The sequence below is a fragment of the Dipodomys ordii genome, unplaced genomic scaffold, assembly GCF_000151885.1.
Source record: "Dipodomys ordii isolate 6190 unplaced genomic scaffold, Dord_2.0 Scaffold65, whole genome shotgun sequence".
Lineage (NCBI taxonomy): Eukaryota > Metazoa > Chordata > Mammalia > Rodentia > Heteromyidae > Dipodomys > Dipodomys ordii.
In genome coordinates, this window is record NW_012267281.1 from 14,935,135 (window position 1) to 15,007,223 (window position 72,089).

Sequence of the window (72,089 nt, forward strand, 5' to 3'; positions counted from 1 at the left end):
CTATAATCTTACCTATTTATATCATAAAGCTAAGGTTGAAGGTTGTGGTTCCAAGAAGACAAATGGGAGAGGCTGTTATATCCAATTCATCAGAAAGAGCTGGAATGAAAGAGTGGTTCAAGTAGCAAAAGGCCAGCTCAGAGCAAATGAATTCAAGTGAAACCATGAATTTGAGTTTCAGCACCAAAGCACACACATACACACACAAAAAAACACAACCCAAAAATCCTGACCTAAGAAAGTTAACTGTAGCAGAGAAATCCACTCATTATATTAGAAATCAACTGCTAATCAACAAAGAATTCATATCTTCTATTATGAGATGTATGTTTCTTCAGTAAATACAATAAGGTTAATAAAGTGCTGTGAAAATTCAAACTATATTCTTATAGAATTATAAAACCCTTAAGCTAAAAAAAACTGAAGTCTTTGGAATGTGTTAAAAAATAAGAGTATAAAAAGATATTTAAATTCATTTTAATAATCACTTTTGTTTTATGTATCCTATTACTTTTATAATTATAGTATAAATAAGTTTGATTTTATTAGATTTTTTAAACATATACAGTATTTAAGAGGGACAAATTCCTCTGACTGGAAATTTTAATATTGTCTTTGGAAGATTGTTTTATAGTTGTATGGTTGTATAATCAACATATAGGTATTTGAAATAAATAGTACAATCCCATAATAGTATTTCACTAAATAACATTTTGACATTTAATAAAATATTAACTCTTATGTACATAAATACTTGAGGCCCAAAAGTCTAGTTAATTCATTATTAAACAAGTCTGTAACAGTAATGGATGTTTTTCTTAATATTTACTTTAAAGTCCTCTGACCTTAACTCACCTTCCTTAGTATTACTTAATATTAATGTTTCAGAAACTCTGGATGCTGCATACAGACCACAATTGATTTTTGAATATTGCATTTCTTCTCAAAAAACCAATTTTAGCTGAGTGTTTTTTATTCCAGTGTACTTTTTTGATGCTAGGTTTAATAGCAAAACAGTGCCATAGACTTTAATATGATGAAAATCCTGTAGACTAATCTCCTTAAGACCAAGTCTCATAATAGAGAATCAATGAGTTGTGAACACATACACGAAAGCAACTATTGCCTTTTCCGCTTCATATCAGCTAGAAATTAGTACTAGATTTTTATAACTCTCAGACACTTCTCTATTTTTAAATTAAGTATGGGACAAAAAGCAGTTGCTTCCTGTTTTTCTTTTTTTTTTCTTTCTTTCTACTTTTTATTTTAAATTGGTTAGGCTTTGAACTTAGGGCCTGGGTGCTGTCCTTGAGCTCTTTTGCTCAAGGCTAGCCCTCTACTAGAGCCACAGCGCTCTTCCGGTTTTCTGGTGGTTAATTGGAGATAAGAGTCTCACAGACTCTCCTGCCCAAGCTGGCTCTGAACTGTTATCCACAGGTCTTAGCCTTCTGAGCAGCTAGGATTACAAGTGTAAGACCCCAGCACTTGGCTAGGATGGAAACATATACAATATGTAATATCTCAAAATATCTTAACACAAAATACCATGAACAGTTTGTAGACATTCAATGTATTGAAGAGCCTTACATAACTAAAAGAAAAACTTAAAAAAGCCATTAACAGTCATAGAAGGATAACAGCTTTTCTTTTACCTGAGTTCCCCACAATGATGATTTTATATATACTGGTCAGAAAGAATAAAGCATTTTAATATGCAAATGAGTATATTTCATGTCTGCCTATAACTACAAATCTGTTCTCCCATCTTTTGTTTTGCCTGTCTTGGTTTAGACAGATGATATGTCACCAACAGTGTTTCTCTTACTAGGTAAAGTGTCCTCTCCTTGGTCTCAGATGTAATCATTTCCTCCAGATAATCCTACATGTGGCCTATTTTATAGTCCTACCTACTTGGAGGACAAAGATAGAAAACTGCCCTGAGAGTAGACCAAGGAGGGAAAAAAATGCACAAACCTATCTAAACCAGAAAATAAAAAGAAAGAAAGAAAACTAAACTAAATCAAAGACAAAACATTTGAGATAACTCAAGTAGTAGAGTTTCTGCTAAGCAAGCACAAAGCCCTGAATACCATCTTCAACATTACCAAGTAAAGTATTAATAACACAACCAATGGTAATAATAACACAATAATAGTAGCTTTCACACTGATCTGTAAGAATGCTGTTACAAGAATGGACTATTAGAAAGCCATTGGAAATTCTTCAGCTTCTGCTTTGTGCAGAACAGCGCCAGGACCGAACAGCTGAGGACAGATAAATGTTTTGGTTGCTTCTTGCATGAGCTCATTCTGCTGAAGCTTAAAAATGTTTTCATTATCCGACTTTGTAGATAGATCAGACTTGAACATAACTTTGGGACATGTATTCTTTTAACCATTCAGGATTAGATTAAATAGCATTATAAAAACATGCAATTTTAGATTTGGGATATTCTTATCAGTTAATATATGTGTGTTAAAGTACAAAAAGTCTGATAACACCAGCTGTATGGTACAGGAAATGGAGTGTTTGAATTTAGTCATCTACATAATGCCTTATTTCAATTGTAAAGTGCTAGTTCATTGTGCCAGGCATTCCCTTGGGAGGATAATTTAAAGTCCTCATTAGAATTCCTCAATAGTTACCACTAGTGAAAAATGATAATTTTTAAATCATTTCATAGTGTAGGGGAGGAGACACTAGAAGACGATGCTTTACCCAGACTTTCTTTTTCTTATTTTTTAAATACACCTAGGTTTCTCTTACATTGACCAAATAGCTATTCTATAACAGCTTGAAACTATTATCATACTTTATGTTGTACATTAGGATGCTCAGTTATTCCTTAATATTATCCCCAATGAAACCTCCACAGGAAATCAAAAGTTAAGCATTGTATTTCTCCTGGCATTTACCAAGGCAGGCAAAGTATTTGGTATTTCAGATTTGCATTAGATTTACCAAGAGTGTGAATACTGAAGCAATTCATGGCTCACATATACTACAGCCATTACAAAATAGTAAGTCCTAAGTGTAGAAAGCTACACTTCATTATTCCCACTCATGTCTATAGCTGATATCGATGGCAGATTAGCTGAAGATTTCTGTGCCTGGAGCCATATGCACCTCAGGCAAGCATGAACAAATGCTAAGCCAACATCTCTTGAGACTAGCCTAGATTTGTGTGGAGGTACTTAAATTTTTGTTTTCAGGATAGGCAGAAAATAATTTTATAACCCTTTGTTTCCTGGTGTTGAACTGATTTGCAAAAGGAGGGTGAATATATTTGAAGTTTTTGTTTTTTTTTTGGGGGGGGGGTCTGGTCGTTGGCCTGAACTCTGGGCCTGGGAGCTGTCCCTCAGCTCTTCAGCTCAAAGCTAGTGCTCTACTACTTGAGCCACAGCACCACTTCTGGCTTCTTTTTCTCTGCTTATGTGGTGCTGAGGAATTGAACCCAGGGCCTCACGCATGCAAGGAAGCCCTCTACCATTGAGCCACCTTCCAAGCCCAAGTTCTTTAAACATATGTGTAAAAATAGAACAATGAAAAATGATAACATTACTTTAAGACAAGAAAAGAGAAGATTAGGTAGATGAAAGGAAATGGTGGGTGAGTTTGCTCAGGGAGATTGTGTGCATGTATAAATGTCATAATAAAATCCTCCCATGAGAAATCAACATGTGCTAAGGAAAAACAGTTTAAAAAGTGAATTCTACACAATATGTATTTATCTAGAGGGCTAATTAAATACATTTGTTAAAATTTTAATATTGTTATCATACTGTGTGTAAGTTATCATACAGTGTGTAATTTATTGAAGATTGCCCCAAAATAATACTGATTTCTATGTATATATGAAACATTTAAATATTATTCAATCTTTTTTTTGCTTTCTGAAATTGTAAAGACTATGGTTAATTTGAAATCCTTTCATGAAATCCTTTTATGAAAGAACATACGTAATATCGTCTTGGTAAACCCTGACTATTATAAGGATTATCCAGCAGAGGGCAGCACAATCAATACTATGACATTTTTATTAAAACATTCCTTAACTGAGGTCAGTAAGCTGGGGGAAAAAAAAAAAATCAAACAAGGTTTTCATTTTATGAACCAGGCTTGACTTCAGAACATTATAAAAATACTATTAAAATATAAAAATAATTATAGTTATGCTCATTAAGTATATACGAGGTTTTGTATTTTAAATAGAATAATATTGCCTATTTCTAAAATGACTAAATAACCTATACATTTGTATACAATCTGATTTTATATTGTTAAAAATCTTTCTAAAAATTTTTGATTAGTGGATGGTATAGTAAAATGAAACTTCGGTTGTTTTTCAAAACACTATTTATTCATTATAACTAATTCAGCAGTGATGCAGTGATTTTCACTGTACTCTATGTTGGAAATGAGGTAGGGGAGATAGAAAGGGGAAATACTGGGAGAAAATGAGGAAGGAGGTACACAGTTCAAAAAGAAATATACTTGTTAACTGTAAACTCACTGTACATCACATTTACAATAATTAAAAAGCATTAAAATATATTAAAAATTAAAAAGTATTATTTTAACTAAAAGAGAGTACAGTCCTCAAAATCTTCAGAATTATTCTATGTACAGGAAATTTCATACTAAATGATGCTTATCATGTTCAGATTCCTTATCTATGACTATTACTGTATTGGTTTTTAAATTTAAAAAAAAACCTGTATATTCATAATAGAGTTTTCTCCAAAGGGCAATACTCTTATGAAACAAAATTTTAATTGATAATGGAATATGATAACTATTGGATGATTAAAGAAAATGTCTTTATTTTAATAATTTTAGTAATATAATGACTAAAAAAGGAACAGTGATGAGTAAAGTTTTACAAAATCCCCCAATGCATACAGAAGCTTACATATTTCTAAATTTAACTTATTTATAGATTAAAACAAATTGCCTGGCATGTTTAGGCACATTCCAAGGAACTTCAAGATTCCTCAATAAATCCTGTGGCTTTCTGGTTTGCTTGAGTTCTCAAAAGGCTCTATGAATGTTCTTCATTTATTATGTTTTTCTACTCATTTTATAGCTTATTTTCAAAACTTTCTACAGGGCTTTGTGTATTATATATAATATTATACATTGTATATTTTATATATATATATATATATATATATATAGGCTTCAGAGAAACTATGTATCTTCTTTAGGTGTGGGTATTTTGATCCACACTTTATCACATATTAACCACATCTTTAGGACTCATAAACCATCCGCCCAAAACTCTTAATGAGGTAGATTTTTCCCCCATTTTTATTATCAGCCTTTTTCCATGTCTGTCTTCCTCCATTCTTACCTTTTGTCAGGTGACACGAAGCATCTGAGGAGGAGCCTTGATTGTCAGTTGAGGGACTTGAGATTGACAGCTTAACTGGCAAAGGCTATGAGACTCCTTGGGTCAGAAAGAGATCATTAGCAATAATTAAAGTGACATCTTTTGTTGATTCACCAAATAAATATATAGAGAAAGAGAGTGAACAGAGTAAGGATGGATGCGAGGAAGAACATGCTTTGAAGTCTATCTTCCTAACCAGATTGGCAGGCGTTAGAAAACTGCGCAATGTGGGTGGTTTCCACACCTAGTGCCCTTGTGCAAGGTGCAAATGGAGAAAGGAAGTTGACTTGCACTTTCAGGCTAGGATTCCTCAATCTGAAACATTTGAAACTAAAGAAGAATGTTTTTCGCTTTACCTTTAATTCAGGCCACACAGTCATGTTTCTGGAAAGATAAGGGAGTTCTTTTTTTTTTTTTCTTTTCTTTCTTTCTTTTTCTTGTTTCGGTCGGTCGTGGGGACTCGGGCCAGAGCTGTCCCTCAGCTCTTCTGCTCAAGGCTCATGCTCTACCGCTAGAGCTACAGCGCCACTTCAGGTTTTCTGGTGATTTATTGTAGTTAAGAGTTTCACGGACTTTCCTGCCAGGCTGGCTTTGAAAGGCCATCCTCAGATCTCAGCCTTCTGAGTAACTAGGATTACAGGCGTGAGCCACCCGCACTCAAGAGAGTTCTTAATGTACTGAAAAATCTGAAGGGCCAGAGATTTAGAGCCATTCTCGTTGCCATCTCCACATTAAATTAAACTTCTGCAAAAGGAAGTACTATGTGGTGTCTGTGGGGAACCATGTAGGAAGCAGTGGGGCAGATGCCAGCTGAGCAGACAATCCTTCGTTGATTCCCTACTTTCACATGATAAATATGTTATGGAATTTTCCTCTTGTATTCTGTACACACACACACACACACAACAAAGTAATACAAAGGAGTGTCCATTCAACAGCTGATTTTGAATACAGTGCCTCTTGGTCAGTGTCACTCCTTTTAAAATTCTTTCCCACCCCACCCCTACCCTCACTTTTCTTAATTTTTAGATTATGTGTTGAATAACTTTGCCATTTAGCAAAGTTATCCCTGTGCACAATGAATCTTGATCTATGTCATCCCTTCAACATCTTCATCCTCCTTCCACCCACACATTTCCTTACTTTTCTCAGTTCCATGGCACTTACAGTACAATACATTCTAAATACCTTCATTCTACTCATTTTCTCTGTTCATTCTTCTACCACTCTTCTCTTCCCTGCCCTGACTAGCAAGTACCTATTTCCTGGTACTCATTTTGTTAGGCTTTGACTTTGTCTTTCTAAATAAAGAATTGTGCTTTGCATAATTTCTGTTGCATAAATTCTGTTTCAGTTAATTCATTTGTAACCGCTTGAATACCACCTGGTGTGTTTAATTCTACAAGTATAGGCACATTCTAGTTCCCACTAATGAGGGAAACAACACAACCTTTGTATCTCTGGGTCTGATTTACTCCACTTAACATAATCCTCTCCAAGTGTTTCCATTGCCTTATGAATGGTTCAAGTTTCTTGATCTGTTTGTTCATGGAGGGACATCTGGGCTAATTTGTATCTTGGCTATTGTAAGTAATGTTGCAATAAACATGGTTGTGGTGATGGCTTTAGTATCTTTGTTTTGTGTTCTGTTTGCTAAATGCCCAAAAGTGGAATTTCTGGGTCACAGGATAGTTCTATGTTCGGTTTTGTAAGGCCCTTCTATACAGTTCCTTTTTGGCCACATCCATGCCAAATTTTGTTATTGTAAGTTTTCTGGAAAATGGTCATTCTAACTGGGGTGAGGTGAAATTCCATTGTTGTTTTGATTTGCATTTCTGTTAATGATCTGATATATTAAACATTTCTTCATTTGCCTTGGCCATAACTACTACTTCTAAAGTTTCTCCTTGTCATTAACTCAATTAATTGGGAAGTTTATTTGAGGGTTTATTTTTATAAGGGTTTCATACTAAAGCTACCAGTGCAACTATGTTTATTGCAGCATTATTTACCACAGCTAAGATATGGAACCAACCCAGATGCCCCTCAGTAGATGAATGGATCAAGAAAATGTGGTACATATACACAATGGAATTCTATGCCTCCATCAGAAAGAATGACATTGTTCCATTTGTTAGGAAATGGAAGGACTTGGAAAAAAATTATATTAAGTGAAGTAAGCCAGGCCCAAAGAAACATAGGTCCCATGGTTTCCCTTATTTGCAATAATTAGTGTATGACTGAGACATGCAGAAACGATCAGATAAGTTGATGTTAGGTGAAATGAACCCCAAGGTAAGGACTCAAATGGTTTTCCTTTCTTGCTATTGTTATTAACTTATTTATAAGGTTTTTTTGGTTATTTTTGTTTTGTTTTTGTATTTTTTTGGTCATGGGGCTTGAACTCGGGGATGGGCACTGTCCCTCTGCTCTTCAGCTCAAAGCTAGCACTATACCACTTGAGCCACAGCGCCACTTCTGGTTTTCTGGTGGTTTATTGGAGATCAGAGTCTCACAACATTCCCGCGGGACTGGCTTTGAACCACGATCCTCAGATCTCAGTCTCTTGAGTAGTTTGTCTTACAGGCATGAGCCACCGGCTCCCAGCAAGGGTTTAGTTTTTTTTTTTTTTTTTGGATTTTTTTTTCTTTTTTTATTGTGAAAAACTGTACAGAGGGGTTATAATTACATGGGCAAGATAATGAGTGCATTTCTTATCAAGCATTGTAGCCTCCTCTTTTATTTCCCCTTCCCATCCCTTCCCATCCTCTATCCTCCTGCGCCCCCCCACCCAATCTTCCCCGCCCCCGCCCCCGCATGAAAGTTGTAAAGTTCGTTTTGGACTTAACGACTTATACATCTCATTGTTGCAATGGGTCCACCTGTATCCCTACTTAAACGATTTGTTTTTGATGTCGGTATAATTTGTGGAGGGGAAGGGGAAAAAGGGTTTAGTTTTTTGAGTATCAAATGTATTTTGGATATTAGTTAGACCTTGTCTGATGAATACTGCTCATGACAATGACTTTATTTTTGCATTATGGATACTATAGAGAAAGTAGATCTTTGTAAACAAAAACATAATGAATCAATAGTCACATAGGTCCAAAAGGATATTTAATTTGAGAAAATTTAGACTCCCATAGAAGAATTATTTTCTTAAATTTAGAAAACTTTAGATAATGTTGGTTGCTTATGGATAGGTGCACTAAAGGGAAGAAATAAGGCACTAATTTAGAATTATTTAGAATTACTTACTGATGCATCAAACTCCACATTAGGTGTAGGAGCAGATGGATAAGTGTTCTGTTTTTGGCAAGCAGTTTTCCATAACATAAACTGAATTAACTGCTTTGCACGTGTGAAGGGACAAGACTAAGTACCTCTTTTATCTTCCCCATTACAGCAAATGTAGCAAAGTTCCATAGTGGAGAAGATTTTCAAGGAGCATATTCAAACAACTGGCATGTATTTGATCATTTTTATATTGTAGAATTGCATTCTAGATACATGAAAGAGTGTAGTAAATAAAATCAACTATTAGAAATGTGACCTGAGGTTGTACTTAGAAAACTAACTAGGTGGGGGAAGATCAAGAAGGAAAAAAAAAAAAACTAGAAGAAAATGAGGGAAGAGGTGACACTGTTCAAAAAGAAATGTACTCATTACCTGACATATGTAACTGTAAGCTCTCTGTACATCCAATTTACAATAAACATAAAAAGATAAATAAAAATAGCAAATTTTGTCACAATTATACTATTGTTTATTACAGGCTTAAGTTCAAATGAATACAAGTGTATTTTTGTATTAAGTTTAATATGTAGCAAATATTCAGTAAATCAAGTAATGATTGAGTTATATATATAGTTATAGGCATAAAACTATATATATAACTACATATATAATTTTTATATATATACACATACAGATATGTATATGTAAAACTAAGCCTATATAAGATTGTATATATAAATACTGATATATATTTAGAAATTAAATATATAGAATTAAACTAAAAATACAACTAAATCAAATTATAAAAGTATTTTAGTTCATTAAACAGAAACTACTTACATATATATTATTTTTAGTGATTATGGAAATTATCAGAAAAAAATCATACACACACACAAACATATATAGTGAATAATAATGCCTTATAATGGTATACTGAATAATTTTTGTCAGTCATGGGTCCTGAAATCTGGGGCTGGCCCTGTCCTCAGCTTTTCAGCTCAAAGCTAGCACTTTACCACTTGAGCCTCAGCACCACTTCTGGGTTTTCTGCTTATGTGGTGCTGAGGAATCGAACCGAGGACCTCATGCATCCAAGGCAAGCACTCTACCATTGAGTCATCTTCCCAGCCCCTACTGAATGATTTTAAAAGTCAACAATGAATGGAAATATATGCCATATTTCAGGAAGCCAAAACAATCTTGATAAAATATTATCTATTTAAATAAATTTATAATCTATTAAACTTATCACCCTCAGGTAATTTGACTGATATATCAATCTTGACCAAAACTATTTCGGAACCACTAAAATTATGAACATCATAATTTTTTTTCACAAATTAAACAACAACAACACATGCCCAAGAATATGCAAGGTTTCCTTAAGACACCTGTGTCAGCTCTCCTGAGAGCTTTCATGTCTACTGAAAATGCCAGGGAGAGTAGAGAGATGTGCAGGTATGTGGGCTCACAGAAGTCTTTGCCTCTCACAGCCACATGCTCCCATCAGCTGTTCCATGTTCAGGACAATACTGAAAATTCAAAGCCTCTTTCACATCACCTCTGGAGAACAGTAGTACTTGTTAGCATACATGGAACTATTTGGGATATAAAATAATCTTCAAAGCTCAGAACAGAGGACCAAGAAAGGTGAAAATTGTTTCTAACAGCATTATTTTATTTTTTCTTCACATTTTTGACTTTCTATGTATATATTCATATATCTATATCTATATAAAATTCATATACATCTACATATATACCCATATTCATGTATCATATATGGATATATATGAATATGTTTATGAATATACATATATACAAGCATACATATGTATGTATATATGTACATATTTATTTTCTAGAAAGGCATTTTATTTAATTTTATTCTCTTGGAGGCCAATTGAAAACATGGAATATTTTATTAGAAAAAACTTTAATATTCTCATTAAATCAAAAGCATAAATCAGCAATGTTTGACATTGAGAATAAATGAGGTCAAGCCAAGTGCAATGAATTGATTGTCAGTGATTTCTGGATTTTTTCCACATGTGAGTATCATAGAGTCTCAGACTGGTTCTCAGGGTTGCAGTAAGGTGCTCTGACACCTCCGCAGGTCCTCTTGCTTTACCTTGCTTCTGCAAGCACAATGACTGCAAGGCCCCAAAAACTTGTAAATAACAAAAGTGAGAAGCAGGAATCTTTTTAATCATTACTTGGAACAATGTCATATAAAATCAATATTTGGCCAGAAGTAACTACACTGCAATTTGTGCAAACCAGAAATTCATTTCTATTATATGATGCCTGAACACAAATGGACTTACACTTAATATTATCCAAAGGCTGAGATGCAATAAATAAAATAAACTGTAAGAATTAATTATAAGTACATATGGGATTTCAGAAAATAAAAACAAAACAGAAAGCAAACAAGCATATATAATAGATGAACATTTTTATAACAATATATTGATAAATTGATTTTTTAAATTAGAAAGCATCTTAAGCTTTGGATAAATTCAGTCTTCTTTTTATGATCTCTGATAAATTCACTTAATTTTATGTTTATTTTTATCATAAAATTTCCATTTTAGCTTTTTATTATCCTGAAGGATACAGAAGAATAAATGAAACTAATTTATTAGTGTTTTTTCAATGTTTATGCTACATTTCCACGTGAAAAATCTTGGCTATAGCATATTTTACTCCATTATCTTATGTGAAAATTGTATTTGGAATTCTTACTTACTGTAAGAAATTTTGTTTACTAGAATATTTACTCCAATTAACGCTATCACTACAGCTATTAAAATGCTATTTCATAATATAATCTTTTAGCTTATTGAAAATATGTAATATAGATAACATTTGTTAATTTAATTTGTATTAGTGAATGAGTGGTAGAAGCTCTGTCCATTAATAGCCATGTAAATTTTTTTATTAATTAAAGCCAGAAAAATTATTGTGTATTCTTTTATATAAAATAATTTTATGTGACTGTGTACCTCTGTAAAAAATATGGTATAGACATTTAAGAAATATAATTGCATTACAAAATAATTTATCATACATTTACAGCTTAACAGTTACAAATTTTTATGCTTTTCAAGGTAACAGTTCCTCAAATAAAATCTCAGATTCCCATCTTTAAAATCCAGGAAGATACAAAACTGCATTTTATTGTTTAAAATGATTAAAATATTCTATCACTTACAAAGTCACTTAACTTATTTTCAATGGTGTTAGCTGACAGCAGAGGGAGATATTGAACTACAAATTAAGATTTTTCAAGGTAAATTTTTTTTTCAGAATGTTTTATAGCTGGTAAGAAACTTGGTTCTTAACTTTATATCTAGGAAAAAATTTCATTATAAGTGTTTCATGAAGATATCTGTCTTTCAAAATATGTATGACTCACATGCAATGGTATAAATATTAACTATGAATGAATTTCATATTTTGCTTTTACACTATTTGGTTTGATGAATAAATATATCACTTTAAAATTCAATTAATGCACACAGTTCATATATTAGTGTAAGTGGCTCGAGAAGTAAAGATGAAGTTTCTACTGAATGGGTATCTCTGTTTTGTTACTTTCTATATGGCAGGCTTCTATATCTTATTTTTTTTCTATTTTCCATTGTCTTCATATTTACAACTAGGAAATTATGTATATGTATATATATTCAAATAGGACATTTATAAATATATATGTATATAAATGTATTGTTTAGTTTTGCACTTGTGAGTTATGGGGCTTGAACTCTGGGCCTGAGTGGGGTCCCTCAGCATTTCAACTCAAGGCAAGTGCTCTACCACTTGAGACACAGCACCACTTCCCCTTTTTGTGGTGGTTAATTGCAAATAAAAGTCTCATGAATTTTCCTGCCCAGGCTGGCTTTGAACCATGATCCTCAGATCTCATCCTCCAGAGTAACTAGGATTATAGGCATGAGTCACCAGCACGTGGCTGACAATTATATATTTTATAGGGTTGTTATGAACAGTACATGCCAAAGAATTTATTAAGTGCCTAATAACGCAATTGCCTAACAGTGCCATATTTTGGATATTCATAAAATCTCAGTACTAAATGTAAAATTAAATTCTAATAAACTTGATCAAACTAGTGGATGTATGAATATGCAAGAATATATAAGCATGGACAATATAAAACCTAGATTATATAATAATGCAAACCACTATTATTATTATATAATCTAGGTTTTATTGTAAAATTTGTAACATTTGTAAAATTCATTAATTATACCAGATATCATTAACAATAGTAAACAATTACATTTCTGTGTCTCATATAGAAGAATCATTCTAATCTTACTTAGCAATATAAAGTTCTTGTAATGTTTTAGACTATTTTATAAAGTTACTTATATTAAAGTAATGAAGAAAATGTTTAGAACAAATGCTGGAGTATATATTTCTTTGTAAGGAAATAAAAGAAAGGCAAAGAACCTAAACTATATAGATTGGGGCTAAAGCCCAGCCTAGACAAATATTACTGTGACACCCTATTGCAAAAACAAACTAAAAGCAAAACGGTGTCATTTTTGCTTCCAGTGGGTTTGAGCCTAAAAATATGAGGTCCTCAGTTCAAGTAAATTAATACATCAAAGTAAGCAAATAAAGTGAAGAGTTCACCTGGATAACAATATATCAATCTGGAAAAATATTATGCATAATTTCAAAAATCATTACCTGATTAATTAATTATAATGAAATGTGGTACATTCAGATTCATATCACTCAAAAGTTGTTAGCTGGGTATTGGTGGCCCGTGCCTGTAATCCTAGATACTCAGAAGGCTGAGATCTGAAACATCACAGTTCAAAATTAACCCTGCCCCCCCAAATTTATATATATATGTTTAATGTTTGTGAAATTTTTACCTAAAATTTACAATTTATAAGCCAAAATGGAAATGTGGTCAAGTAGAGTACCAGACTTGAATGAAAACACCAAGGGATAATATCCAGACCCTGAGTTCTTGGCCCAGTTCTACATGCAGGCACACATTTTCTCTCTCTCTCTTTCTCTCTTTCTTTCTCTCTCTCTCTCTCTCTCTCACACACACACACACACACACACACACACACACACACATACACACACACACCACACAGATGATTTTTGCCTTCATTTAGTACCAGATATTTTTCATGAACTAGAAAGGACTTAGCTTCTCCTCATTTTCTTTTGTTGACATTGCCATGTGACTTAAGAAACATTCTCATACCATACAGCTTGTATTTCTATCCTGTAATGCATGGGGGACACAGGTAAGTTTCAAAAATTATTTTTGGTATACCTTAGATTTTACATGGATATTTCGCTTCAGATGTGAGTTTGACAAGAAGCAAGCTGTATGTTAGGCAGGGGTAAAAGATTAAGGAAAAGCTACAGGAGAAATGACAATATATCAAAATAGTCAATTTTAGGTATCATCTTATATAGATTGATATCATTTTCATTCTGGAATTATATAGGAATTTAACTAGCAGTCAAGGGTAAATGTTTTGGATTCCTAAGTGGATGATAATTTTAAAAATCTTTATTATTGTGAATAAAAATATATCATATAAAATAACTGACAAGTAAGTCAGAGGTTGTTCAAGTACATCAACTCCAAATAACAGAATATCATTCACTGATATAGGCCAGTACTGAACTATATCCAGCACTAATAACAAGTGGGGGAAAAGATCAAAAAGAAAGTGGACAGTCCATAGACTAAGAGGGACTTGAGCAGTTGAGGATCTTGTACAATCCTGGCAGGGGAGTCAACATATATTTTGGGGGGGGGGAGACCTTTGAAAGCAATAAATGATAAAGTGCTCATTAAAATAATGTATAAAATGTAAACTATACACAATTTCTTATAACAAGGACCACCCAGAAGCAAACGTTTAGTATTATAGAAACATATGTGTAGGACAAGCCGAAAAGGCCAAAAGCTATGTACATATGACCATATAAGATGATGTTAAGTGAAACGAACTCCAAGATAGGGACACAAGTATCATTTTTCTTGCTATTGTTTCTAATATATTTATAGTGTACCATGTGATGTTTTTTGTTTCTTTGTGTCTTCCTCTCCCATGATATAACCCTTGTTTTCACTGTATTTGATGTCTGTGCCCTGAATCTTGTATATATACTTTTCTAATTCTAGGATGGGAAGGGAGAAAAACAAAATGTTAAAATAAGGATACGGGTTGACCCATTGTAACAATGAGATGTACAAAACACTATGTTGAAAATGAACTTTACAATTTTGGTGGTGGTAAGGGGAGGGATATTTGTGGAGGTGGGAGGGAAGGGATGGTAGGGGGAAAACAAAGGAGGAGGCAACAATGCTCAATAGGAAATTACCTTGCTCATGTAACTGTAACCCCTCTGTACATCATTTTTACAATAAAAAAACATACAAAGAAAAGAAACACATATATAAAAGTTTTATTTATAGAGACTGATTTAAGGAACATTCTGGACCACCCTGTGCTTCGCAGTTTATAAAGTGTACACTTCACTGGGTGCCAGTGGATCGCATCTGTAATCCAAGCTATTCAGGAGGCTGAGATCTAAGGATCAGGGTTGGAAACTAGGCCAGGCAGAATATTCTGAGACTCTTATCTCCAATTACCTCCCAAATCAAGAAGTAGATGTGTAGTTCAAGTGGTACAGCACTATCTTTGAGCACAGGAGGTCAGGGACAGTGCCCAGGCCCAGAGTTCAAAGCTCAGGACTGGCAAAAATAAAATAAAATAAATGGCTGAACTATACTGATAATCCTGATGTACAGGAAAATCTACTTTTAGTTGGAATATAGATATTGATATACATCTTATTCCATTAAACACAACTTTTACATATTTTAACTGATAGTCTGTTATTATGCTCTCAATTCATATTTACTCATCATTCACACATCTGTTTCTTTACCTCCAAAACAATTTTATTTGTCCATTTGCTCTGTCTTAGAAGATCTTGTCCTAGAGACAGGCGGGCTACTTGTCTTTCCTACATCAACGCATACAGCCATCCTACTAAGTGAAAATAACCCATACTCTTTCCAAAACTTATATTCTTATGAATATTGGTAGCATTTTAAATTGTAAATTAGAACTTTATGTCCCTGATTGGGAGGTTTTGAATTTAAATTATTTTATAAGATTTGAGTAACTTGACATTTCATAGTTTTTACTTAATTCTGTTTTACTATGCCCTGATTATTGTCAAAGGATATCACTGAATCAGCATCAGTAAGAAATACTGTAGACAAAAACAAAGTAAAGGTCAAGACTCTGTTCTTTCTGTTTCTCTAATGGAACTTTGACCCACATAAATATATGTATTTCCAAAGCCTTCACTGAGAGTATGAGGTTTACAACTACCACAATACTTTTGCTTTTAGATCATTAGCTTTAATGAAGGATGAAACAAAAGTAAATTTTTACTTGCTATATCCATATGATAGATTTTCACAAAAGGATTCCTTTGGAAATAAAATAGTCACGTGAAAATACCTTATTGTTAAAATCTATCAATTATTTATTCAAACTAATAAAACATTTCAATTAAACTTGGTGAAAGGTCAGAGAAGTAAATTTGTTTTTCTTTATTAGATGCTAATTTCTTTCTCATTCTCATTAGACAATCAGTAATCCATTATGTTAAAGTACAACAACAATGTTTGGAATTCAACAGTACCTAAGGTAATTTATTAAGTCATGTTTTCCAAGCCCCATACTTATTAAAGACTCTATAGATTCTTCTTTTACTTTCTTTATCTTCTTGAGGAAAATTGAAAAGAAAATTCAAAATCCTGTAAATCACTATACAAGTAAGAAAAGTTATGCACATATTTGAATAAGTTAAAAGAAAACAGTCTCACAATGAACCATATTATACTGCATGACTAAAGTGTAAGAAGAACACAAAAATGCAGAATACAAATCAAAGAAATAAATGGATATTTTCTAATAAGATAAACTGATACTTCCTAGGACCTGCAAATGTTTATCCCTTAGATATAGCAAGGAAGTGATTTGATGAATTGGAAAAGAGAAGACTGAGGCGGGAAAAAAACATAGATGCAAAACAAATGTATATTACGAAAAAGTAAAAGAAAAGAAAAGAATCAAAATAGATTATGTGGGCTGGGAAGGTGGCTTAGTGGTAGAGTGCTTGCCTTGCATGCATGAGGCCCTGGGTTCAATTCCTCAATACCACATAAGTAGAAAAAGCCAGAAGTGGCACTGTGGCTTAAGTGGTAGAGTACTAGCCTTGAGCTGAAGAGCTGAAGGACAACACCCAGGCCCAGAGTTCACGCCCCAGGACAAACAAAAATGGAAAATATAGATTATGTATTATGGCTTGCACCTGCTATCCCAGCTGCTTGGAAAGCAGAACTCTTTGAGGGTGGGATTCAAAACAGACCAGGCAAAAAGGTTTTGAGACCCTCCATCTCAACCAACAGTGGAGTGTACAGGCTCCATACTTGTCATCCCAGAGAAATGCAGATGTGAGAATCTAAGTCCAGGCTGGCCTGGTCAATTAGGTAAAATCCTATACTCAAAATACACGAAAAGGACTGGGGTGTGTCTTATTTTTTTTGGGGGGGGTCCAGTCATGGGGCTTGAACTCTGGGCCTGGGTGCTGTCCTGGGCACTGTCCCTCAACTCTTCAGCTCAAGGCTAGCACTCTACCACTTGAGCCACAGCGCCACTTATGGCTTTTTTCTTTTTGCTTATGTGGTGCTGAGGAATGGAACCCAGGGCCTCATACATGCAAGGCAAGCGCTCTACCACTGAGCCACCTTCCCAGCCCTGGGGTGTTTCTTATATGACACAACTTCTCCCTCATAAATGCAATTAATTATCTAAGGCAAATAATTTTTTGATCCAAAATGTTTTGTTTTTAGTAAAATAACAACATGGCAATGCAAAAATTAGCTAGATGATCAAAAAAGAAATTTCTAAATGAACCATATCTGATAATATAAATATCTGATACTAGTTTACTTATAATTGTGCTAAAATTTATTTTCTTTTATACTTTTATCATACGTGCATGATGGCTTAAGGCCATTAGTTTAAATGATCTACACATGTAGAATAAAGTTGACTAGTTGAGTTGTCTGCAACTTTTTTCAAGTTGTTGCATTTCTTTCTACCACCAGAGGGTGGTAAAAGATGAAAAATGCTTTAAACAAAAGGAAGTGCTAGGAACAATCCTCTTTACTCTTATTAATGTTACAAAAATACTCAAGGTTGTGTTTATCATTAAAAATCCTTGTTTTAATATTTTTCTCCCCCTATATTGAGGACTATTAAAGAAGTAGGTTCTGCTGATATCAAAGAACTTGTTTTGTACAAAGCATATATGCAAAGAAAATGTAAAGCAGACCAGTGCTATTTTAAATTGATTCATTACCTAATACAAAAAAGCTATGCTTTAAAAATCAGCCTTCTGACATGAGAGCTGGTGGCACATGCCTGCAATCCTAGCTACTCAGGATGCTGAGTTCTGAGGAGCAGGGTTCAAAGCCAGGCAGGGCAGGAAAGTACCTGAGATTCTTATTGCCAACAAACCAACAGAAAATGGAAATAGGGCTGTGGCTCAAATGCTAGAGAGTTAGCCTTGAACTGAAGAGGTCAGTGACAACACCCAGACCCAGAGTTCAAGCACCATCACTGACAAAATAACTAAATTAAAAAAAAAATAAAAAAACCTTTGCCAATAAGTGGTGTATACCTCTAATATTTCAAAAATTAATATATTTTAGATTTTAGTAGGTTATATTTACAGCTAAAAATAAGGACCTACTTGGTAGAAATACCTGTGTGATTATTACTGCTACTCAAACAAAAATATGCAAACTATTCAAAAAGTATTAATTTAGCATAATCAAATGACTATTCAAGACTAAAAAATATTAAAATCTTCTGAGTTTAAATGAGTGTCTTTGAATATAGAATTTTCTATTTAAATAACCAGTATAATCTTATAGGATATACCCTAAATTTATTTGTTCTTTTTCTTAGACAGGAAAGTCAAAACAATATCTGTCCATTTAAATAAGCTTAGCTTAATAGAACTGCTGATTGTTAGTACTTATTAGATTCATTTGATTCATTTCAGTTAGCATGAATTTTATTTTATTCAATATGTATCATAATGGTCAATGCTATATCTCAGTATGTGGAGGATGAAGATTATGGAAAACTCATCAAACGTATATTTAAGGACTTGAACAAACGGATTTCAATTCCATAAGTCAAATTTTGTATACAGTGCTTCTTTATCAATATCCACAAATATCTTCCTATCCTATTGTTTTCATAGAGGTGCACAATTCAATTATAAAATGCATTTGTGTGTTGATGATTGAGTCATAAGGATTAATTTTGGTTTGTACTTAAAGGTATAGTTCATGACATAAAATTATTCTCCAAGTTACACAACTCTTCTTAAAATGTTATATATTAAAAGGCAATGTGTACCTTCTTTTGTTTTGAAGTTGTTCAGCAAGATCACTGTTTTAACAAAAGATTATTCAATTAAATTTGTCACAAATGATTTATTTGCTATTTTTGGGCTCACGTTATTACTACAGTGATGACACAAATAGCTCAGTAAATGAATGTTATTATTAATTCCATTGTTACCAAGGAACATACTTCAGCACGAAAACGTGTTGACTCATGGGTTGAAATATTAGTTTCTATTATTCAACAAATGTGTACCTTTCTGATTAATTCCTTTATTATACATAGATCCAAACATAACAAAGCAGTTTATTGCTACTCAAGTTTGCATGACAACTACTCACTTTTAGGTGGTTATTTGCATGATCTAAAATATTATTGCCATGGACATTTTCTTTTGTTGTTTAGAAATATTATCCATGCTTCATAGTTTGGAGGATTAATTATAGTTTTAAGTATCTTTTCATTGAATATCACATGTGCATATAAAAATAGTCATTATATTCATTTTACTGTGGGCTGTTCATCTCCATATATGTGATCTCAAAATAGAAAAAGAATATATTTATGTTTTTTTTTTGCTTTTCTTATGATAACAATTTACCCTGAGTGAAGGATTTTTTTTTTTTGGTCATGGGGCTTGAACTCTGGGTCTGGGTACTGTCCCTCAGCTCTTCAGCTCAAGGCTAGCGCTCTACCACTTGAGCCATAACGCCACTTCCAGTTTTCTGTTAGTTTATTTGAGATAAGAGTCTCACGGACTTTCCTACCTGGGCTGGTTTGGGACCACAATCCTCAGATCTCAGTCCCCTGAGTAGCTAGGATTATAGGGGTGAGCCACTGGTGTCCAACTGAAGGTTTTTTTGTTTTGTTTTGTTTTGTTTTTATAATGAAAGAAGTTGAGTTCAATAAATTTGTCTCTTAGAAAAATATTAAATGCCACCAATTTAATAACCTAATAATTAAAAGGAGATAATGTCCCTCAGTGTCACAGCTATAAATAATCAGCAGCAACAGTGATGGACGATTTGCTATTGTCACTAGGAAAACATTCAGAATCTGAAGTCTTCAGGTGGCCCACGAAACATGAACTAGCGCACCTACATGACCATGTAACCCCCCTGTAATACTTGCTTCCCAGATATATCTTTAGTGTGAATACAAAGTAATATACTTGAAATGATTTAGAAAAATGTAAAAAAATACTTTGAGAAATAAAAGCTATCAATTAACTTTTAATCTTGATATTTTTAGGATGGTGGGTGTTCAACCACTTGAGCCACATCTTCAGCTCTGCTTTTTGTTAGTTATTTTGCAGATGAATCCTCACTCGTATCTCTGCCCAGTTGGCCTCAAAGCCTACTCCTTCACATCTCCGCCAGACGGAGGCTAGAATGCACTTTTGAACCCCTAACACCCAGCTAACATCAAATTTTATGTGTAAAAACACACCTTTTCCAAATACATTTATGAAGAAAGACTAAGGTGGAAACATTTTACACTTACTGATAACATACCAAAGTACCTATTCATTTGATTGTTTAACCTTGGCCACACTGAATATACATTGCTCAATGCTCACTATTAAAAGTTCAAACAACATTCTTGGTATAATTTTTTGGATTCTTTTTGTTTAGTCTTCCATTTGAAGTCAGAAGATGTATGAAGTCTCTGTTATGCTTTAGGTCTAGCTCAATGTCTGTGCTTGTATAGGAAATTTTTTACTTGGCATGGTTTTGCTTTGTTTTAGGGTTTGCTTGGTTAAACAATGGAACCAGTGAATTATCTGTGCCAACAAATCACCAACAGGAAGTTTTACTATGAAAACTTTTCTTTGAATAAAGCAATCCATTATTGTTTTGTAATTTTGCATTCAGATCATATTAAACACAAAAGAAATTTAAGATCAAACATGAATCATTTTTGGTAAGGATTTAATGCCAAAATCTGGTTTTATAAATGTCCACTTATGTACAAATGGGACAATATTACTTTTTAGGTACACAATTCCTCAAGATTTAAAAAACCTTTTCACTGAAGGATGTTATTATATGGAATAAACATGTGCAAATGTCTTTTTCAATAACAGATATATATTCAAAGGAAAATTTAATCTTCCTCAGCCAAAAGCTACAGTCCCTCAACAAAAATGTACAACATTGTTATAAATTCAACTATCTACATAATTATTAATACTTGTGTGCTTTTTTTCCATTAGAAGATGAACAAGAACTATAAATTCAATATTTTAGGATCACACTGAAAAAGTTTAAGGAATGGAGTTTTAAAATATGGAAGATATTTTGTATAGTCCATGTTCCCAGAGTAGTCACTCTGCTTGCCTTTACATTCTTAACCTTGCAAAGGGGACCCTGAAAAAGGTACACAGATGTTCTGAGGTAGAATTTGTCCAGTGCAGAATGAATACATGCATTTCATTGTCTCATTTTTTCCCCTTAATGCTTAACTCTGTCTTCTCATCCTCTAATTCCATCCATCTACATCATCACCTTGGAATATTTATGACATACATTCCCATTTAGACATTGTAGCTTTGGGCTATGGAGATGAGATTTTGTTCTCCAGGACTGGAAGAAAAAGATCCCTATTATGAATCATAGAGTACCAGGACTCTGCTTTCTCCAGGGTACTGCTCTACATTGACAACTAGAGATAGGTTCATTTCTTCAGACTGGGTATTTTCAAGCACCCTTTAGGGTTGAACTCTTTGAAAGATGAGATAAATTGTTGAAAGTCATATTAAAACATAAACTATCAGTTTTGCCTAAGAATAGCTGCTTAGATTTGTTCTTCTTCTAATATGTAGTAAATAGAAGACAGATTAAGTGAGAAGAGTAATAAAATCTATTTTTGAGTAATTGTGAATAAATTGACTTTTCAAATTTTGGGACTTCATATTGGAAAAATTATTTTATGTTAAATAATCAGTAATTTAGATATTTTATAGTGGTTTAATAATCATTAGCATATATTCTGCCATAAATGTTTTGGAAAGAATTACTAATAATTGCATTGCACATATAATAAGATAATTTGGAAAGGATAACGAATAAAATTTAAAGTACAATAAGTATTCAGTACTTAGTGCTACAGTACTTAGTCAGCGAAGCTAAACACTACCATCTTGAATTAAGATAAAATTTACAACTTTTTCTCTAGTGATTTTTGGCCTACATCCCTTTTCTGTTCTCATACAAAACATATATTTGTGAAAGTACCATACAAAAGGGTTACAATTACATGAGCAAGGTAATGAGTACATCAGCTTTGTTGCCTCCTCCTTTGTTAACCCTTCCCATCCCTTCCCATCTCTGAACCCCCACCCCACACGGGCCAAAGTTGTAAAGTTTGTTTTTTGACATAATATCTTGTACATCTCATTGTTGCAATGGGTCCACCTGTGTCCCTATTTAAACAATTTGTTTTTTTTCCATTCACCTCCACAAATTATACCAATATCAAATACAGTGAAAACAGGGGTTATACCGTGGGGGAGGGACATTCAAAGCAACAAAGAAATCATCTTATAAATATGTTAGAAACAATAGCAAGAAAGAAAAAAAAAACACTTGTGTTCCTATCTTGGAGTTCCTTTCGCCTAACATCATCAACTTATCTGACCGTTTCTCAGACATATATTAGTTACTGCAAATAAGGGAAACCATGGGACCTATGTTTCTTTGGGCCTGGCTTACTTCACTTAGAGAGATAAACAAGCTTTCTACAGAGAGTTAAACCTGAATCTAAAATTATCTCATTTATCAGTTTTCTTTCCATGGTTCAGTGTAACCAACCAACAGTTCATGAACTAGAAAGTCAAAAAGTAATTCAGGGACAATACATTCAAATTACATTACTTCAAATTGCTGTTTACAGGGAAATGTTCGAATTGGCTGAAATTAGAAAGCATGCAATATACAGATGAAATATTTGAATTCTTTACATGGTTTGAGTCATTTACCTGTACAAAATATTCTCCATATATTATCTTGTCCCTATAACCTAAAAGAATATATTGACAAAGTTAGGTCTAAAATTGGACAGGGAAATAGTTCTTAGTTTTTCTTGAGATTAGTATTCTATTGTATACTGAAGTAGCTAAGTCATTAGATTAATTGAAATTAATTTAAGTTGATTATCAGCAAGTAGCAAACTGTGCCAAAGAGCAATTCCTCATTTTTAGTGTATTTATTTTCTTAATCTCTCCATCATCCTTATTTTTTTCTCTATCATACCTTAAAAGACACAGTGACATTAAAATAACTGATGACTCTATGTCTGGAAGAATTCAATACAAAGGAAAGTGGAAATGTCAAATATGATCACAAAAATAAAGCTCTCTAAAACTATGGAAACTGTGGATCTGAGTGAATATCTACAATAATTATTTTAAAATCTGATTTGATATCCTTCCATTTGGATAACTTCAACCAGATCAAACCTGCTAGCATCTTCTGAAATGAGACACAAGGTTAAAGTAATATTCTTTAGAGTTTATAAGCAAGGATAAATCTGAATGGATTGTTTGCAAATAAATAATTGACAACACCTAGTATATCCATTTAGGATATCACAATGTTTAGGTAATTGGAGTAGAGGTGAGAATCAACAATTCCTTAGTCACAAGAGCTTAAAAAAATAAGGAATGGGACAGATCGGTATTATTAGAGTAATTTGGAAACTTTAAAAATTATTAAAATATAATATTTTAAATAAATTTTCTCTTAGCTAATAAAATTCAGGCAATTGTAACTTTCATATATTTATCTAAATTATTACAATTATATCTGTTACAGATAGTTTCATACTTTTGTGTGATAAACAGGATTATATTAATGGAAAACATTTTTTACAGATTCTAAAATATATTATAAAACAACCAAAATTCCATTTTGAATAAGCATCTCATAAAAAGCACCTCACTTCTAGCTTTATTATTAAGCACTAGCACTGGGAAAATAACTAATAAAAGAGAATTTTATCTTAGAATCTTATATGCATGATTTTAATTTTTTTAAGAAAAGCAAAAAGGTGTAGGCTTTAGGAAAACAGTTTGTGCTAATAATTTCATCTTAATTAGTGCACAATTTCAAATCTAAACAAAAAAAAAACAAGAATAACTACTGTAATGTTTGTTGTTTTGCTCAACATGTTTGAATGGCCTAGCCTTATAGATGAGACTTTCATATAAAATAACATGAACTTGTTTCCATTAACATTCACTGCTCTCTATTTGGTAGGAAAGGAATGGAAAGACCATTTACAGAAAGAGGAGGAGTTGAGCCGTCCCAAGGTGGAGCTGTCTCTTGTGTTATATGACACTGGCAGTTTAAAGTGCTCTAATGGGGAAGGGCTTAAAGGCTGAGTCAAAAGCCAAGAAGTCTCTTTATTTACGCCTACCTCCCAGCCCTTGGCAATCTGACTAATAACAAACTGAGCTAACAAGAAAGACTAGAAAGGGAGGAAAGAGAACCTTGCTGCATGCAGCTTGGATCTACAATCTAAAAAACAAGAGTGATCAATCCCAGCGCTGTTAAACATCTTGTTTATTTTCTGCATTCAGCAGCTTGCAAATGGTTAACTATATGCCAAAAGGAAAAAAAAAAGTCAGCATAGCAGTGAAGTATGCCATGAATTTTAATTGAGGGGATAAAGAGAGAAATGCTTCAGGATGCTCCAGCATGCATTCTGCTTGCAATATTTTCTTTGAAATGTTCAGCATTTTGTCTTTGACTGGAGGTTTTTAACTTTTGCAAGCTACAGGACTTGTCAAGAAGTGGTATTTGAGGAGAAAGTACATGCTGGTGTTCGCTGCTTTCTCTTTTAATAAAGAAACTGAATTACTTTGAACATCTCTTCCAGCTGTGCAATACAGAAAACACGTCAGGAAAGAATCTGCTTTACAGGTAAGATGAATGTTTCCAGCCTTTTCAATACTGATGTTTGCATTATCATCAAGGGATTGCATTTGTATGTTTGCCACTTAAAAAAATATAGTAACTTTGCTTACGGTTTTCAGTCATATTTTTCTCAGTGGCCAAACTAACACTTTAGCAGATGCCTATTTTCTCTGAGCACTAGACATTTAGTCCAACAGCTGGCTCTGTAGAAACGAAGTAATATAATGTTATACCATTATGCCTTTTAAAACATGTGGTTTATTATTGGTACTGAGTATGTTTGCTTCCTGCTTAAAAAATAGATGCCATTGTTGAATTCCTAATATAGGCAGAATACTGGAGAAATCTTTGTATATTGTGAGCTACTTTTATTGTATTCTCTGACTTGAGAATGTAGATTTTCCTGAAAATATATGTGTCAGGGAGTTTTGACCTCTTAAAGACTGTATGGTATCAGATGTGGTTGATTCTGGGCACACCTCAAGTTTTTTTTTTTTTTTTATGTCTGGAAAGATTAGAAACTGTTTTCTAATATACTGTGAAGCACAGAATGCATGTAAGATTTTTTTCTTAAAGTGAGATATTGTCATCTGGAAATTATTTACTATTTTCTGAGGATGCTGTGCTAGGTGAAATCCAGCATTTTCTTTGCTGATGATTTATGAAGAAGTACTTATATTGTTTTTGGAAGCTAATCCACAAGTTGAAAACTCCAACTACAAGCTCCTTATTTCTAAGCACATAAGTCAGGATAGTTTAAAACCTAGCTATTTCCCTATGGAAACCTAAAGCCTTCTAACTTTCCTTTTATTTATAAAGACTATACTGGTTTGTTTCTTTGGTTACCTTTTGTCTTTCCCAGACTTGAGACTGTTCATGGTTTCAATAAAATAATGCATTTTCAGGAAATTGAAGTTTACTTTCAGCATTATTGAGTGCATCTGGAATAACTTATTCGATTTTGCTTTAAATTTTTGATTGGGTCCATTGTTTGTATTTCATCAACAAATAAGCAAGTTTCATTTTGAAAAGTTCACATAAGGTGTGGTGTTCATCTCATAATTTGGGTTATATATTTAAGATAAACTAAGTGAATGAAACAGAACTGGATAATCAGTAGCATTGTGTATGCTTAGGAGGAATAAAATATCACTAAATGATCAGTATTGTTGTTCAAGTTTACCTTGCCCTTGCTGATGTTTCAAGGTTAAGAGCTACTGTTTCAAATGCACAATTTAAATTTTGAGAGAGCTAGAATATGTGATGTTGTTCCGATGAACTGTTATTTTGAACCAAATTATATATGGTCTCAAAATATTTTACATAGTGCAGTTTGTTTCAGAGCTCATTGTTTGAGACTTCAAGCTTGAAATAGAGTTGATCAACTGCTTAATTATGTGGTGACATTTACTGCCTAAAGCCTGCTTCAAGTCCTCACCTGGAAGTCATCTGGGTTGAAGTTGACATGAGGCATTGTTTATTCTTTAATAATAGCTTGAAATCATGCTAATACTCAATTTTCTCCCTTGGTTGTTTGTAAATTTTTACCTATGGCTAAAAAGTTTAAAAGAAGCAGTATTCCATATCTATTCCTTATCTGACTATAAGTGTGACTTCAGTTAAATTTAATGGGATACTCTCAAGTCTTATGTATATACACAATTGTAATTTAAGACAGTATTTCAGGCCAGAATAGCCAAAATAGAGTTGTTTTATAATGCTATATATTATTACACCATGAAGGACACATTTTCCCAATATTTATTAAAATAAACAGTAGTATATTATTCCCAAATCAAGACTGATGAGCATACAGACATATTTATAAACTAAGGGAATACATACTACCTGCAGATATACATTCACGTACATTCTTTCTAGTCACCATCTAGAGTTCCCCAGGTTTCTAGCTAATATATATATATATTATATTTGTAATATATTATATTATTTATTACATTTCATTATATATATATATATCCTTGACCTATAATCATCAAGCATTAGTTCTTATTATTGTAAGATTTAAAGAATGCTTAAAAACAAGGTGTTTTTAACCACATACTTTTGTATTATGTTATGAACATGATACAAGCAAGCATCCATCTCGTATGTTCAAATGCAGGTTTCAGGTGTCAACACAAATGTTACGCTAATATTATAACATCTCTGTGCTGAATTTTATACTTTGATGCAAGTTGAAAGTTATTCAGAATAGGTCTGAGTATTGGAAAATATATTAAAAACAAATGTAAGTGTTATAACCCATTCAGATTTTCATACTAGCTGGAAACCTATCATTTGAAAATGTTAGAGTTATCTCACTGTCTCACCCATTAAAGTCCACTGTTACTGCATTTTATTTTACAGGGTTAGACCCCCATCACATGACAACATGAAGCTGTGGACTCATCTCTTTTATTCATCTCTGCTTGCCTGTATATCTTTACAGTCCCCATCACCAGTGCCCTCACTCAAAGGATCTTGTGATACCCTTTGCAACTGTGAGGAAAAAGATGGCACAATGTTAATAAATTGTGAAGAAAAAGGTATCAAGGAATTATCCCAAATAAGTGTGCCACCATCACGACCTTTTCACCTGAGCTTATTGAATAATGGCTTGACAATGCTACATACCAATGACTTTTCTGGACTTAGCAATGCTATTTCCATACACCTGGGATTTAACAACATTGCAGACATTGAGACTGGTGCGTTTAATGGCCTTGGCCTTCTGAAACAACTTCATATCAACCACAATTCTTTAGAAATTCTTAAGGAGGACACTTTTCATGGATTAGAAAACTTGGAATTCCTACAAGCCGATAACAATTTCATTACAGTGATTGAACCAAGTGCCTTCAGCAAGCTCAACAGACTTAAAGTTTTAATCTTAAATGACAATGCTATTGAGAGTCTTCCACCAAACATCTTTCGATTTGTTCCTCTAACCCACTTAGATCTGCGTGGAAATCAGTTGCAAACATTGCCTTATGTTGGTTTTTTAGAACACATTGGCCGAATATTGGATCTCCAGTTGGAGGACAATAAGTGGGCATGCAATTGTGACTTATTGCAACTCAAAATCTGGTTGGAGAACATGCCTCCACAGTCTGTCATTGGGGATGTCGTATGCAACAGTCCGCCATTTTTCAAAGGAAGCATATTGAGTCGACTGAAAGCAGAGTCAATTTGCCCAACTCCACCAGTGTATGAAGAGTTCGAGGACCCTTCTGGATCATTGCACCTGGCAGTCACATCTTCAATAAGTGATAGTCTCATGTCAACCAAGACCATATCCATTTTTAAACCACCTACCAAAGCACCTGGTTTGAATCCTTATCTTACAAAGCCATCGACTCAGCTCCCAACACCCTACTGTCCAATTCCTTGCAACTGCAAAGTCCTAACCCCATCAGGACTTCTAATACATTGTCAAGAACGCAACATCGAAAGCATAGCAGATCTAAAACCTCCTCCACAGAATCCCAGAAAGCTGATTCTAGCAGGAAACATTATACACACGTTAATGAAATCTGATCTAGTGGAATATTTCACGCTGGAAATGCTTCATCTGGGAAACAATCGTATTGAAGTTCTTGAAGAAGGGTCGTTTATGAATCTTACAAGACTACAAAAGCTCTACCTTAATGGCAACTATCTCACCAAACTAAACGGAGGCATGTTTCTTGGTCTTCCCAACCTTGAGTATTTATATCTCGAATACAATGTGATTAAGGAAATTCTACCAGGAACCTTTAACTCACTGCCTAAACTCAAAGTACTTTATTTAAACAACAATCTCCTTCAAGTTTTACCCCCGCATATTTTTTCCGGAATTCCTCTAACTAGGATAAATCTTAAAACAAACCAGTTCACCCATCTCCCTGTCAGTAACATCTTGGATGATCTGGGTTTATTGTCCCAGATTGACCTTGAGGATAACCCCTGGGACTGCTCTTGTGATCTAGTTGGATTACAGCAATGGATACAAAAATTAAGCAAGAACACGGTGACGGATGACATCCTCTGCATGTCGCCACCTCATCTCAACAAAAAGGAATTGAAAGCCCTGAACAGTGAACTTCTCTGCCCAGGTTTAGTAAATAACCCATCCCTGCCAACCCAGAGTCATTCCATGATCGTCACAACTCCTACGAGCACTACAAATACTGCAGGGACTCTTTTAAGCTCTCTCACAGATGCTGTCCCGCTGTCAGTTCTAATATTGGGACTTCTAGTTGTCTTCATCACCATTGTGTTCTGTGCTGCCGGGATAGTGGTTCTTGTTCTGCATCGCAGGAGAAGATGCAAAAAGAAGCAAGTCGAAGATCAAGTGAGAGACAATAGTCCTGTACACCTTCAGTACAGCATGTATGGCCACAAAACAACTCATCACACAGCTGAAAGGCCCTCAGCCTCTCTCTACGAGCAGCACATGGTGAGTCCAATGGTTCATGTCTACAGAAGTCCGTCCTTCGGTCCAAAGCATTTGGAAGAGGAAGAAGAAAGGAATGAGAAAGAAGGAAGTGACGTGAAGAATCTCCAAAGAAGCCTTTTAGAACGGGAAAATCACTCACCACTCACAGGATCAAACATGAAATACAAAACCACAGACCAATCCACAGAATTTTTATCCTTCCAGGATGCCAGTTCATTATACAGGAACATTTTAGAGAAGGAACGAGAACTTCAGCAACTGGGAATCACAGAGTACCTAAGGAAAAATATCGCTCAGCTCCAGGCTGACAGGGAGGTACATTACCCCGCAGCCCATGAAGAACTGAAGTTGATGGAAACGCTAATGTACTCACGGCCAAGGAAGGTATTGGTGGAACAGACTAAAAATGAGTATTTTGAGCTCAAAGCTAATTTACATGCTGAACCTGACTATTTAGAAGTCCTGGAGCAGCAAACTTAGATGGAGACTCGAAGGGCTTTGGCAGAAATGCTGTGATTCTGTCTTAAGTCTAAATCTTGGAAATAAGTGCCTTACATGAGTGAGTAGGTCTTCAATCAGAACTTAAGCACAGCAGTTATATGGGAACAAAGAGAAGAGAAAGAAGCTCAGGGATCATTGGGAGAAGCCATGGCATTATGTTCAGGCAATGTAGTCTATCCCAAATAAATCCTTGCATGTAATGCATTCAAGGATTATGGCGATAAAAAAATAAAAATAAAAGTCACTGTTACATAGAAGTCGTCTTGCACATGTTAAAAAGGTTGAACATTGAAACAATCATTATTTTCTTGAATTGTTTTACCAATGGATTAAAGGAAATTTTATTTCATCATTTAGAAAAGTACCTATATATGTAGTTAGAATATGTCTGGGATATATACTTTATAACTATTGTATGCTTAAAAATCTGCAAACATTCAATTTCCTCATGATAAATACAATGGAACTGGAACTTGAAATGTGTAAATCATAATAGTAAGGAAAATAGAAAAGTTGTAATTAGGTAGGCCAAGAGTTGGCCAAAACTTTGAACAGTGCAAAATTAAATGGCCAATCCTATGCTTTCTGAATTAAAAATGAATGAATAATAGTTCAGATGGGCTATATAAGCAAACTTTTTGGTTTTTCTACACATTTTGTGTGGACATTCATTTTGTCAATGCTGCTGTGAATTAAGGTATATCATTTGTGCTCAAAGTATAATTCTTCTTGGGATATTTAAATATGCTACTGAGATTTGACTGTAAATATGATTAGAACACCTATTAAATTTGCTTATGTTCATAGTATTAATCCTTTGTAAATCTGAATGACCATGATAGAAACATGTTCTTTTTTGTGGCAACGTTACAATTAAAAATATTATTTTATTTTTCATGCTGTATACTGATAGCTGCCATAAATTAGTAGAAAAGGCACTTATAAAGGTAAGTGGTTTATGTTACCTCAAAAGAGGGACAATGCAGCTTTATTTTACAAGAAGGTATAGCTAGATTTCTATGGACTATTTATTCTGTACAGTTTTGTATATTTTTGGTTCATAAAGTAATTATTCTTGGGTGCCTTTCAAGAAAAGTAAAAGTTCTGCTCACTACAATAAAATTAAAATGAACATTATTTTCAAATGTGCTTTCTTCAATTAGTCTTACCTTTTAATTCTATTAAATCAGGTTTACACACACACACACACACACACACACACAAACACACATGAGGAGGTTCCTGTATGTAATGCATACAGAAATATTTTGTTTCCTATATGCAAAAATACATTCAATTTTTGGTGATGATTGACATTAAGCCAAATTAAGGTAAGACTATAGTTTTCCTTTTCAAGAAAATCATTTTACTATATATGCAAAGGTAAATGACTTATTTTTCTTCTTTCCAATTATAAAATTAGGTTTTCACAAGCAAAATGTAATTAGTCAAGAAAATGTAGGACTGTTTGTGAACACAATGCATACTCAGTTTCTCATTTAAGGAAACACTGTATGCAACGAAATACTTTATTTTATTAACTTAATACTATTTTAATGAATTCTGATGGTACTATTGAATATCTTACTTTTTATTGATGACATTTTTGCTTTACTATCAAATTGTAAACTGTATCTGACTTTGAATGAAACAAATCACCTAGCTTATAGAAACTGTGTCTGTGCCATACAGTATGTAGAATAAAACTCCAATGTGAATTCAAATTTACTACATTTTGCATTGAAATAGAATACAAAAGTTGTAATATCTTAAAGGTTAAAGGAAAACCCTAAACTGTTTCAATCATTTTCAGTGTCTTGAAAGAACAAATGTGGATTTTTATTTTTAGTATAACATGTTCTAAACTTAATATATGTGAACATGGAAAGCTTTCTATTTTTTTTTACTATAAAGTACTCTGCACAATAGTAAATTGTAAATAATCAAAGGAGTGATATTATTAGGAATTTTATTCTAAGTAGAACAAGAGTCGAGAATACAATTATTGAATTCTTTTTAGTTGACTATCTGCCAATATTTTCTTTTATTTTGTTCACGTACATAGAAGTAACAGCATGATTTAACCTCCATGCCTGAAGGATCACTGGAATAAATCCAGAAAGTCAAATAGAAACATGTCTTGATGAATGTTCTTTTCTTTTGGATGGAGTAATGATTTTTTTTCAATTTTTATTCATTGGTAATTACTTGAAGTAATGATGTTCATTTTCAACTTATAACTGAAGAATCATTTTCTTTTAATTTTAGTTTTTGTTGGTTGCTTTTTTTCTGTATCTATTCTAAAGACTTGCACTCAGTACCTGGGCACTCTTCCTGAGCATTTTTGCTCCAAGCTGAGCCAGAACTCAGCCTGACCACAGCTAGAGCTCCACTTCTGGCTTCTTTTGATTACTTGGAGATAAGAATCTTACAGATTGGGGCTGGGAAGGTGGCTCAGTGGTAGAGTGCTTGCCTTGCATACATGAGGCCCTAGGTTCGATTCCTCAGCACCACATAAGCAAAAAGAAAAAAGACGGAAGTGGCGTTGTGGCTCAAGTGGTAGAGTGCTAGTCTTGAGCTGAAGAGCTGAGGGACAGTGCCCAGGCCCAGAGTTCAAGTCCCATGACCAGCCCCCCCCCTAAAAAAAAAAAAAAGAATCTCACAGATTTCCTGCACAGTTGGGTTTGAACTGAGATCTTCAGATCTCAGCCTCCTGTGTAGCTAAGATTACAGGCATGAACAACCAATGCCCACAGGAACCAAAATTTTTTTTTTATAGAACCATCCATGTAAATGTATGTTCCAAATTAAACTACAATTCAAGACTAAAAGCCAGTGGAATATAACTTAAAAACTGCCATTTCCAATGAGCATGATGTTTTAATGATGTGTTTCATTTCATTTTATGATTCTTTATTACTCTGCATCCGTATATATGAATAAGTGATCAGAAAACATCCTTTTGGATATTTTGATAAATAAATGAAATAAAAATGTAGGTATGGAGTGAGAAAGAATTTAAAATCCCCATCTGTCACCTGACAGGATGAGCTTACTGGCTTTTTGTATCATTTTTTTAATTGTTAAGGAAATTAAAAAATTTCTTTAACTGGGTGCATGTAATCCTAGCTGCTCAGCAGGCTGATACCTGAGGATCACAGTTAAAACACAGCGGGGGCAGGAAAGTCCATGAGACTTTTATCTCCAACAATCCACCAGAAAACTGGAAGTGGCGCGGTGGCTCAAGTAACAGAGCACCAGCCTTGAACTGAGGAGCATAGCCACAGCACCCAGGCTCAGAGTTCAAGTCCCACTCTGAAAAAAACATTATATATATATACACATATATATATATATGTATATATATATATAATTGCACAAAGAATTTGTCATTTAACAAAGCAGATTATCAATGCAATGCATTTTGTTTTCTTTCTGCTTGAATTTTCTATGTATTTTTTTTAACTAGTTGTTGGATATTTACAAAATCAATATTGGTCTTTACCACCCATTGAGTGGTAATTTATGTGAATCCCTTAAAAATGTTACTGTTTTACCCAATCTTCTATTCTTTCACCTATCAAAATATTATATATTTTTTTTGTTCGCTTAGCAAGCCAATCTGTCTCTCAAACTAACAGAAAAATCTAAATTTCAAAATACTATTTCAGAAATTATCAACAGAAGATCTGGTGACTGAAAGAAAATTATTGTAATTCTTCATGGTTAATTCCTTGATATAAGCAAAGTTACAGCTATTCATGTCACAGTAGTACAAATTCTGGTATGTCAAAAATATCGTTTTATACATGATAGGAGCATAGAGCCATACTTAGTTAATTAAACTCCATTTCAAGTGGTAGACATTAAAAATTCTTAAACATTACCTAACAAATCACATTTTTTTTGGGGGGGGTCCAGTCGTGGGGCCTGAACTCTGGGCCTGGGCACTGTTCCACAGCTCTTCAGCTCAAGACTAGCACTCTACCACTTGAGCCAGAGAGCCACTTCCGGCTTTTTTTCCTGCTTATGTGGTGCTGAGGAATCGAACCCAGCGCCTAATGCGTGCAAGGTAAGCACTCTACTACTGAGCCACCTTCCCAGCCCCAAATCACATTTTTGAATGAGAATAGATGGGATTAGCTATCATATCTCCACAATTGTTCTACAAATATCTTCAATTAATCCCCACCACTGTGAGGAATATTTTTCCATATATGAAGTAAGTGGAAGCCGGGTGCCCGTGGCTGTAATCCTAGCTACTCAAGAGGGTGAGATCTGAGGATCGAGGTTCAAAGCCAGCCTGGGTAGGAAAGTCTGTGAGACTCTTATTGCCAATTATCCACTCAGAAAACTGGAAGTGGCGCTATGGCTCTAAGTGGTAGAGCACTCGCCTTCAGCTAAAGAGCTGAGGGACAGAGCCCACGCCCAGAATTCAAGCCTCACGACTGACCAAAAAAAAAAAAGAGAGAGAGAGAGAGAGAGAGAAACAAAGAAGTCAGTGAATAAGTGTTATCCTCTTGAACTTATCTTTATGTCTAAGCAGGGAGAAATCCTTTCTTTGCTGCCGTAGTGCCAGGTGAACTGAAGCATCTTCTAAGCCACCTCAAGCTATCTTAATTCTATGGCCCAACTAATTCAAAGGTTTAAGACTCAATGAAGAATTAGAAAATGTGATATGGATGTCCTCTTTTAATTAACAAAAAACATTTATATTCCTTTGTTTGTTTACTTGTTTGTTTTAAATTCTATTGGAATTTGAACCAGTGGTTCATGCTTGCTAGGCAGATACTTCACAATTTGAACAATGGCTCCAACCCAATACAGAACTGTTTTTTTTGTTTGTTTGTTTTTTTTTGGTTTTTGTTTTTGGGTCCGGTCGTGGGGCCTGAACTCTGGGCCTGGGCACTATCCCTCAGCTCTTCAGCTCAAGGCTAGCGCTCTACCACTTTAGCCACAGCACGACTTCTGGCTTTTTTCTTTTTGCTTATGTTGTGCTGAGGAATCGAACCCAGGGCTTCATGCATGCAAGGCAAGTGCTCTACCACTGAGCTTCATTCCCAGCCCCCCAATACAGAACTTTTAAAGAATGGCTTATCTCCTTTCATAAAAATATTCCATATGAATGGAGAACCTATCCATTGATTTATACCTCTGTTAATATATAGCTGGTGATTGAATATGAAGAGATACATTTTAAAAGATATACTTTATGTTATATATATATGGAAAATAAAATATATATATAGATTTGATAATTTATCTACCTTTCTTACTTTTCTATAATGGGTAATGGATACATAGCCACAATATTTTTTGTTTGCTTCTTTGTTTTGTAGTTTGCAGGGCTTGAACTCAGGGCCTAAGTGCTCTGTTCCTGAGCATTTTTGCTCAAGGTCAATGTTCTATCACTTTGAGCCACAGCTCCACTTCTGGCTTTCTGGTGATTAGAGATAAGAGTCTCTCAGGGGTTTTTCTGCCCAGGCTGGCTTTGAATTACAATCCTCATATCTCAGCCTGGTGAGTTGCTAGGATTGCAGGTGTGAGCCACCAGTTCCTGGCTCAAAAGCACTTTAATAATAATGTGTAGAATAGAATAATATATTTTTTAAAAAGTTCATTTCACATAAGTAAAAACTCAAATAAATATCTAATATGGAAATGGTTTTAATATAACACTATTTAATAAATTATTATGAGAAACCCTTCTTTACATAAAATGAAAATTATCCTCATGGAAAACCAAAACTATTTGATAGGGAAGTCTGTATCTCTAGTGCCACATAATGTCACTGTGAGCAGTATGATTTCTTCCTATTTATTTTCCCATAAAGCAGTTTTGTGAAGAAAATGGAACATAATAAAGAAATGAGCTTTTATTGTAGCTTAAGAGACAACTATGAAACTTTCTCAAGATTGGCCTTATACCTGTCACTTTAGTCAAGAATCACATCGTTAATGAGAACTGGGCAACTGGTTAAAATTCTTTTGTGCTTTTTGATTGTATACATTTGAAATGTAGTCATATTCACAAACATCCCCTGAGGTGTGTCATTGAATAGATGTCTCAAATAATAAGAATATATAATTGCTCATTATTAACTTATACAAAGTTTAATTACATTATTAGAGTTATATTAATACCAACTCTTTATTGTATATAATCACCATGATTTCTGTGCCATTTTATTCAATTGGTTTTATAAAGGTGGCTTTTTGTTTATTTTATACATTCATCAATTTTTTATGTATACATAACAGAGGAAAGGGCCAGATGTAAAATCCTCTTCCAGCTGCTTTGAAAGCTTAATCAAGTAGACAAATACTCTTCTGTTAGTAAATGTCTTTCAGGAGATTAGTGAATGAAGAAAGGAAACAATTCAAAACAACAAATTGCAGACACCCTCATTGGTGTGCTTCTAACCTCGATTACTTAAAACTGTATACTTTTTAAATACCATATTTTTTCAGTGCCTTAAAATATCAATAGCAGAAAGAACCCTTCTATAAGTAATCATTTGTTTCTTCAGAATATTTACTAGCAAGAAAATTGTCTTGGAATGAGTGAAATATTTTTAATGGCTTATTTTTTCTATGAAAATAAAATCTCTGGGAAATTAAGTCACTTTACTATACTGATCTTATAGACTATATGTGATGTTCAAGAGTAGTGTTTTTCTGGCTAGAATTATTGTATTCAATTTTAAATTAACATTGCTATTAATCATGAGGCAAACTAGTTATGGTAAATTAAGTATATTTTCGTATAGTTTCTTGGTGGGAGAAATTTAAAAAAATCTGAAGTTCGATACTGGTAGACACTCCTGTAATCCTTGCTACTCAGGATGCTGAGATTTGAGGATCTTGGTTCAAAGCCAGCCCGTGCAAGAAAGCCTGGGTTATCTCCAATTAACAACCCTAAAACTGGAAATGGGGCTGTGGCTCAAATTGATAAAGCAATATCCTTGAGCATAAAAGCTCAAGGTAGTGCCCAAACCTTGAGTTCAAGACTCATGATTAACAAAAAACAAACAAACAAACAAAAACATCTGAGGCTCTTTTAGTATTGTATATGACTCCTGAGACCATATGCTAAAATAGTAAAAAAAAGCAACATATGGCTGAAAGAGGTCAACTTCAAAGCAAAGTTTATATTAGCTCTGATTCTTGGAGAGTAAGATTAGTTTAATCATTATATTTTACAGTGTCTATTAAAATCTATTTTTAGCTGACGTATTTGGGCCCTAGTCTTAACATTGTGTACCATTCTGATTAGGCAATATGCCTTTGAAGACACTCATGCTAATGGTACAACAAATACAAAATTGGTAGGAATTTGCACATATCATAAACTGGAGTTTCAGTTTATAAATAAGGAAGAGGTTTGCTTTCTATCACATCACACAGTTACAAAGACTAACAAGGTCAGTAAGACTGGAGCATGTTTTATCACTGTTTGTGGTTCATGTTCATTGATTTAGTCACGGGAGAGTGGTCCTCATGGGACAGTGATTATGATAGACTGACTGTCATAACCATGAGTATTTACAGGCCATACCTCACCACAGGAAATGAATAACATGCTCTTGTGCTTTTTTTGTCTGTGTTTGTATTTGCTACTCTAACTTTTAATATTTTATTGAAAAAAATCAGACATCTCACTAAATTAAGGTATATATTGTCCCAGTTTTACATTATTCAAATCTATTAGCACAGTTTTAAATACAAGTTTAAAATTACCAGATGATATTTTAGATGGGACAACACCTCACTGAAGGAAAATAATCATATTTTTTAAATTCAGAAATTATTCCATTATTATTCATTAAATACCCTTTGGTATTTTAAATTGATTTTTTAAGAATTAAATTTCCTCTTTCATCAAATGTTACTGTAATGGTTTAAAATTTATATATAAATATATATATCATATATATATATAACATTTATAATGTAACTTTTAGAATGATCATATATAGGAAGTATACTTGACTGATATTTTAATTTTTGCAAACTTTAGGATCTCTGCCTGAAGCGACCTTTATATGTCTGATGTTTCATGTAAGTTAAAATAATATTATTTAAAGGAATGTATTCTTTTAAACCTAGAAAGGCAAGTAATATAATTTTACAAATTCCCCAACCTTTCTTAAACAGGTATTTCCTTAGAGGAGTGATGGATTCACAGAAAAACTGATAAAAAATTAGAGTTCCCAGAACATGTCTTCTGATACACCATTAAACCGTTCTCCTGTGTGAGCACACTACAATGAAGAAGGTTTGCTATAATCAAAGATTATACTATTAAACACTTATGAGCCAATGCCCAAGTTTGTACATTCTGTGGATTTTGACAAATGTCTTCATAATTTGAGTATCAGGCAAGATAGTTTTAGTCCCTTAAAATGCACTAATTATTTTCCATTCATCTCTTTCTACAACACTGATTTTGTACTGCTTGAATAGTTTTGTCTTTTTCAAAATGTCAGAGTTGGAATCACAGCAAAAGCCCTTCTAATACTGGCTCTTTCACTTACTGGTATGAATTTCAGCTTCCCCTTTCCTCTTTCAAGGCTTGATAGGTCTTTTCTTATAATATTAAATAATATTATGTTCTATTAATTTTCCACAGTTCATTTATTTATTCACCTACTCAAAAAGTCAAGATTGTTCTAGTTATAAATAAAGCCAGTATAAATATTTTATTGTGTTGGAATCTGCTAGATGATATTAAGCTTTGTTTTCTAAGGAAGAATTTTCAGTAGTGGCTATAAAACTTCCCTTCCCACAGAAGGAAATGAATGCTGTATCCTGTTACTTCACATCCTCCCCAGAGTTGGTGTCTCCATGTTTGGTATTTTGGGCATTCTAGTAGGCACAAATGGTAACTTACTGTCTTGATTTAAGTTTCCACAAAATAGAATATTTTGCCACAGACAGGTAGAGATATGGATATATTTAATTGGCTGTGATGTCAGTTTAGGCCTTCTAACCACATTTTAAGCCAAGTATTAGGGGTTTTTGAGTTTGAGTATTTTATAATTTAAATAAAAACATTTTTATTAATAATGCTCTTAAAAATATAACTTCTAGACTTTTGCCTTGTGTTCTCATTTCCTTGGATTAGAATTGTGGCCAAAGTATCAAAGCACTTGCCTAGTGACTAAGACCCTGAATTAAAAATCCACTATTCTCAATAGCAAGAACAATAAAAGCAAGATATTTAATCTAGAACAGCAAAATACACCATGCCGTCCTCTTACATACATCTTTATCTCAATTCTTGATTGAATCATTTTCTCTTCTGCGAATAGTTTAATTTTGTTTTGATCATAATGGCTCATAAAGGCTCTACCATAAATACATGTTATATAGCTAGGAGATAGAGGAATAATATTTTCCCATTAAAAACAATCAAACCAGGAACAGTTGGCTCCCATCTCAGGAGGCTGAGTGACAGGGAAGGATTGCATTTTGAAGCCAGCTTGGGCTGTAAAACGCTAATCTCCAACTAAGTAACAAAAATAGCCCAAAGTGGAACAAGGGCTCAAGTGGTAGAGTGCTAATTTTGAACAAAAATAAAAGAAAGTTCAGGGCCAGCACTCAAGCCCTGAATTTAAACCCTAAGACTGTCATCTCTCCTCTCTCTCTTTCTCTCCTCTCTCTCTTTCTCTCTCTCTCTCTCTTTCTCTCTCTCTCTCTCTCTCTCTCTCTCTCACACACACACACACACACACACAGAGTGACAATTTCTAGAATTTAATTAAAAGACTGAACTATCAATTATAACAAATAAAAAAGCCACAAGTAAAAGTACTACAAGTGTGTGTCAGGAAAAAAAATAACTTAAATCTGTTGGGTAATTTTCTCTAATTTATTTTTTTGGTTGTGGGGCTTGAACTCTGGGCCTGAACACTGTTTCTCAGCTCTGCAGCTCAAGGTGAGCACTCTACCACTTGAGCCATAGCACCACTTCCAGTTTTCAGGTAGTTTATTGGAGATAAGAGTATCATGGACTTTCCTGCCTGGGCTGCCTTTGAGACTTGATATTCAGATCTTAGCCTCCTGAGTAGCTAGGATTACAGGCATGAACCACCAAAGTCAGGGTCTCCAACAAATTCTAAGGAAACTTATAAGTAATTTGGAACAAATGTACTTTCATTAGAACTCATTTAACTACTAGAACTAATTTATCACTAAATTTAAATAATATGTTATGATTTAAATATCTATACACTATAAGGTAGATTTTTAACACCTATACAATTATGATAATTATTAAATATAATTTGGAATGAAGTTATTTCTATAATTTAGGGGGAAAGTAATCATTTAATGTCCTCTAGATTAGTTTTATACCCAGAAGCTCAATAAGGTTTTTTTTTGGAAGTAGAACCAATATGCAATGATTTGAATTTATTTTCTCATAAGAAGACCATGCAAGGACATATTGGAAAGTGTTACGTGATTATTTGGAAAGAAAATTGAGGGATGGGTATGCTCCCCCTGAAAACAGATGGTTCACAAATACACACTTAGTGTGTACACATATTCAAATCTTATTTATCTGTCATATGCTGTCATATATTGTCAGTGTTAAATGTGAATAGTTTGGAAGAGAACAGGGACATAGAACTATAATAATTATTGGACTGAAGACAGTAGGTTTATGGAAACAATGTTGACAGTTCATCACCAAAGTCATTTGTCATTTGTTTCTTCCATTCACATTTTAGGAAACCTGTAGATGGAAAACGGAGCAAGTCAGCTACAATCCAAGGAACCAATAATTGATGGTGAAAACTAGAAGTTATAAGAGGCAAGAAGTAGAATTTCTTAAACTTTTCAAGGGAAAATGACCTTGCTTGCTTTCAAACATCCAGCCTTGAGATTTCTAGCCTTCAGAAGTAGGAAAAATGAATTACTCTTTTTGTAAGTTGATCAGTTTACAGTACTGTAGTGCATCAAAGATTTCAGTTTGTGAATTTCGGATCTTTTGTGTAAAGATTATGTAAATATGTTTCTAATAACATGTTATTTGTAGCTATAATTTGTTTATGAAGATATGTAACTCATCTTACAATAGAATTTTTTCCTATTTGTCTTTACTCAATTGAAATAAGCATAATAAATAAGCATAAGTATGATAATATGTTTGTTAAATTTTAAGTTTTTAAATGATGTATGTAGTGATTATTCTGAAATATTTTTCTTAGAGAAATACTTTATTGCAAATTGCATTTTAATCTGTAAGAATTACTTAAACATAAAGTATCAATCATCTTAATATAGAACACAAAAACAATCTTTGAGAAAGTTAATATTTCCTTTCAATTTCTCTAAAATAGAATCCCAAAAGGACTAAGATAACTTCTCTGATAACATTTACCTAGGTTCTATCTGGTTTTATCAATTAATTATTCTGGATTACTCAAAAGTTTAAAACTTAATTTTTAATTTCATTATTTAACTTTAAGTTATTTTGCTTGTATTCATATATACTGATTTAAAATAAAATTTTGTATTTTTCTTATTCAATGGGTTTCATATTACAAATATATTTCATCATCACACATCTCTCTGTAAATGTATTTATGTGGAAACCAAATTAATGGATGACAAAATGTGCAACAAGTATAAGAAATAGATAAGAGTTTCTAACTGTGTTAAACTTTGTAAATTAGGTGCTTCCTGTTTCTTAAGCTCCTGTAGAGTTGAAAAAGAAAATACATGTAAAGTCCATAATTATTATTACTATTGTCAGTATTCCTATGGCATGAGGAAAGTGAATGAATGCTTGTGAGATTAAGAAAGAAAAGAAATAGATAAGAGTTTGAGAATGATATGAGGAAAAGGGAAAGAGAATTAACTCTAGAGGAACACTGCACTTAGTTTTTTTAGATGGTGAGTGTACCCCAGTGTGTTGTTTTAGGATAACCCAGAGTAGTAATGGCTTTTTGGGTACCCAGAGTAAAAATTTATCAGATTGTGCTGCTATAAATCATACAAAAACAAGACTGGAAATAATTTCTAAACTAAATAAAATTATTTTTCTCTACTTATTTTAGATGATAAATCCATGTCATAAGTGTCTGTTAAATCAAAGAACTTTTATTTTTAGTCGTGGGTCCTGAATTCTGGTCCTGGGCACTGTCCCTCAGCTCTTCAGCTCAAGGAGAGTGCTCTACCACTTGAGCCTCAGCACCACTTCTGGCTTTTTCTGCTTATGTGGTACTGAGGAATGGAACCCAGGACCTCATGCATACAAGGCAAGCACTCTACCACTGAGCCACCTTCCCAGCCCCAAACAACATTATTTTTAATAACATTTGATCGTTTTAATCTCAGCACTTCTAAAGAGGCCATTTAAAACTGAAGCCATCTATGAAATATGCCAATGGCAATATGCATTCATGAACGAAGTCCTATAAAATAATGGAAATAAAAGTATGAAATTTATATTTGTTTAGTTCACTGGTTCAAAGTGATGTTTGCACTGATGACTAACATTTCAGATTCAAGTAGTGCCCAAGATCACTTCTCCAGTATATCTAAGTGGGATAAAGCTCCAGTTTCACACAAAGGTCATAGTTCACCAGCTTCCTGTTGCTTTTGGTCAAAAAAGTTCATACTTCCTTTTCTGTATTCTTATCTCCCTTTGCTGTGAGTTAAAGACTAAAAGGGCACAACACAGTTAAGTTTCTTTAGGTTTCTTTCTTTCTTTCTTTTATTTCTATACCCTGAAGGAATAGAATGTTAAGAGGTAATAATTATAAATGACCTTGACCTTTCACTTGAAAATTAACTTCACTGATAATCAGTCTTTTCTAGCCTGGGAGATTTGTAAAATTATAGTTCAATGACCAGTAATTATGTAATTAGTAATAATTTCAAAGGAAACAAGCAGCAATATAAGGCTAGTATTTCAATCAGGAAGAGATAGTCTTTCAAAAGCAGGTTTTGTTAGCATTTTTGTACTGCCTCGGTCACAAATAATATGTTAAAGCATCAAATATGTTAAAAATGAAAGAATTTAAGACTCAAACTTCTTTGACTCACTCATAAAACGATAGATGGTATTAACTGCTATATAAATGTAAACTATCTTGAGACATTATTTGTAGATTTTATTTGCAGAAACTTACTTCAAAAATAACTTTCCAAAGGAAGTTAGGAAAATTAAAAGATAATAGTTTAATGACTACATAAAGCAACATGTATGTAATTAACACAGGTTCAAAGTTGTATGAATATATATTTATATTAAATATGAGCAAATTATCACTAGAAATAGGGAATTCTACAATCTAAAACAAAATAAATACACTGTTTAAGTGGAGATGAAAGCCAATTTGTTTATCAACTCAATCCTTTGGAATATAATTATTGGAAGCCAGAATTTAGTGTATGTTTAAGTAATCTTCCATGACTTTGACAAGAAGTAATATTGTTAAATTAATCTGCTCTCTCAAATTTATTTTTAGTTTGTAATATTCATTTCATAACCAAAGGAAAAAAATCTTAGCAGCTAATAAAATTGCTATTGATAATTCTGTTTTATCTTCTTTAATTTCTTATCCAGAGTTGTAGGTGTTTTTAGATTAAAAAAAAAGAGTTTGGCAAGAAAAGAAGGAAAAATTTTTCAAAGGATTAGGCGTATGAGCATTCTTGTAAGAATCATCTAATTCCTAAATAAGTCCAAGATATCTGACTGATTTTAAATAGCATTATCAGAAATAATAGATTCTAAAAAATAAAAGTGTATAAAGTATCTAAAGGTAATGAATATTTGTAAGAGATAAGTAGTGTTTTAGCTTTATGATACTTTCTTTTAGGGTTTAATTCTTATGATATTACATAAAAACAATATAGACTATTTAAGTGTACAGTTTCTCAAGATTAAAACTTCACTTTGCATCGGAGGCAACATATATAGAAATTTGTCATTTGGACTGTATCTTTGCTGTGACAAGCATAAAATCTCACATAAAATAATGAAATAGACTGTTCAGTATATATATATATAAATATATATATAGTGTGTGTGTGTGTGTATGTATATATATAGTTATGTTTTTTAATTTAATTTAATTTTTTTGTGAACATACTGTACAGAGGGGTTACAATTACATGGGCAGGATAATGCGTACATTTCTTATCAAGCATTGCAGCCTCCTCCTTTGTTTACCCTTCACATCCCTTCCCAGCCTCCTCCCCCCAATCCTCGCCCCTCACCCTGCACCAACATTGTAAAGCTCGTTTTCGACATGATAACTTGTACTTCTCATTGTTGCAACAGGTCCACCTGTATCCTTAAACGACTTGTTTTTCTCCATTTCCTCCACAAGTTATACTGACATCCAATATAGTGAAAGCAGGGGTTGTACTGTGGGGGAGGGACATACAAAGCAACAAAGAGATAATCTTTTAAATGCATTAGAAACACATGCATGAAAGAAAAAAAAATTAAAATACATATCTAAGGGTTCATTTTTCTAACATCACATTATCTGACCTTTTCCGCTTGACTCATACATATACTAGATATTGCAAATAAGGGAAACCATGAGACTTACATTTCTTTGGGCCTGGCTTACTTGGGTTATTGTCTCATTTACATTAGACTACAGCACTATGCTCTTCGCTAGGGTATTGCCATTGCAGATACAGAGAGAGTTTGCCATTTGATTTCACTGCTAAAGCTTCATTTTGTGGTCTGTTGTGATTGAAATAATGATCTCTTACGAATATGCTTTGAATGTTGTCAATTGATTAAAAAATTATCAGAAGTAAAACAAAAAAAAGTGAATATATCCAGGTGCTGGTTGCTCAATTCTGTAATCTTAACCTACTCTGGAGGCTGAGATCTGAGGATCAAAGTCCAAAGCCAGCCTAGACAGAAAAGTTCCCAAGAAACTTTTGTCTCTAACTGACCACAAAAAGATGGGAAGTAGCTCTGTGGCTCAAAGAGGTAGAATGATAGCCTTGGACAAAAGAACTCAGGGGCAGCACCTACACCCTGAGTTCAAGCCTCAAAACTGACAATAAATAAATAAGGTAAACAATATATGATGGTTAAGTTAATTACATCAGGTAGCTCATGGAGATATTTTCTCCTAATAATTGTGTCCCAAATGGTACAGAAGTTTCAGAGGTTAGGCTCTTTGGAAGCTTGAAATACTAGAGGGACTCATAATAGAGGGAACCCTAAATCCAAGTGCTGGATTTGTTGTCCTGGACTTCAACAATAATGTGAACTTATGTAAGTTGTTTTGAATTAAAATTAACTAAGGTACATTAGTAACAGCATTGAAACCTTCTGAAAGATCCATCTTTTATGATTACATTTATATAAAAATCTAAAGCAACAATTTCAAAAGAATATCATATGTACTTACATATTAATAACAAGCATAGTAATCTTTTATATGCATGTCTCACTATTATGTATGTTGGCAAGAAGCTTCAGTTCTTTGTTCTGTAGGTCTTTTTTTTCTCCCAGAGTTCATTTCAATAAGTAGTATTTTATCTGTTCAGAGACAAAGAGAATTTGCTTCATGTTCCTTCCTTAAGAGTATCTTGCTTTGTTCTCACTGTGTGTGAATTCCTAGAGTCTTGTATAATTTATGATGTTCCACTGTATTTTAGATTTAGCTTCCACATACAAGAGAAAACATGTGGTATTTATCTTTCTGAGCTTGGCTTACTTCGTTTAACATGATTTGTTCTAGGTCCATCCATTTCCCTGCAAATGACAATAGTATACTTTCTAAAGGCTCTGCAAAATTCTTTTGTGTCTAGGTACTACATTTGTTTTTTGATCCTCTGATCTATTGTAAGGCTACTGGATTGTTTTGGTGAATACCTCTTATTGGTACTGTTTGTTTGTTTGTTTGTTTATTGTTGGTCATGGGGCTTGAACTCTGGGCTTAAGCGCTATCCTTCAGTTCTTCAGCTCAAGGCTAGTGCTCTACAGCTTGAGCCACAGTGCCACTTCCGGTTTTCTTCTTAGAGATAAGAGTCTCAGGGTCTTTTCTGCCCAGGCTGGCTTTGAAACATGATCTTCAGATCTCAGCCTCCTGAGCAGCTAGGATTACAGGCATGAGACACTGGCGCCCGGTTTTGTTGGCACTCTTGAAGTGTCTTCCTGTCATGTCATCTGATTTCCTCAGAACAAATGAAGCTAGAGGCAAAAGACTCAAATCACGTTTTTCTTTGAAACTTACCCTTGGGACACACACACACTCACAGCTCTCGACTTAAAGCCTATTAACTACAAAAATTGACTGCCTGTAAAATGGGGAGATATTACAAAAAGTTACAGGCAGTAAAGTAGATTTCATGGATTTCAGAATGCATAGTTTAAACATGCTCATATTGTGGACCAGTAGTAGATACTAAATATCATCTGGGGAGTTAGCATATAGTCTGTGTTCACTCACCAAAGCTATCTATCAATGTGACTGTAGGGTCAAGAAATATGTTAGGTTTACATTTTCCATTAAGTACTTTGCTAAGTACTAAGTACTTTTCTAATTAATTTAGAAATAATGGCATCATAGTAGATAAAAAATAATGAGAAGTAAGAATGCTAATGTACCACCCAGCCTTCATATCTAAATTCTCATTATTTCTTACTTAATGAGACTCAAAGAAAATCAGAATTCAAACAGATCCTACTTCTTTCTAAGGAACAGTCTGAATGTGATTATAGCAAGCACTTAACAAAATGCTGTTAGGTCACTGAGTCTCAATATATTCTGCCTAAGTGATCATTACCCTGCCCATCAGATGCTGATATGAATTTCCTGTCTCTTGGATACATTAATTGTGTGAATGACTGTTCTTGCAAGTGTATGAAGCATGTGAATCGCATTACTTTCTGCTTCTCTGTTCAGTTTTCTTCAAAGGTATTTCATCAATACAGCAGCATTGCAGAATATAGATCAGAGTTGAATATCTCTTCAGTATCTATAAATACCCTAGCACACACTTCTCTGTGCAGGCAGATTTGTTAATGGTCCAGTTTCTTTGAGCTAGTCTTCCGCTCGAGTGCTCTGATGCCACAGGATGTGAAGCATCTGTTACTGTTCATCAGTGGCTAAGAGAATTTACAGCTTTTCATTAATCATCTAGAAGAAAGACTATGTATTCATTTTCAGAGAAGCTTTTCTGTGATTATGTGCAGCATATGAAGAGAGGGAAGATTATTTTCAAGGGAGGAAAACACAAATGTATGTAAATGACAGGGTATAAAGATGTAGGAGGGAAAATGAGGGCCTCCTAGATGGTTGCTTTTTGTATGGCTTTTTTGGTAAGGAAAGATTATAGGCAGTGATATAGTTACTATACCACTTTTAAATGAAAGGAGAAGCTCTATGAATTTAAAATATTTAGATCATTCTATAAAGGAAGAAACAGTTTCCAGGTAAATGTGACATTATCAGATTAATCTCTGTCTACTGCACTTTTATTTATACATGTAATAAAATGTTGAGAAATTACACAAGTTCATTTGTCCCTTAAAATCCAATATATTTAGCTGGGTGCCAGTGGCTCACGCCTGTAATCCTAGCTACTCAGGAGGCTGAGATCTGAGGATTGCGGTTCAAAGCCAGCCCGGGCAGGAAAGTTCATGAGACTCTTTATCTCCAATAAACTGCTAGAAAACTGGAAGTGGTGCTGTGGCTCAAGCGGTAGAGTGCTGGCCTTGAGCTGAAGAACACAAGGACAGCGCCTAAGCCCAGAGTTCAAGCCCCATGACCGACCAAAAAAAATTAATATAAGTATATCATCTATATTATGAAAACAATTAAATTCTGATGATAGAAATAAAAATAAAGTAGCTCATGCCTGCAATCCTAGTTACTCAGGAGGCTGAGATCTGAAGATGGTGGTTTGAAGCCAGCCAGGGAAAGAAGGTCCTTGAGAGTATTATCTACAATTAACCACTAGAAAACTGGAAGTAGCACTGTGATCAAGTGGCAGAGTGCTCGCCTTGAGCTGAAGAGGTGAGGGACAGTACCCGGGCTCAGAGTTCAAGACCCACTACTAACTATAAAAACAACTGTATATATCTGTATATATGTGTATATATATATATATATAATTAAAAATAAAAATAAAAATCTGCTCAAATAGCACAAAGTGAACTAGAAAATATGGCTTAACTGGTAGAGTGACAGCTGTGAACAGACAGTGGTCAAGTGCTAGCCTTGAGCTGAAGAGCTGAGGGACAATGCCCCAGTCCAGTGTTCAGGCCCCACAACCAGAAAAACAAAACAAAACAAAAACCTGTAAAATGTACATATAATATATAAGGCAATCTAGGTACTTTTGAAGTTGGCAAATATTTTCCATATATATGAGCAAAATAGTATAATCTCTAAAGTGAAAATTTAATGAGTTAAGCTTCAGGAAATTTAAGTTTCTTCTCTTTGTAAGACATTGTTATATAAGTAGAAATAAGAACAAACCACAGCCTGGACAAAACCTTGAAAATCTAATATTGTGTAAGAAAAAGCACTGTGATAATATATTAATAACAATGCAACATAAAATATCTTGATATTCTTTTTGATCTATAGGATCACAAAACATGAAAAACAAAGAAAACAACAAAGCATTGAATAATAAAAGACAATATTATTCCTCTCTGGAATCATAACAACCATAGAAGGGAACAAGTACAGATGAACAGCTATTTGCTCTAAGGTGAGTAGTTCTCGTCTTTCAAAGGAAGCAAGTTTGCAATTAGGTGAGTCGGTACAAAGGTAAAAGAACATTTGATCTTAAGACAACAAAAATTTATGTAATATATGCTTAAATGGTAAACTTGACTTTACATAATAATATAATTCATTCTGTAGAATAACAAAGAAATAAACAATAATAAGAAAAGATATCTTAGTGTAAACTGAAAAGAAATAAAGAAGTTTGTTCTGTCTTTGTAGAGACTGAAGTAACTAATACCACATCAAAGAAAAACAAATATCAACAAATATCAATTTGGAAACAATAGACAGGAATGAATAAAAATGAAATTTCAAAGATCTCTGTTGTTGAACTGATATACTTGATCAAATATTGAATACAATGACCAGGGTCGGTATCTATGCAATCCTCAAATCAGTCCATTCTCATACCTCAGAAACAAAATCCTTTACTCAAATAGGGAAATAATTCTTTCTTTACAAAAAATCATTGTTTGTTTGTAGACAGATTCTGAGCAAAATACAATGTCATCAGGGCAAATACTTTTTTTTTTTAATTTAACTTCCCATTGTAAGATTATATACAGAGGGGATCAGTTACATATGTAAGTTAGTGAGTACATTTTTTGTTGAACTTTTTATCCTCCCCCTGATTTTTCTCCCACTTTTCCTCCTCCTAGACCCCTCACCAAGTTGTACCATTCATTACCAACATATTGTCTTGTTAAATATCACTGTTGCATTGGTTCGACCACTGTCCTTTGTCTCACCCATTTTGTTGTCCCCTTCCCTTCTCTAATTCAGATAAATAAGTATACAATACCCAGGGTACCAAAATCAAATTCAGTCACAACAGAGGATAAACAAAAAAAAATAAGAAAAAAGAAATCACATAGTACATTAAAACAACAATGACAAAGAAAACCTCGTTTCTGTATCTTGGAGTTCATTCCACTTAGCTTCATCTTGTAGGGTCATATATTCATAGCAGTTAAGCTATTGTGATCTCTTCTAGGTCTATCCTAGACTTATGCTAATTATTACAAATGAGGGAAACCATGGGATCTATGTTTCTTTGGGTCTGGCTTATTTCACTTAATATGGTATTTTCTAATTCTTTCCATTTCCTTACGAATGAGGCGATGCCATTCTTTCTGATGGAAGCATAAAATTCTATTGTGTATATATACCACATTTTCTTGATCCGTTCATCTACTGAGGGGCATCTGGGTTGAGTCCATATGTTAGCAAATGGTAAATAATGCTGCAATAAACATAGTTGTGCTGGTAGCTTTAGTATAGCCTTGTTTGTCACCAATTGGGTAAACACTCAGAAGTAGGATTTCTGAGTCGCAGGGGAGCTCTATGTTTAGTCTTCTGAGGGACCTCCAAACTGCTTTCCAGAATGGTTGAACAAGTTTACACTCACACCAGCAGTGTAGTAGCTTTCTTTTTTGGCCACATCCGTTCCAGCGTCTGTTATTATTAGATTTCTTGATTATAGCCTTTGGGGTGAGGTGGAATCTCAATGTTTTGATTAACATTTCTTTTATGGCTAGAGAAGTTGAGCATTTCTTCATGTATCTATTGGCCATTCTTATCTCCTCTTCAGAGAAGTCTCGCTTTAAGTCTTTACCCTACTTATTAATGGGACAGTTTTTTTAAATTAAGTATTTTATTGTGTAAATACTGTACAGAGAGGTTGTCATTACATAGGCAAGGTAATTAGTACATTTCTTATCCAGAATTGTTGCTGAAGAGGTGGGAGAGAAGGGTTGTTAGGGGAAAAGACAGTTGTTTCTTTGGGAATTTATTGTTGGGGTATTTAATTTTTTTAGTTCTAATTATATTATAGATATGAGACCCTTAAATATTGTATGTCTAGTGAAGATCTTCTCCCAATCTGTAGGGTTTCTATTGATCTTGCTAGCTATGTCCATTGCAATGCAGAAGCTCTGTAGGTTCATGCAATCCCATCTGTCCAACCTTTCTTTGATTTTTTTTTCTGTTTCTGGGTTTTTATTAAGAAAATTTCGGCCTGTGTCAAGGAACCCTAGAGTTTCTCCTATTCCTACCTGTAATGTTTTCAGGGTGTCTGTCTCTACTATGAGGTCTTTGATCCATTTGGAGTTGATTTCGGTAAAGAGGATAATATATAAGGATCTAGTTTTAGTTTTCTATAGGTGCTAAACCAATTTTGCCAGCACCATTTACTGAAGAGGATCTTTCTTCTATTCTATTTACTTAGCTCCCTAATCAACAATTAGGCAGCTATAGGTCTGTGGGATCATTTCTGGGTCTTCAATTCTATTCCATTGGTCCTCAGGTCTTTTCTTGTGCCAGTACCAAGCTGTTTTGATTACTATGGCTTGGTAGTAGAGCTTGAAATTTGGTATTGATATTCCTCCAGCACTGTTCTTTCTGCTAAGGATTGTTTTTGCTATTCATGGTCTTTTATTGTTCCTATGAATTTTGGATTGCTTCTTCAATTTCATTGAAAAATTAGGTTGGGATATTTATTGGTATCACATTGAATTTGTAGATAGCCTATGGCAGTATTGCCATTTCTATGATGTTAATCCTCCCAATCCAGGAGCATGAGAGGTTTCTCCACTTCTTTAGTTCTGCTTTAATTTCCATTTTCAGGTTTTGTTTTATTGAATAAATTTTTTATTGTGAAAATATTTTACAGAGGGGTTGCAGTTACATGAGCAATGTAATGAGTACATTGCTTATCAATCATTGTTGTCTCCTCCTTTGTTTTTTCCCCTACCATCCCTTCCTTCCCACCTTCACAACTACACTTCCCCCTTCACCTCCCTCCTTGCTTAAATTTTTCAACATAGTGTCTTGTACATCTCATAGTTAGTTTTCATCATAGAGGTCCTGCACTTGTTTAGGTAAGTTAACTCCTGGTATTTTATTTTTTCTGGGGCTATTAAAAAAGAGCTGCTTTCCTGATTTCAGCTGCACTCTTCTTGTTGTTGGCATACAGAAAAGCCATTCATTTCTGAGGGTTAATTTTATACCCTGCTACTTTGCCAAAATTTTGCTCAGAGTGGAGTCCATGGTGTGCTTTAAATACAAGATCATGTCATATGCAAAGAAGGAGAGTTTTTACTTCATCTTTCCTTATTTGGATCCCCTTTGTTTTGCATCTTGTCTTATTGCTCTAGCTAGGCTTACTAATACTAAATTGAAGAGAAGTGGAGAGAGTAGATTTCCTTGCCTCATTCCTGAATTTAGAAAAAATGGCTTTGGTTTTTCACCATTAATATAATTCTGGTTGTAGGTTTGTCATACAAAGCCTTTATTATATTGAGAAATGTTTCCTGGATTCCTAATTTTTCCAGAGCTTTCATCATAAATGTGTGTTGGATCTTGTCAAATGCTTTTTCTTCATCTATTGAGATAATCGTATGGTTCCTATCCTTAGTATTTTTGATGTGATGAATTATATAGATTGATTTGTGTATACTGAACAAGCTTTGCATCTCTGAAATGAATCCTGCTAGATCATGGTGTATGATTTTTTTTTTATTTGTGAACATACTGTACAGAGGGATTACAATTACATGGGCAGGATAATGCATACATTTCTTACCAAGCATTGCAGCCTCCTCCTTTGGTTTACCCTTCACATCCCTTCCCAGCCTCCCCCCTCGCCCCCAATCCCAACCCTTCTCCTCCCCCCCCTTCCCCCCCCCCCCCGACCGACGTTGTAAAGCTCGTTTTGGACATGACAACTTATACTTCTCGTTGTTGCATCAGGTCCACCTGTATCCTTAAACAACTGTTTTTCCCCCTCTCCTCCACAAGTTATACTGACATCAAATATAGTGAAAGCAGGGGTTATACTGTGGGGGAGGGAAATACAAAGCAACAAAGAGATAGTCTTATAAATGCGTTAGAAACACATGCATGAAAGAAAAAGCATTAAAATACATATCTAAGGGTTCATTTTCCTGACATCACATTTGTATGATTTTTTTGATGAGTTGTTGAAGTCAATTGGACAAAATTTTGTTGAGAAGTATTGCATCGATGTTCATAAAAAATGTATCTATAGTTATCCTTCTTTGATGAGTCCCTGACTGGTTTGAGGGATGAGGGTTATGATGGCTTCATAGAAAGAGTTTGATAGTGAACTTTAACTTTCAATTTCATTGAAGAGTTGAGGTATTATTGGTATGCGTTCTGCTTTGAAGGCCTGGTAGAATCAACTATAAATATATCCGGTCCTGGGCTTTCTTGGGTGGGAGATGTCTTATTGCTGTTTCTATTTCTGTACTTGATATGGCTCTGTTTAGTTGGTTTAGATCATCTTGGTTTAGTTTGTGTATGTCAATATTTACTAGAAATCCTTCCATTTCTTACAGATTCTCAAACATTTTAGCTTAGGTTTGGGAAGTATTCCCTTATAATGTTCTGGATATTAGTTGTTTCTGTGGTGATGTTTCCATTCTCATCTCTGAGTTTGTTTATTTGGGTTTGTTTTCTTTTTCTGATAATATTTGCTAAGGGTCCTTCAATTTTGTTAATTTAGTTGAAGAACCAACTCTTGGTTTTATTGATTCTTTCTATGGATTTTTTTAACTCTAATTAATTTCATTCTGATTTAATTTTAATCATTTCTTTCCTTCTATTGAATTGGGGTTTAGCTTGTTGCTCTTTCGTTTAGCTTCAGGTGCCTTATTAAATTGTTGGTTTCAGATCTCTCCAATTTGTTGATGTAGGAACTTAGAGCTAAAAATTGCCTCAGAGTACTGATTTTGCTGTGTCCCAAAGGAGCTAGTAATTGGTGTGTTCATATTTGTTAAATATCATGAATATTTGAATTTCCTTTCAAATTCCTTCCATGAACTACTGGTGGTTCAACAGTATGTTATTCAGCCTCCATACATTACACAATTTTTTCGTGGCTTTTGGTGATGAGTTCTAATTTTATTCCTTGTAGTCTGAGAGAATGCAGGGTATAATTTGGACAAATTTGCTTTGCGACCTAAAATGTGGTTTATTTTGGAGAATGTTCTGTGTGCTGCTGAGAAGAAAGTGTATTCTGATGATGCTGGGTGAAATATTTGGTAGATGACTGTTAGGTCTAGTTGATCTATGCAGTTTTAGATCCACGGTTTCTCTGTTGAGTTTTTGCCAGGTTAGATTTTTCCAGAGGGTTTAGTGGTATGTTAAAGTCTTCAACAATTAATGTCTTTGGATCTATGGGAGATTCTAGGGGAAGGTAGTTTTTTCTTGGATAAATTTGGGTTTTCCATTATTTGGTGAATAGATATTTAGTATTATAATAGCTTCCTGAAGGAGAGATCCCTTAATTAGTATGTAATGACCTTCTTTGTCTTTTCTTGTTAATTTTAATTTGAAGTCTATTTTATGTGATATTAGGATTGAAACTCCCCTCTGTTTATGAGGCCATTTGCTTGGTAGACTTTATTCCAGCCTTTCACTTTCAGATTATGTTTGTTTTTGTGGTCAAGGTGTGTCTCTTGAAGGCTGTGTTCTTGTTTTGGTTAATACCATACATGTTTGAATTTCTGTTCTGATCTCTTCAATGACCTACTAGTGATTCAACAATGTGTTGTTCAGTCTCCATAAATTTCTATGGTACCTTTGGGTACTGAGCTTTAATTTTATTACATTGTGGTCTGAGAGAATGCAGGGAACAATTTCAATATTTCTGAATTTTCACAGAGTTGCTTTGTGAGGGCAAGTATTCAAAAATACTATTCTTTTATCAATTTTCAAGCCTATGGATATCATAATTCAGTGAAAAAATTAGTTTTGTTTCACAGGTGTTCATTCAGTAGATCTGACTTGGGGTTGAACAACTCGTTTAATGTTTTTCTTTTTGGAAGAAGGCACTTTTAAATCTTTGTTTTCATTGTAGTTGTTTTTATAATTGTTAGATTTAATCATGTGAGAATAAGAGATATTATTTTGGTTATGTATGTTTAACAAGTATAGAGGGAGTAAGAGATAGAGCAAAAGGAGAGAGTTCTTAAACCTTAACAGAGCAGACTAGAAAAGTTGAGATAACAATGCAATGTTACTTGTTTTGTGTTTTCCTTTCTTGAAGTGTACAAGTTGTTTCAAAGTAAGTGAAATTTGTTGACTGAGATATCTCCTTATATTGTTACACTAAGACATTTTTCAAGTTGGTCTGGAAGCAAAGTTAGTGATTAGTTCCCTTTTTTTAAATTGTTCCATAACTGTCATTGTATCTATTTAATTAGATTCCTGCAGTACTCAAAAGACAACACTGTCTAAAATGTTCTTGGTACATAAATAGGTAGCTTCTTATTAGTTGTTAAATTCACTGAATCAAGACCCTTAAGTTTTGTTCAGATTTCCTCTGTTTTTGTTTTCAAAAATGTTCTGTTTCAAATTCCTAAAAGGAAAAAAAAAAGTAACATCAACAAACTGAATAGGATAGACTTTCTAAAACAAAATCTCAAATCTCTCTCTCTCTCTCTCTCTTTATCCCTGTTCTTTCTTCCTACCTATCAATTGGTCTGGAACTATATTGCCATCTTATGTAGTCTATGTCTTCTAAAAGATTGGTTTGGGGTAAGAATTTACTAAAACTAATTTATCTTTTGATTCTAAATCTACACTGGTAAAAAGTTTCCAAACCATTTTATTTCTATCCATCATATTTTGAAAATGATGTGTTTAGGAGACTCCACCAAATTAAATGTATTTTTTTTCTTTCATCTTAGAAATGTTGAAAGTACTCAATGTAAAATTGTAGAGCACATGGGCAAGCAGAGATGGTGCTGAGAGGGACTTGAGAGGGCAGAGCCCAATTTGCTTTACATTCAGTGTGTAATCAGCCCCTGGAAGCTTAGGTGCATGAAAGGGTATGACCTTCACAGTACTTGGTTTCTTTTCCTCCCCTGCCATACCACCTGCTTTTTTGCTTTAAAAAGGGCTTGCTCTGTGGTAATAAACGAGATTCCCTGCTTGACTTGACTCCTTGCTGCGTCTGTCTGATTGTCTCCCAGGCTAAGGGAGGCTGGGGAAAGGCCAGTGGCTGCATCTACCCTTCCTTGGACCCCGTTGGTCTTTCGTGGGACAGAGGAAGACCCGACATAAAATGAAGAGTATGTCTTTTCCATTTATAATAACAATCTCTGTTTAGAACAGAAATGGTTGACACAATTTGTACAAGCATCTCAATTGACATAAAATTTACCTAGCATATTTTGCACTTCTGGGAAATTCTTCTATTCTGTGTTATTATTCTGACAGTATTAGAGTTGAATTACAGGCTGGAGAATAGCAAACAGTCATGAGATTTGAGAAAGGAATAAAGTATTCATATAATAAAAGTCAAATAAACCTCACCTGTTTTATTGTTGGTTTTATTAACAAATGACACTTAAAATATTTCTTAACTTGTAACAATGTTTTCACTTTTATGTCTTGCGATAAAGCCTTCCATGAAGGAGCAATACCTATTTCCTCAACAAGAAAAAAATAAAGTTATAATAAATTTTTAATGACTTTTTCAAATCATATCAGCAAATGACTAAGCTTTAATTTTAAATTATTATACAAACATTCACCTCATAAGATAATCACCAAGACAATCATCAATTGTCACAAAGACTAAGTACACACCATGTTAATAAAGTTTACAGTAAATTTTAAAGTGCATAAAATTAAGTTGCTTATAAATAATGAACCCTTGAAGTAATAGACTTTTCCTACACAGCAGGAGGTAGAATCAGAAGACAGAACCAATCCTGATTAGCCTCTATTAATTAAAACTGAAAATTAAGAGAAATGAAGCATTTCATTTACTAATTTTAATAATTATAAAAGTGGATGTAATAGAAAAGCATTTCAAGAAGTCATGACTTATCATATATTTTCAGGGATATAGCTGGGTCAGATGTTTCCCAGTTCTTGAGTATGGGTGAGTATGAGGACCTTATGACCCTTATATCAACCAAAAATCTCAATATGACATCATATATTCATCATCCATGCTACATGGGAGTCATAAGTAAGAAATGGGTTAAAATCCCAGGACTCAAGCAAAAAGCAGGAAACATTGTCTGAACAATAATGCTGGACTGGGAAGGTGGCTCAGTGGTAGAGCACTTGCCTTGCATGCATGAGGTGCTGGGTTCGATTCCTCAGCACCATATAAGCAAAAAGAAAAAAGCCAGAAGTGGCACTGTGGCTCAAGTGGTAGAGTTCTAGTCTTGAGCTGAAGAGCTGAGGGACAGCGCCCAAGCCCAGAGTTCAGGCCCCACGACCAGACCTCCCCCCCAAAAAATTAATGCTTGTAAGGCTTAGAAGTATATCTCAATAAGTTGAGAATCTACCTAGCAAACATGATGCCCTGATTTCAAATCCTAATATTACCAAACAAAACTGAAACAAACAAAAACAAACACAACAAAGAGATGTGACAAATCTTGCAAAATAATCTCCTGCCAAAAAAAAAAACATTTAAAATCACTATATGGAACTAGTAACTCAAAGCTTCTAAAACTTACCATGAGTATACTTCTTGATTATTTTTAAATAGTGGAGTTTCTATAATAAATTTTTCTAAAGTCTACCAAATAAATGCTACAGAATTATTCCATTTTTTGAAGAAAAAATTGTAGACACATTATATGCAAAAATTTTCCTGAACATTGAAATCATGTTAATGATAGCCAGTGATACAGAAAGTCAGTTTGTATAAATTCCACATCAATTTAGTTTCTCCAAATTCAAAAATCTTCTGTGGAGTGAATTTCATACATTAACCAATTTCCAAAGGAAATTTACAATGTTCAGAAACTTCTCTTGTGAATTTTTTTATTTATTTCAATTTCAATTTCATTTTAAGTTGATGTACAATAGGGTTGCAGTTATATATATATATATACATACATATATATATGTATATATATGTATATATATATTACCGTACAGAGGGGTTACAATTACATGAGCAAGGTAATGACTACATTTCTTATCAAGCACTGTTGCCTCCTCCTTTGTTTCCCTTTTCCATCCCTTCCCATCTCCCCCACACACACTCCTCCCCCGACCCCTCCCACCTCCATGCCAAAGTTGTAAAGTTCGTTTTGAGACATAACGTCTTGTACATCTAATTGTTGCAATGGGTCCACCTGTATCCCTATTTAAACAATTTGTTTTTTTTTCCTTTCCCCTCCACAAATTATACCAACATCAAATACAGTGAAAACAGGGGTTATACTGTGGGAAGGGACATACAAAGCAACAAAGGAGTAATTATATAAATATGTTAGAAACAAGAAAGAAAAACCACTTGAGTCCTTATCTTGGGGTTCATTTCACCTAACATCAACTTATCAGACCGTTTCTGCTTGTCTCAGATATATATTAGTTATTGCAAATAAGGAAACCATGGGACCTATGTTTCTTTGGACCTAGCTTAATTCACTTAATATAAATTAGTAAGTACATTTCCTTTTATAACAGTGTTACTCCTTCCCTCATTTTCTCTCACACTTCCCCTCCATACTCATTTCCCTGTGCATTGTGATATTCATTTCAAAAATATTATCTAGTGAATATCACAGTAAAAAATATTGTCTAGTGAATATCACAGTTGAATTCTTTCACTCTTTGTTCCACTATTTTTATGATTCCTTTCCTTTCCCCAAATCAGATAAACTGATACACAATACAAAGGGTACAGAATTTTTTTAAAGTGACAAAAGGAATAAACCAAAAGAAAAAAGAATGAAAAAAGAAATAACTTCAAACAGTAAAACCAACGAACAAACAAACAAAAATCTCATTTTCATTTCTTAGAGTTCATTTCAATATACATCATTTTATATGGTCATATGCAAATACCTATTGAACACTTGTGATCCTCCTTGGTTCTCACTGTGCAATGCTTAGAGGGTGATTTAATTAATCATGTCCAAATGTCTTTTTTTCTGTCTTTTATTATCTCTTGGGTTTGTAGATTTATAGGCCCATTCTAATTGTTACAAATGAGAGAAAACATGCAGCCTATGCTTCTTTTGGTCTGGCTTACGTTGCTTAACATATTTTTTTCCAGGTTTTTCCATTTTCTTACTAATGTCATTCTTTCTGATGGATGAATAGATTCCCATTGTGTACATATATCACATTTTCTAGATCTACTCATTCATTGAGGGGCATCTGGGTTGATTCCATATCTTAGATATGGTAAACAATGCTACAATGAACATGAATGTGCTAGTGGCATTAGTGTTGGCTGGTTTGGGGTCATTTGGATAACTACCCAGGAGTGGAAAGGTCTATGTTTACTCTTTTTAAAAATACAATCCATTTATTTTGTTTTATTTTATTGTAAAGATGCTGTACAGAGGGGTTACATTTACATGAATAAGGTACTTTGAACATTGTTACCCACTCCATTGTTGTTCTCCCACTATCCTTTCCCTACACCCCCATCTTCCAACCCCCCTTCTGAAGTTCTAGTATCCAACATAGTATCCTGAGTATCCTTGTTGCAATGGGTCATCTTTTGTACTTCTTTCAGCATTTTGTTATTTCCCTTCCTTTCCCCCAATCAGATAAATGCATATACTAGATGGAGGATACCAGAATCAAAGATAAAGTTTGCCAGGGATAAACCAATGGAAAAAAATGAAATACATGAAATAAAATAAGAAGAAAGAAGTAGATACAGTACATTGGTGACATCAAGGTTGACAACTGCAAAAAAAAAAAAGGCCTGTTGTTTCCATTTCTTGGAGTTCATTTCAATTAGCATCATTTTGCATGCTCATATGTTCATAGCTCTTGAGCTATTATGATTCTCTGTCAGGACTAACCTAGACTGATACTAATTATTACAAATGAGGGAAACCATAGAGCCTGTTTCTTTGGGTCTGGCTTACATCACTTAATATGATTTTTTCCAAGTCTTTTCATTTCCTTATGAATGAGGCAATGCCATTCTTTCTGATAGTAGCATATATACCATTGGGCAAATATTCCACACTTTCTTGATCAGTTCATCTATTGAAGGGCATCTGAGTTGGTTCCATATGTTAGCTGTGGTAAATAATGCTGTAGTGAACATAGTTTTTGCTGGAAGCTTTAGTGTGGCCTACTTTGAGATAATTTGGATAAATGCCCAGCAGTGGGATTGTTGGGTCATATGGGAGTTCTATGTTTCATCTGTTGATGAACCTCTAGAACTGCTTTTCAGAATGGATGAACAAGCTTAAATTCCCACCAACAGTGTAGTAGTGTTTCCTTTTGGTCACATCCCTGCCAGCATCTGTTATTATTTGTTTTCTTGATAATGGCCATTCTAACTTGGGTGAGGTGGAATCTCAATGTGGTTTTGATTTGCATTTCTTTTATGGCCAGTGACACTGAACATTTGTTCATGTGTCTATTGGTCATTCCTACTTCCTCTCCAGAGATGTCTCATTAACTCTTCAGCCCACTCATTAGTGGGGTGGTTGTTTCTCTGGGGTTTTGTTATTCGAAGTGTTAATGTTTTCAGATATTTGCTATGCAGAAGCTCTGCAGTTTAATGTAATCTCATTTATCCAGACTTACTTTTACTTTTTTGTTTATGGATATTTATTTAGGAAGTTTTGACCTCTGCCAAAGAGTCCTAGTGTATCTCCTATCTCTTTCTGTCTCTTTTCTATCTCTTTCTGCCTTTGATTCATTTGGAATTGATTTTGGTGCAGGGTGATAAATAAGGATATAACATCAATTTTCTATATGTGTGTGGCCAATTCTGCCGGCACCATTTGTTGTCTTTCTTCCATCTGATAATTTTGTCTCCCTTATCACTGATTAGGTAGACATAGGTCTGTGGGATCATGTCTGGGCCCTCAATTCTATTCCATTGACTCTCTTGCCTGTTCATATGCCAGTACCAAACTGTTTTTATGACTACAGTTTTGTAATAGAGCTTAAAGTTTGGTATTGATATTCCTCACACTGTTCTTCCTGCTAAGGATTGTTTTTGCTATTTGGGGTTTCCTATTGTTCCATATGATTTTTTGGATTCTTTTTCCATTTCATTAAATAATGTTGTTGGGATATAGATAAGTATTGCATTGAATTTGTAGACAGCTTTGGGCAGTATTGTTTACTCTTTTAAGGAATGTCCACACTGCTTTCCAGAGTGTTTGAACAAGTTTGCATTCCCATTGGCAGTGTAGGAGTGTTCTCTTTTGACTACCCCCTCCAGCAAATGTTATTATTAGTTTTCTTGATAATGGCCATTCTAACTGGGGTATGCTGGAATCTTAACATTGTAACGATCCAGAAATACAACAAATCAAAGAAAAGCAAGATAAATGGGATTGCATTAAACTGAAGAATTTCTGCATGGCAAAAAATATAGCGAGGAATATAAATAGAAAGCTCACAGATGGAGAATGTCTTTACTACCTATATAGCAGGCAAGGGTCCCATATCTAAGGTATACTTAGAGCTCAAAAAATTAACCCTCCCCCCAAGAAATCCTCAAAAAACAACTTCATCAATAAGTGGGCAAAAGATGTAAAAAGAGACTTCTCTGAATAAGAAACAAGTAGATCCTATAGACACATCTCTGGCCATAAAAGAATTGAAATCTTGTGAATTTTGTACAATTGAGAACAATTCACCCAGATATGATTACTATAAGGACTTTCTGTATTGGTGTATGCACTGCATTTATAAACCAATCTATTTTAAAAATTTTACTCAGTGTGAGACTTTACATAGCATTTCATTAACAAACAAAGTAGTAAAGTGATTTACATCCTTTTCAAATGTAACAACCCAAATGAAAATACTACAAATTATCTAGAATACACATAGATTTCTGCCTAAGTGTACTACCACCAATATTCTGAAAAATGCCTCGACTAAAGCTGGTGTTATATTGTATTCATAATTGCTTTGTTAAATGGCAACTCCTTTGTTTAGCTACTTAAATATTTTCTTTTTATTTAAAGCTGGTATGTGTATTCCATGGAGCACATAAAGCAAAGAGCATTTTTCCCTTGACTTCACCTCCCTCCCATTTCAGAAAGTGGAATGATCACCTCTTCAGTAGAAATGTTTTCTCTCTTTCTAAATTCATTATTTCTGTAGTTTTTCTGTAAAATAAGTAAACAAAGACTTCTCTACTATTACTATGAAACAATATTAATAGATAGTAAGAATACTAATATAATAAATTAAAATAATCATTAAAATTAATAATTATTGAGAAAAATATTATTCTCATTCCCTTGTACAAAACGTCATCTTTCAGAAGATAAGAAAAGCCTACAGGAGAAAATGGTCACTTACTAGCATATTCACAGTATTTTGAATTGCTCTATCTTAATTACAACTCATTTTACTGTCTAAATAATCCTTAATCTAATTTATTAATAGTATCTGTTTTATTACAAAAGCCAACAAAACCCTGCCTTCATTAAAGTAGGTTCAGTGTATTTCTCTTCTTCAATATGCATATGTATATGAAATAAAAAATTATAAATATTTAGAGTATGATTACAATATCTACTACCATGAAATACATAGACTAGAGATGCATATTGAACAATGGGCTTCTATGTACTTCAATATAGGTTGTATATGTTTTTCTGACATGAGCTTCCAACTAAACTCTGTTTAGTGGGAGATGGAATAAAATCCCACAATACTTAAAATGAAAGAATTAACCACAATATTTTGCAGACAAGAGCTGAAGACTTTGTGTGCATGTATATACTATTTTGGTCTATAAAGAAAAAATATTGATATTTATTGTAATGGTCCTAATGCTGTTGTAAATGACAATAGACAAACATAGATAACTTAATGACTTAGATCATAAAAATTAAATTTTTCTCATTTATAATTTACTATCAGTGTGTATTGTTAGAATCAACATAACATACCTATCTCTACATATTGTCCAACTATCTCATGAGGATCATTTCCTTTGAAAATATTGATACATGTACAGAGAAATTAGGAGTTATACTAAGATCCAAAGAGATGAAGACAAGAATTTTTAGGTTCACAAATAGGGAGAAATTCTTATAACCAATGGTAACTAAACTCTTAAGAATAATATGAATTGTAGTTTAAAAGGAAATTAAGTAGAACATCAGCTGTAAAAAAAACTGAGTAAGAAAACTTCAGTTACATAAATTGGTATACTAATGTAGTTCAGGAAATAATAAAATATAAGACTTTACAGTTAATTGATGTTGAATTGTTTCAATGTGTGCCATCATTTTTAACAACATTTGAACATCTACTCTAGATAAAATATACTAAGCTAGACTTTTGTATACCCTATTATCACTACTGCTCAGAAAAAAATTAAACAAATTATCAAGCAAATGAATTCATTACTAAAAAAAGCAAAAGCTCCCTGTATTGGATATAATCACGTAAAATTAAAGCCATTGGTTAATGATAATATTTCTCTAGTTTATCTTTACACTTCTTTCTTTCTTTCTTTCTTTTTTTTTTGGTCCGGTCGTGGGGCCTGAACTCTGGGCCTGGGCGCTGTCCCTCAGCTCTTCTGCTCAAGGCTAGCACTTTACCACTTGACCCACAGAGCCACTTTCGGATTTTTTTATTTTTTTCTGCTTATGTGGTGCTGAGGAATAGAACTCAGGACCTCATGCATGCAAGGCAAGCACTCTACCACTGAGCCATCTTCCCAGCCGTCTTTACACTTTTTTAATATTCAACATTCCATATCTTTATTTTCCTATCTTTAACCCCACTCTTAAAACATGTTATTTGACAACCTAAAATTTTATTTTACTAGGCATTCTCAAATATATATAAAATTACAGACTCCAGAGATATAAATGCTTTTAAAACTATGACAAGGCAACAATTCCAGAGCCAGGAGGGCAAAGAGAGTGTTGTGTGATGGATGATCTTGCAATAGGACACAGATATGGATTGTTCAGAGACTTTCATTTTTGTATTACTCAACAGATATACTGAACACCTAACTATAGATTATGTACTATACTGGTCCTGCAGACATAATAATGAGCTAAATGTGGGATTTTCCTGCTGACTAGTAATAAGCTAGCAGAATAAAGAATCAGATGAATACACTACACTCCTTTAAAACCTAATGACTGACATGCAGAGAATTTCATTTTGTTTTGATCTATAAAGCCAATGAAAGAAGATTTAGTTATGAGAACAATTTAGCATATGAACAAGTTAGCAGGAAATGGTTATTTAACTGATCAGGTTAAACCTATCAGAGAGGTCAATAAGAATGTTGTCTTTGATTAAGTGATATTGAAATATTCACAAAAGTGATGAAAGCCAAATGAGCCTTAATGTAATTTTGAACAATGAAGACTGAGCTAAGAGAGGAAGTAGATAAGATTTACAGGAAGTAGGGCATGGTTATTTATAGGAAAGCATCTGACTTTTTTTCTTAAAGTTCAGAGAAGAGTTAGTGGATGATTTTTCACTGAAGTTTCATGATTTTTTTTAACTTTAAAAGACTACTTTGTCTGCGAAGTAGAAAATGATCTTCAAGACTTTAAAAAGTGGAAACTAAAGACCAGCTAGAAAGTTTATTTTGCAGCCTCTGTAAGAAAAAAAATGGAATGCACTTTAGGTGTAGAGATGGGTAACACTTGTTTCGAAATATTTTGAAATGCAAAAAAGAATTGTTGGTTAATACAAAAAGCAAGAATTGAGAGAAAAGAGAAACCCAAAATGATAGGGAATTGTGTGGGAGTCTATACTGCAGAGAGTAGCCTGAACATCTTTATTGTTTCAGATATCTTTTAGATAGGCAATTAAGGAACACAATGGGAACTCAGAGTATGTTACCAGAGATGAGAAAATGTGAAAGTATTTCTTGTGTGTGGACCAGGGAATTCAGCTGAAAGAAATCAGAGGGAAATCTTGAACAAAAGTCTTTTTACTATCTTTGAACCTAATGGCTTCCCAACATCATTTGTTGCCTATCAGGCCTTTCAGGAACTATGTCACTACTAAATGAGGTGAAAATTTCATATTAGTCAAACAGCTTCAGAGGAAAAACAATATAATCACATAATTACATGATGAAAAAACTAGATAAGAAACTAAACTAGAAATCTCACTACAGCTTATCAACAATCAGAAAAGCAGGGAAATCTGCAGCATTTCAACCATAGTTGAAAGCTAGGAACGAGAAAAACCAATAGAATAACTCCATGTCATAGAAATGGAGATGGTTAGGCGCTCCCAGCTCAAGTCCCAGAACACAAAGTCCAAACACCTGGAATTCTGATGTCCAGTCAAGAGAAGATTAGAAGAGAAAAAGAAAACATACTTTACTCAGGCTTGTTGGTCTCATCTCTGCCCTTAGCCAATTAAATGGTGAGGGTAAAATTTTCTTAGTCAATCTGTGCTTTGAAATGAAAATTACTTCTATATTCCATGTCATAAAAGTACCAAGACATAATTTTAATCAGCTATCTAAGTATCCTTAATCTTGTCAAAGGAAAAGCTAAAATAATCATCATACTTCAGATATTAAGAATATATTTGACCTAGGTTTACATAAGCATTAAATTAATTTCTTTTGCAATTTCATTTAGAATAAGACTATAAAAACCTGGATGGAAAAAAAAAAGACTGAGAATTTAGGAATTAAATGAATATGGCCACAATGAAGCTGATTGATAAAAGAAATGTAGATAGTCACATGATAGATATGTTTTGCAGCCACTAGCTTATTAATTGAGGCTAATCAAGTTCTAAGGTAAATAGATCCTTTCACTATGATGCTGGTCCAATCAACTGGTAAAATGGAGAAGAAATGCCAATGCACAGAGATGAAAAGTGTTAGGAATGTTAAGAGCAGTGTAAATACATTAAACACAAGAAAATTCATTCATCATTATGTGCAAGTAGGTATTGAGTATGTGAGTCAATTATATAGTTCAGAAAAGTTTTGTAAATGGAAAATATAGGTACTTATTTGGTATTTTACACAAAAAGAAATTCAATCACTGAGCCATCTGTGAGGAATGCAAGTGACCAAGACTAAATCTGCTGACGGATGAATTGTGAATTTTAGCAGAAAGGGTAGGGAGATGAATGAAATAGTTTCTACCAGAACATTTGGAGTTAATTGAGTAGGGAAAATAATTAATGTAAAAAAGAGCTGATATAAATATCAAGATGTTTGGAGACAGTGTAGTGATGGATGATAATATCGAAATAACACCCTAAGTATATAAAAATCAATAGGAAGAAAGTATGTTGAAGATGGAAAAGACTCAGAGACCATTGTACTGGACATATCATTCTTACAAAGGCAAAAAGAGAATAATTGTGCAAATTGTGGTAGTATATATATCAAAGTTTTGAATACAGGAAGTAAAAAGTTGGTAGATTAGAGCCACAAGGAAAACAGTAATTTACTGGGAAATATTCCTTCACTTTCTTCATGTCTTGAAATTTGTTTTACATGTATATAAAAATAGGTTGCAGCCGGGCGCTGGTGACTCACGCCTGTAATCCTAGCTACTCAGGAGGCTGAGATCTGAGAATCGCGGTTCAAAGCCAGCCTGGGCAGGAAAGACCATGAGACTCCTAACTCCAATAAACCACCAGAAAACCGGAAGTGGCGCTGTAGCTCAAGTGGTAGAGCGCTCGCCTTGAGCTGAAGAGCTGAGGGACAGCGCCCAGGCCCAGAGTTCAAGCCGCATGGCCGACAAAAAAAAAAAAATAGGTTGCAGTGACTCATGTCTGTAATCCTAGCAACTGAGGAGGCTGAGATCTGAGGATCATTGAGGCTCTCAGCCAGCCCAAGGAAGAAAGTCCTTGGGAATCTTATCTCTACGAAAGCACCATACATCTAAGCCAGAAGTGCAGCTGTGCCTCAAATAGTAAACCACTGACCTTGAACAAAGAAAATAAATAAATAAATAACCTGAGGGAGATGACCCCAGGCCCTAAGTTCAAACCCCAGAACAGTACCCCTCCCTGCCAACACAAAAAAAGTATGCTAGATGAGAGGAAAATAAGCCTTCAAGTCTAACCTAGGTTCCATTAAATGAATAAGGGTAAAAGTACATTTGTGACACTAAAGGAAATACAAGTAATACAAGTAACAAATCTCAGGCTTTGGTAAGAGTGGGCAGAATTGAGTAAAGATCACATTAGGTAATCTTGACAGTTTAAAAAGTAAAAGAAAGCAATAAGAAGGTGGCACAGTTTCCTAAAACTTCAAAATTTTATATTGCACATTACAGTCATGTTGCTCCAGTTTGCACTGTCTGACTCAATGTGTGCTAAAAAAGTTAAAGTCTTCAGAGTCCTTGTGTACTTTCTGGAAAGAAGTCCAAACTCTTCAGAAGAATGAGTTATTTAGAAGTTTAAGGAATTAATTTTCCAGATCATCAACTTTTTTGTACATTGTGCCTGAAACAAACAGCTTTGTCAAAGTATAAAATGCCATTTCCTCCCATCCTTTAGTACAATTGTGCTGCTCTCATTTTACAAAAAAAGAGAGAGAGAGAGAGAGAGAGAGCATGATTCTCCTCCATTATAGGCAACCCTCCATCTCACTGCTCCTAGCTAGAAAACATAATGGGCTGTGCCAACAGAAAGAAAGTCAAATTCCTGGTGTAATTACACTTTGTATTTCCCCCACCTTAAATGTTGTTCTTAATGTATACACTAAAAATGAAGAAACAATATGATAAAATCATATCTCAGCCAAACATGAAATCTTAACAAATGTCCTCATCCTGATCATGGGACAGAAAATATGATTGTGTTTTCACTTATTGAACTCATATTTTCTAACTTGAATAATCACCAAAGGAACTTATTATTTTTTAAAGAAATCACCTGGAAAGTAATCCAAAGAGATTGTTAGGAAGAGCTATTTTTATTTCCTTCTAATTTGCAAATCAATAGCCAAGACTCATTGTCTCTGTGTATTTCTGAGTCCATGTCTATGTCCTTCTGTTTCTTACTCTTTTGCCATTGACTTAAAACTAGAACCATAAATATTTATAATATTTTTTTTGGAAAAAGCGTGCTATAAAATACGAATGTGCTATGAGATCTGTGTTCTGCCTTTACATTTGTGTCAGCGTTTTTAAAATTCATGTTAATCATAAACTGTCATTGATATAAACTCAAAATTCATTAGGGGCTGCCCGCCTTCATGAGATTTGGGCCTTTTCATAAGAGCCCAAAAGATCCTTTCTCAACTCCATAGAACTAGAAAGTGCTGTCTATGAACTACACACTAAATCCCGTTGGCATTTTAATCTAGGACTACAAGTCCTTTGGGACCATGAGAAATAAATTTCTTTTACTTGCAAGCCACTCAGTCTACAACAGTTTATTTCCACAATCCAAAAGGTAAAAGACAGGCAAATTTTATTGCATAGTCCACAAAATTTCAAAATTGGCTGATGATTTATTTTATACTTCTGACAACCCAATTTCTTATTTTTAATAAGATTTCATTGAAACTATTGGTTCATATTTCAAATCAGAATGAAAACAAATTAGAGAATTATTGACATTTCTTTATATGTTTAAATAGACGAATCAAAATCATTATATCGTATTAAACAGCCTTCTATTGTGGTTGTATATTTTATAGAAAACTAATAAACTAAGAGTTTATAAAAATTAAATTTGAGACTTTTGCTTCATTTAACAGCTTATAAAACTATGCTTATGAGAACCTAAATTATCTGAAACAAGGAAAATGTTATGGTTTTTCTTTTTTCTTTTTAGTCTTGAAAAACTTTGGAAAGTTACCTAAAAACAAAGAAGTTTAGCATTATTAGAAATAAAGCAGCCATAAAATATTGAATAGCATAGAATTTTGACCATTGTTACAGAAAGTCAACCATTAATAAAAGATTGAAGATAAAATACATTATACTATATTATTATAGGTATTCATAATAAGGAACCTAGTCTCAAATAAACACTAACTTTTGCTCATGATTCCTTATTTGTATATGGTGAATTGTGATGAAATATCCTATAGAAAATAGTAGAAGGATTGTGCTTTATTTTTCTTTTCTTTCTGAAAGGCTGAAAAATGTAATACTTGCATACTTTCCCTATTTTGGCATATATATCCAAATAATATCAGACCAAGCTGACATTACATTGCTAGTTTCACAATACATGGAATTAATTACAACTTAAAACACTTGAATGGACATACGTATTTAAATTACTTCAAGGAATATTGCCATTTTCAATAATTGCATTTCAAAAATACTATTTGACATTTATAATAGAAGATAACATTACTATGAGATGCCCGTTTTCTGATATTTCCAAGATAGAACAGTTTTAAAAATAACCAATCTATTTTACGTGAAACAAAGGAGTATTTGGACATAATAGATTCTTAATTATGCATTATATTTGTATGTATAATGGACCTTGAATCATATTTCTTCCATTTCCTTTATAGCTTAATACAAAATTAGATTTGAGTTCAGATTCTCTCAACAGAGACTGACAAACACTATATATGAAGTTTTAAAGTTGAATTGTCATAATAATGAAAAGGAATTATATTTAAAGCAGATAATCAATGTCTTGACCTTATATACACAAAAATGTTTAAATTGGCATTTTTTATATTCACTAGGATTAGTCATATATTAGCATATTTTCTGAAGGAAAAAAATGATAAGCAAAATTGAGAAAGTTTCTACTAAGTATAATCAGTCCATTTCTTCAAGTGACACATTATAAAGAGATATCTATGAAGTTTAATCCATTCAGATATAATTTTATGAACATTGCTATATATTTAATAGACAGTAATGGTTGCATGGTTGTCAATAACAATGACACAAACATTTATTTTTCTCTGTTACTGCCAGTTGAAATCAAGGTCTGTAAGCTTTTTCACTTCTTATTAGCACAGTAAAATTTGTTCCACAGCTCCATTTCCAGATTGTTGATGGTTAATTGGATACAAGTGTCTAATCTACTTTGAACAGCCATCCTCAGTTGACAATGAGTTGAATAGATATGATTATGGCCACTAATGCCTGTATTATAAGCAAATTTTTGAAAAGAAATTCAACAAGGAAGTCAACCATCTTCAGAGCACCTTCACAGTCAGTGTGACTGGCAACCAAATGTCTCTTCATTACTTTACTTGGAGTTCATTTCATAGAATATTATTTTAGCTGGGCACTGGTGGCTCATAACTTTAATCCTAGATAATCAGGAGGCTGAAATCTGAGGATTGTGATTCAAAGCCAGCCCAAGCAGGAAAGTCCTTAAGACTCTTATCTCCAATTAACCACCAGAAAACAGGAAGTGGTGCAGTTGCTGAAGTGGTAGAACGCTTGCCTTCAGCTGAAGAGCACAGGGACAACACCCAGGTCCAGAGTTCAAGCACATGACTGACAAAAACAAAAAACAAAAAAAAATATTTCATATTGTCATGTAAACATAGTTATTGAGACTTTTCCACCAATACTATGAATATCTTCCTTTGGCCTCTGATGTTAATGACTAAGGTACTATATAATTTATCATGCCCCAGTGCATGTTTACTTGTGGATTTATAGGCACATTCTAGATATTAAAAATGAGGGAAACCATGCAGCCTATATGTCTTGAGCTCTGACTTACTTCAGTTAAGTCTTTTTTTTTTCCTCTGAAGTTTTTTTATTTCTTTACAAATGGTAAAATAATATCATTATTGCAATGAACATGGTTGTGCTGGTGGCTTTAGTGTGGCCTGGCTTGTGGTCCATTGGACAAATGCCCAGGAATGGAATTACAGAGTCATAGGGAAGCTCTATGCTTAGGTTTTTAAAGAATCTCCATAGTACTTTCCAGATTGGTTGAACAAGTTTATATTTTCATTAACAGTGTAAATGACGTTCTCTTTGGCCACATATCCACCAGCATTTATTATTAGTTTTCCTGTTGATGGTCATTCTAACTTGATTGAGGTGGAATAGTTTTCTGTTAGTCATGGACGTTTCATTCCTGGGTTGGCTTTGATTTGCAATCCTCAGATCTCAGCCTCCTGAGTAGCTAGCATTATAGGAGTGAGCCACCGGTGCCCTTTTTTTTTTTTTTTTGGTCGGTTGTAGGGCTTGAACTCTGGGCCTGGGTGCTGTCCTTGTACTCTTAAACTCAAGGAGAGCGCTATACCACCTGAGCCACAGTGCCACTTCCAGTTATCTAGTGGTTTATTGGAGATAAGAGTCTCAACACTTTCCTGCCGCAGGCTTTGAACAGTGATCCTCAGATCTCAGACTCCTGAGTGGCTAGGATTTCAGGCATGAGCCACTGCGCCGGGCTTTTGTTTTGTTTTGTTTTTTATTCATGTAAGTCAATCTTTTTTTTTTTCTTAGCAATTCTGGGAAGACAGATTAGGGCAATATCTCTTCTTAGGCTGAGATACTTCAAAAGAGAAATGATATAACTTACTCACAGTACATCCACTAGCTTTGAAAACACAATCATTTCAAAAGAGGGATAAAATGTGACCAGTACCTCATGGCCTTCTTCACAGAGAAGGAAAAGGCCCCAGCAGAGAGCTGTACGCTGACCTGTCAAGGGACACTATGACCACAGAGCCTGAAGTCAGTTGCTGGTACAGAGGAACAGCAGTAAGATCCACGGCATGCAAGTGAAACTTTATGAGACTTTCTTGTTAACTTTTTATTTTGCTACTCTTATTTCCTATCTCATTCCCAAATAATTGGCTATAACGTATGATTCAGAAAGCCACACAAAGTGTCCATGTTTGGTTTAGGGATAAGATAGAAAATGGGAAAGTGTGGGATGCTGATTTCTTTTCTTTTTCTTTTTGTATAATTTTCTGTATTTGGTTCTAGGGAAGGGGAAGTTTGCTGACAGGAAAGAAGGAGGAGGGAGATAAAAGGAGATGAATTCCCTAGGTTGAAGGGAGAAAAAGAAGTCAGTGATCACTGTGAAGCCTTCCTGAACACACAGAACAGCCCCCAGGTGGCTGGCACTGTCAGAATCCGAAGTGCCTTCCATTCCTATTCCTGAGTCACTGTATCTTCTTCAATCTGATAGACGGAAAGTGTTCAGGAACAAAAGGTGTCTATCATAAAGCTTTACAGCACTCATTGTTCTGCCAGATTTTTTTATATCAAGATAAAATATATAAGAATGATCATAGTAAGTGTATTTTTAAAATCCTAACATTTCAGAATTAGGAAGCATAAAAAAATTGAATTAGAGCATCTAATAAACCAATACAGGTAGCACCCAAGCTTTGACAATATGTTAAAACAGAATTAACATGACTGGAAGAAAGCCAATCATAATACTAATATTAACTGGGCATATGTCATATACTTCTGCACATGA

The 72,089-nt window shown here is 33.9% G+C and overlaps 1 protein-coding gene across 1 annotated transcript; it reads left to right on the forward strand.

The window, feature by feature from the left end:
* Positions 1-25,010: 25,010 nt before the first annotated feature.
* On the forward strand, positions 25,011-30,112 carry Slitrk6 (SLIT and NTRK-like family, member 6). Its single transcript, XM_013022986.1, has 2 exons — positions 25,011-25,073; positions 27,438-30,112. The coding sequence occupies exon 2, from the start codon at positions 27,463-27,465 to the stop codon at positions 29,986-29,988; it is 2,526 nt and encodes an 841-aa protein (XP_012878440.1). The 5' UTR covers positions 25,011-25,073; positions 27,438-27,462; the 3' UTR covers positions 29,989-30,112.
* Positions 30,113-72,089: the final 41,977 nt, after the last annotated feature.

Bases quoted from the DNA above. Each gene is read 5' to 3' on its own strand.
- Slitrk6 (XM_013022986.1), top strand. From the start codon at position 27,463: ATGAAGCTGTGGACTCATCTCTTTTATTCATCTCTGCTTGCCTGTATA.